Genomic DNA, 72,089 nt, shown 5'->3' on the forward strand with positions numbered 1-72,089 from the left:
TAGTGTCTCACCGACCTGAAGAAAGACAGGGATGGAGGGAGAAGGAAAGAGAAAGAAAAAGGAAAGAGAAAGCAGGAGAGATGGACCAACGTCTAGGGTGTCTGCTCCTGCTGCTGGGCCCAGGGTCTGGGCGCCACCTCGTGGAAGACTGTGAGAAGCTGCTGGAACAGGAGAAAAGGAAGGAGCTGGAAGTAGAGTCTAATCGCTAAGTCATGTCCAGCTCTCTGAGACCTCGTGGACTGCAGCACGCCAGGCTTCTCTGTCCTCCACTGTCTCCCAGAGCTTGCTCAGATTCATATCCACTGAGTCGGTGATGCCATCCAACCATCTCATCCTCTGCCCCCCCCCCCCCACCCCCGCTCCTTTTGCCTTCAATCTTTCCCAGCATCAGGGTCTTTTCCAACGGGTTGGCTCTTCACATCAAGTGGCCGAAGTATTGGAGCTTCAGCTTCAGCATCAGTCCTTCCAGTGAATATTCAGGGTTGGTTGCCTTTAGGATTGACTGGTTTGATCTCCTTCTGACAAATCATGGTCCACTGGAGAAGATAATGGCAACCCACTCTAGGATTCTTGCCTGGAGCACCCCATGAACAGTTTGAAAAGGAAGAGATGAGGACAGAGAAACTGAGTGTGACAGATGAGTGTGCTCTTTCTTCAGGGCTCCAGACCCTTCTGTGCAAATTGTATATAATGTAAGCCATATATACATTATAAGTTATAGTGTAAGACTCCCTCCACCCCCCACCATCTTCACTTCTCCAGAATTACCACCTGCCTTTACAATGAACAGGATATCACTTAATAGATGGTGCAATAACTCTCACTAATGAAGTCCTCATGATGCTCCAGGCACAAACAAGTTCAGCCCTCAACGTGCATTAGCTCATTGACTTTGCACCCATTTTACAGGACAGGAAACTGAGGCTGGTGGTAGGTCAGAGGACACGAAGCTCATCTCCCCCCACAAACACAGCGAAGATGAACGTACACGTGGAACAATTCTCACAGGACGCCAGCTGGGAACAGGCCAAGGCAGGTGAACTCGCTTGCCTCATCTCGCAGGATGTCTGGCTGAGACGCTGCTACACAGCGTTACTCCTGACCAGTGGGACACTGCACCGCTCCTCTCTTGTATGTCCTTGAGCATGAGGTTTCATCCCTGATTCATCATCCCTCTTCCCAGCCATGTGCCAAGAGCTTCACTGGGGCAGGGACTATGTTTTGTTCATCTCATTTAATCCTCCTCAACCCTGTGAGGTGGGTACCATGATTACCATTTTACCCATAGAGGCAAGAGTTTAAATAAGCTAGAAGTATCTAATACATACATAAAAAGACTAGATATTAATAAGTATATGAAAGGGAGAACTGTAGCTGTTTTTGATGTTGGCCTGAGTTAATTCACTATTTTCCAAATTTCCTGGTTGTAGAAAATCTTTACAATGTATCCGCAATTTTAGTCCATGGTATGTTGAATGGAAAAAAAATTACTCAATTTTACAACGGACTTCTCTGGTGGTCCAGGGGTTTGGAATCCGCCTTGCAATGCAGGGGACGCAGGTTCTAGCCCTGATCAGGGAACTAAGATGTCACATGCTTTGGAGAACCAAGCCCTGGTGCCACAAATAGAGAGGCCCTGCACCCCAACCAAGGACCCCACATGATGCAACGAAGACCCTGCGTGCCACAGTTAAGACCCAACGCAGACAAATGAACAGTGATAAAACACTGTATATACATGGTTTCATCCTAATATGCTCTGTGAGTACTTCTAAATATATTTGGGGAAAACCGGGTTTGTTCCATATATTAAAGGAGGGGAGCTCAGTGATGGGTGATTGTTTTCAAGTACAGTAGTTGACCTGAGCCTTTGGTTGTATTTGGATGATGGGATTGACAACAATTTCTTTTCTTTTTTTTTTTTATTGGTGGTGGTGGTGTAGGGGCACGCTGCTGTGCTGTGTGGCTTGCGGGATCTTAAGTTTCTAGATTAGGAATTGAACCCAGGCCCCCACAGTGAAAGCCTGAGTCCTAACCACTGAACTACCAGGGAATTTCCCAAGTTTTTCTCTCTTTGTTTTCCAGTTTCTCTAGAAGTGAACATCAGTATCAGTTCAGTCACTCAGTCATGTCCAACTCTTTGTGACCTCATGAACCGCAGCACGCCAGGCCTCCCTGTCCATCACCAGCTGCTGGAGTTCACCCAAACTCATGTCCATTGAGTTGGTGATGCCATCTAACCATCTGATCCTCTGTCATTCCTTTCTCCTGCCCTCAGTATTTCCCAACATCAGGGTCTTTTCAAATGAGTCAGCTCTTCACATCAGATGGCCAAAGTATTGGAGTTTCACCTTCAACATCAGTCCTTCCAATGAACACCCAGGACTGATCTCCTTTAGGATGGACTGGTTGATATATATTTTATAGTTAGAGACCATCATCTTAAATACATTTCTAAATCGCAAAAGGACTTGGACATTAGGAGACAAGAAAGGGTATCCCAGGCAGAGAACACCAGGAAAAACGCAAAAGAACGGAAGTGGGAAATCACAGGGTGCCTGGGGGCTGCTCAGCACACCTTGGCTGTCTGGGTGGGTCCCACTGGTTGAGGTGAGCTTCCCCCTCCAGGTGAGGTCCAGACTCGGCAGGCTTACCACCCTCTCTGAGCCTGTGGGCTACGTAAGCCAAAGCCTCCACGCTTAAACTGCTAGAAAGGTTCCCACCCAGATACGCTCTAGGTAAGGAGCAGATGTGGGACTTGAGGTTCACAAAGGCCACTTTTGCACATCCTTTCCTGTTTGGGAGTTTTTCCTTCCACATCTCCACTATTCACTGCAAGCTACTAGTACCTCTGCCTCAGAAGCCCCTGGGTACTCTGTTTCCTTCAACTACAACAGAATTAAAGCTGCTGCTAAGTCGCTTCAGTCATGTCGCACTCTGTGCGACCTCATAGTCAGCAGCCCACCAGGCTCCCCTGTCCCTGGGATCCTCCAGGCAAGAATACTGGAGTGGGTTGCCATTACCTTCTCCAATGCATGAAAATGAAAAGTGAAAGTGAAGTCGCTCAGTCGAGTCTGACTCCTAGTGGCCCCATGGACTGCAGCCTACCAGGCTCCTTTGTCCATAGGATTGCTCAGGCAAGAGTACTGGAGTGGGCTGCCATTGAATTAAAGCTGCTGCTGCTGCTAAGTCGCTTCAGTTGTGTCCGGAATTAAAGCCAGGGGTCCTCAGTTCCTTGAGGGGATGGAAATAACTCTGTATCTTCCCTGTAGTAGTGTTTAAATGACTGTATGACAGGGCTTCCCTCGTGGTTCAGCTGGTAAAGAATCTGCCTGCAATGCGGGAGACCTGGGTTCAATCCCTGGGTCAGGAAGATCCCCTAGAGAAGGGAATGGCAACCCACTCCAGTATTCTGGCCTGGAAAATTCCATGCACTGTCCATGGGGCTGCAAAGAGTTGGGCATGACCACATTTGACAGAGTTCATGGAATGATGCTCCCTGGAAAGTTGGATTTTACTTATGTAAATTATATCTCAATAAACCTGCCTTGGGCTTCCCTGGTGGCTCAGACGGTTAAGAATCTGTCTGCAATGCAGGAGACCCGTGTTTGATCCCTGGGTCAGGAAGATGCCCTGGAGAAGGGCATGGCAACCCACTCCAGTATTCTTGCCTGGAGAACCCCATGGACAGAGGAGCCTGGTAGGCTATGGTCCACGGGGTTGCAGAGTTGAACACAACTGAGCAACTAACACTTTCACTTTCAAACCTGCCTTAACAACAAAAAATAAAAACACTGAGTGCCCTTAGCAGCCCCTGGCTGAGGCAGTGTTGGGGATGGCAGGGCACCTGGAGTGAGGGAGGCTTTACTTTGGGGCAGTCAGTTCCCCTTTGCAGTCTCTGTCTGTTGATCACCGGGTCTAAGCTAAATGGCTGGTTTTCATAGTTTTGGTTGTGGAACCCTTATTAAACCAAATCTAACAGGGAAGTTCAAAGTTAAAGGAAAAAAAACATCAGAGCAGAGCAAGGCCCTTGCAAACCTTGTGTCATCTCAGTCTTTCCTGTATCATATCTCAGTCCCTCAAAGAAGACTGGTATTGCTAGAGACCCCATCCTACAGAGAAAATCTGAATCACAACACTCAGGGCTCTGCGAGCAGTTTAAAAGCTGGTAGACTAGGCAATCTGTGGGGTAGCAGTTTTCCATTTTGTTGACTGTATTAATCACATTAGAATACATTTTAATTGTAATCCAGTAACAAACACTCATACTTCATGAAATAACACTTAACCTACTACATGTGATTCATACTCGAATTTATTATTTCATTTTCTTCTTTATATGCTGGTTGTGACCCGTTCAACTTTACAATTTACTGCGGTGTCTCAACCTGCCGTCTGCAAAACACTTCCTCTTAAGGAAGTTGCCAGCTGAGGAGTTTTTGACTGCCGTCAGGTGAGAGGTACCCATAGTCCTCTGTATACATGGTGCCACTCGGGAAATCAGTACATCAACTTCTCCTACCATGATACACCGGAAATACAAGGGCATCGTGGCAAAAATCCCTTATGATGTGAAAGCGTTTCAACTTAACATCATTGGCATATGCGACATACGATGTGAAGCTTGACAAATGTGGAAGGATTTTGCAAGGAGCTCCGGAAAAACCTGTACTTCAGATCGTATCTTTCTTTTAAAAACAGATTTGCATAGACCAGTTAGGAGTACAGCAATAATTGAGTTCCTAAAGGCCAAAAGACATGTTTTGTATGAGCTAAGATGGATATTTATGAAAAATACTGCAAATAAGCTTTCAAAAGACAAAACCATCTTAGACTTTTGGAGCTGGCCTTTCAGGAAGGAACGAGCAGAGCTGGGCCTTTGGAGTATTAATGCCTTTCAAAGTTCAGCTTCTAAACTTGAATTTTTCAGAGTCATAAGCTCTGAAAATCCTTAATTCCAATGCCTAGAGTTTCTACTTCCATCATCTAATATGATTTTAATACCAGGCAGGTATATTTGGAAAAAGTGTTCTCTATCAGATGATAGGAGGGACAGTATCAACCAGACCTGCATGTACCTTAAGTCACAGCCTTGCTTAAGTCTCCTGATCCTCTTCACAATATGGGAACAAATTTCTGTATGGCCATAATCCCCCAGCCCCAACCTCTGCGACAGGCACTTTCCAAACGCACTGTTGACCCGTTTGCTGTTGTTGGTCACTCGGTCGTGTCCAGCTCTTTTGCAATCCCATGGACTGTAGCCCACCGGTCTCCTCTGTCCATGGGATTTTCCTACTGGAAGGGGTTGCCATTTCCTCCTCTGGGAAATCCCGACCCAGGTATTCAACCTGCATCTCCACTGCCTACTGGATGGCAGGTGGATTCTTTACTGCTGAGTGCTACTCTGCAGAAACCCCGAGAGCCTACAATTTCAGGAATATTCTCGTACAGATACAAGTCTGCCTTAACATGGCATTGAAGTCTGTCAACACATGAAAAGATGCTCAGCATCGCTAGCCATCACCACACAAGCAAATCAATCCACAGTGAGATACCAGTTCACACTCACTAGGCTAGTCATTAAGGATGTGGAGAAGTGATAATCCTCATATCTGCCAGTAACAATGTTAGGACAGTACAGCTATTTTTGAATTGTCCAGCAGCTTCTTAAAAAGTTGAATTACATATGACCCAGCAATGCCAGGCCTAGGTATACCTATATATGTATATACATACCCAAGAGAATATATGTCCACATGAAAACTTGTATGCAAATGTTCATAGCGGCTTTATTCACAATAGCTGGAAAGCACAAACAGCTCAAATGTCCAACTGATGAATGGATAAACAAAATGTAGTATATCCATATAAGGCAATACCACTTAAGAAATAAAAAATATGAAGCACCATTGATGAACCTTAAACACACGATGTTGGGCTTCCCAGGTAGCGCAGTGGCAGAGAATGCACCTGCCAGTGCAGGAGATGCAAGAGACGCAGGTTCTACCCCTGGGTTGGGAAGATCCCCTGGAGGAGGAGATGGCAACCCATTCCAGTATTCTTGCCTGAAGAACTCCATTGACAGAGGAGGCTGACCGGGTACAGTCCATGGGGTCGCAGAGTTGGACACAACTGAGCAGTTTATAACTTAAATGACAGAAGTCAGACACAAAAGGGCACATACGAAATGATACCAATGAAATGTCCAGAATAAACAAATCTATAGACAGCTGGGTCTGCTAGGACTGTCAGGAGAATGGGAAGTGACTGCTAATAGGCAGTTTCTTTTTAGGGTAATGAAAATGTTCAGGAATGGTGGTGATGGTTGCATAACCTTGTGAATATACTAAGTACCACTGAACTGCACACTTTGAAATGGTGAATTTTAAAGAAAAAATTACATTGAAAAGAGATGATTAAAATCCCTTTCGGACAGCCAAACTAAAACTTGTCATAGTTAACAGAATGACCACGTTATGTTACCTAAGAAAATGGGGACCTCGTTCCGTACTATCATACTTTATATGTATTAACTAACACATCTAACTCTTTAAAAACTGAGATAGTTCCATTATTTGACTCAGATCCAAGAAATGGACACTTAGAGGTCAAGTAACTTTTAACCAAGGTCACACAGTGGAAAGCTAAGGTAGACTTTGGCCTGCCAGACTCTTTGTGTTCTTGCCCACTCCACATTGTTTATCCCCAGGAGGCAAATACTAGATAGCTGGCAGCAATCATCATGCCTTCATTTTCCTCACCTCAAGGCCTAGCAGTGCCTGGCAATGACAGTCAATTACACTTATTTCTCATCTGTTCATCAAGTATTTGTGCTTCTACAGTGTACTAGGCACTGGGGGCACAGTCCCAAGCAAGACCAAGTTCCTAGGGACCAAAAATACATCATTTCAGGTTGTCATCATCACTATTAATGAAAAAAGAGGTTAGGGAAGCCTGTCTGAAAAAACCCTAGTAAAGGAACAGGTCAGATCCGGCAGTGAAAACAAAAGCTTTTAGAGAGAACAACTTTGATCAAAGCAAGAGCAAGGAGGTAGATATGGCTTGAGCAGACTGAGGGGAGCAGATGAGGATGCCCAAGCAGGTGCTACTGGGTCTTGCAGGCCAGACTAAGAAATTTGGATTTTCCTGAGGCAGGAAAAAAAGAGCCTCTTGAGGGTTTTGAGCAGTACTATGATCTGACAAGACTCCCTGGTAGCTCAGTTGATAAAGAATCCACCTGCCAATGCAGGAGACCTGGGTTGGATCCCTGGGTTGGGAGGATCCCCTGGAGAAGGGAACGGCAACCCCCTTCAGATTCTTGCCTGAAAAAATCCCGTAGACAGAGCAGCTGGGCGGGCTACAGTCCACAGGGTCACAGAGAGGCAGACACGACTTAGCAACTGAACTACCACCACGCTCCGACAGGCTACTGGGAACATGCCTTGTGTGCATGAGTACTGGAAGGTGAACAACGCTGTCACTATCAAGTCAATTTTGAGTGAATGTAACGGGCGCCAAATGAGACTGAGACGCGATCGGAGAACACATGCAACTTGGCATGCCTTTTAGACATCCAAATGAACTTACCAACCGGGTAGCTGGATAGGGGTCTAGGTCAAGGGGAAGTTGAACTGGAAAGTTTGACACATCAACAAAAAGATATTTAAAGGACCCGGGGATTCTTTTGTCTTCGGCAGCTTTCTCTCCAGACTCCCATCACATCACATTTCAAAGCATCCACGAGAGATAAAAGAGCTAGTGAGGTAGGAGGAAACCTAGCGTTCCATCTCGAAGGTCAAGTGTTTCAGCAAAGGAGTGAGTAAGTCAAAGTCTGCCACCAGGGCTAGTGAAGGATGGAAACTGATCGCTCATTTTGGCAAAATGAAGGCTGCTGCTCACTGTAACAAGCAGTTCAGTCAAGTGGAGGAATGAAAGCCTACTGAATAAATGAGACAAGTGAATAAATGGACTGAATGAGTGAATGGCTAGACAGAAGTACCCCCAAATGATGTTCATGGGTTTGCTCATATTGGAAGGGGTAAGTCAGGAGTAACCACCTTAGATACTGGGTATTCTGTGCATTTCCAACATTACCAAATTATAAAATGAAAAGGAAGTCACATGGAAGATCCTTGAAAGCTCTCTTAAGTTGCCCCATACACATAGAAGATGTGAGTGCTACTGTTTTACCTTATCAGCTTCCAAGTTCTCTCAAATTATATCACTCTCCTCAATCTTAAAATTAAAATATGGCCTGTAGGGAGCCAAACACCACACACACACACCAGACACCACCCATACCAATCACCCCACCCCACACATGCACACACGTGCCTCTGATAGAGGGAGACTGCTCCAGTCATTTTTTAGCCTTCATTCACTTCCTGGAATGTGCCAGACTCCTTCTGCCTTGGGGTAGACATACTGTGTGCTCTGCCTGAAATTCTTCTCTTCCCCTACGCCTGGCTGACCTGCCCATTATATATGTTCCAGTCTCACTGTGTACTTCCCTCTCATACACTTACCATATTAATTACTAAATAAAGATGCCAGCACAGTTTTATCACCTTGTATTTCCCTTGCCCAATCCTCCCTCTGCTAGAGCTGCCAAGGGGGTAAAAATACAGGCCCTGCAAGATTCCCAAGGCGGGCCTCCTGCAGTGTTCAGGTGGTAATAAAAGTGAGTGGCCAACACTTTTAAATTTAGAAATTTATTCTGTTTAATCCACAAGCTTTATATAGCTTTAGTTAAAAAAAAAAAAAAAAACAGAAACAAAAACAAAACAAAAACAGTGAAAACAAGACACTATTTCAAAGTCTGGGCCCTTCCAGCTTTCCAAATACAAGAGCTCTGAAAGTTGTATATACCGACTGGAACAAGACAAAATTATGAATGGAGCCATGACATTTCATAAAACAAAATTTTATGTAACTGAAGGATCCTTCCTGGGGCGAATTAATTGCCTTTACAAAAAAAGAGAAAAGAATGAAATTCCAGTGTTCCAAATCAACTTGTTACACATCTATATAAACCCACAGTGTCCTGGCAAACAACATGCTTTCATTTTCTGTCTCATCTTAGAGCTCGAATCCTGATTCATTTCAGCAGAGACTCCACAGGCAACAGGAAAGATCGTGGCATTAAAATATTCATTTATACTTGTGTGGTAGTTCAACAGTGGTCTTATTTCTGGGCAAGCTTGCAAACCATCAAGGTTGAAAGCATCATAACTTAAATGGGTGCTAAGACTCAAATGAGAAAAAGGAAAAAGGAAAGAAAAAGTAGAAAGAAAAACCTCTGGGAATAGCCAGGGGTACTTAAAAGAACCATAAGAATGCCAACAATATTTAAACCCCCTTTTTTAAAAAGGGGATTTTTCTTTTTTGGCTTAAAATATTTCACTCTAAACGAATTTATGTCAGCTGTCGATGAAAGAATGTCACTAATACACTGTGGACACCTTTTGCAATGTAAATCCATGCCCTTTTTTTTACATGGTGAACTTCAACCTAGCAATTATTACAACAAATGTTATAGTCTAAAGCTCAAACACATTTTAGCAATTTGAAATTGAATTGCGTACAAACCAAATAAAATTTACATCGTAACAAACATTTCCACCTAGGACTGTGGGGACACTTGAGCCTTCCGCATTGATCTCAGGGCCTTTTCACGCAGGTGCTTTTCTAAGTCATCAAGGTTATCTTCAGCCTCACTTTCAGTCTCCTAAAAAAAAAAAAAAAAAAAAAACCCCAGAAAGGTTGTATCGTTAAATCTTGAGACAATGGTTGGCAATGTTGAGTCTTATCTGTGGTGATGCAGCATAACTGTATGAATATACTAAAAACCATACTTTAAATGGGTGAATTATATGTTTAATAATATCAAAGTTCTTTTCAAAAATATACATTAAACTTTTTGGACATTATTGATATTCTTATTTAGCCTTAGCAAATTCCTGCTCTTGGTAAGTGGTCCTAGAGAAACCAATCAGAACAGAGTTAACACTGGGCATCTAATTATTAGAAGAAAATTACTAAGCTACTTCTGCAAACCAAATGACTTAGCTACTTGTACAAACTTCAAGACAGGGCCCACGAGTACCTTCTTAGGCTCTGGCTCTGCCTCTGGTTCTTCCTGTGCTGATGTGGTTGTGGGAGCAGCTACAGCTGCAGGGGTTCCAGCAGCCGCAGCAGCGGCAGCTACAGCCTTCTCCTTCTTGTGTTTTTTGTGCTTCTTGTGCTTCTTATCCTTTTTGTGTTTCTTGTCCTTCTTTTTCTTCTTTTTCTTTCCACCTCCTTCTGGGTCTGAATTCTAGAAATACAGAAAAACAAAAGCAATAAAATCAACCTGTCCAAAGAAACATTTTATTTCAAGGGAATAACCAGCTGAATTAATCTCAGGATTTCATAGGGCATCAGGTGGAAGAAGGTCCAAGGCCAGTCACCACCAAGAAAAGTACTCCTAAAGATGGGAGTAAAGACTTCCAAGAGCTGAAATGGATCCTGAAGGCTCAGCAGTGAAGAATCTGCCTGCAATGCAGGAGACGTGGGTTTGATACCTGGGTCAGGAAGATCCCCTGGAGGAGGGGATGGCAACTCACTCCAGTATTCTTGCCTGGGAAATCCCATGACAGAGGAGCCTGGTGGGCTACAGTCCATGGGGTAGCAAAGTGTCAGACACGACTGAAACAACTGAGCATGCAGGCACCTAACTTCACACTAAACCAGGTCTCCCAATCACAGACTGAATCAGGTCTCCAAGACTGGCCTGAGTCTGGGTCTACTTCCAGATGCAAGGAAAAGCTCCATGATGAATAGGAAGAAAAGTCTCTGAACTCACCCAAATTGAATTCTGGTTCCTGAACCTACTGGTCAACCTCACACAAATTGTTTAACTTGTTCTGAGGCCTTTTTATCAACCTCAAATGGGTATTACAATCCCTAATAAGGCTGTTTACAGTAGTTAAATGGGAATATCTGTAAATCACCCATCATACCAGCCTAAGTAATAAAAAACTATTACCCTAATTGTAAGTGTGTGTGATGGCCACATCTCTAGTCACTGCTCTCTAGAATGCAGGGTTATTTATTCTCCACTGCATATATTCCAAATTTAAGCCAAGGGTAGGCTCTGCTATAAATGCATCTAGTCTGTAATGTAATTTTTAAATCTCATATTTCCAAGCAATTACTTAAAATTCTTCATCATTCAACTAGTCTGCACAATAACACAACCCGATTAAGATGAACAACTAACTATTGATGTTTTTTATACAATATAAGAATCTGCCATGATTAATGAATCACAAAGAAAGGAAAACAGTTTAAGCTCTGATATTTTACTACCCCAATGATATGTAAGCTTGATGATGTAAAAACAAGAATGTTACTCTTATTTACGTAGCCTGCCAAAGATAAGACTATCTGGGTCAAGAATGTACTTTCTATTTCATCTAATATTTCACATGTTGCAAGATTCATTTGTTATTACAGAAATAATGTATTTCCACTATAGGAAAAATTAAGAGCATTAAAATGTAAAGGAGAAAAATTAAAGATCACTCATTATTCTCCTCTAAAACCACTGGTGACATTTTGATATCTTGTGATACTTTTCTTAAAAATAATGTAATCATACTAATAGACATGATCCAAGATCAAAACCTGCATTAATTGTGCAATCGTAACTATCCCCAAACCTGTCAAATACTAGAGAGAACAGAAACACTAATTTTCTCCTAGATAATATTAGAATCAAGGTGTGTTTTTTTCCCCGTTTTTCTAAGTTATCTATATAGCTCAACCTTCACCACCAAGATTATAGAAATATTATAAGACACTGGAAATTAGTGGATATCTACAGAATATTAAGCATGGGCAGTGATGCAAACACCACCACTTATTATGCGCCTCCTTTTGAAGTCCATCTGAATCACAGAAAATTATGCTCCTCTGAACTACAAAAGACGAAAACCTCTCTCCTTGCAAGTAACCATTTACACTTATAAAGGAAGTCCACAACAGGGCAGACATACCCTTGCCGGTGATGGGCTCGGTGTTGGGCTTTTAGCCTTTTTAACCGGTACCGCTGGTGACCAGTTGGTGGAGGGTGACTGAGACTGGACAGGTGACGGAGGTGCTGGGGCCTTTTTAGCTGCTGGCTCAGGAGATCCCGAGACAGATCGGGAAGATGAGACCCTCCTTACCGACTGAGGGCTTGGTGAGGCAGCTCTAGAAACAGAAAGGAAAAATAAAACATTTAGCATTCAAAACAGAGATCCTTCTTTAAGAGAAAACCACCAACTACCATTACACAAGCAGATCACCAACTTTAATATTTTACAGCACTTAGTTTGCTGGCTGATTGTATCGACACAATTTTTATCATCTAAGTCTCCTGGACAGTAGTTCCAAGCCCTACTATCCTCTACCCATTCTATTAATGGTTCTTCCTGTAGGAAATTAGTAATGCCAGTTGCCATATTTAACACTGCTTTTATCAGTCTTACAGACATGCAAGAAGCATCCTATGCATCACTTCAGAGCTGGGTTTGGAAGCACAATTCTCAATTAACCTGATATCCTTAAGAACCAATAAAATCCTCATTTAGCTTATACCACAAGGAACTATCCTGAAAACAGAAAAGGATACATGAACAGGACTGAGAATTTGCCTTAAAGTTTGTATTCACAGCTGTTCTTTCCTGTTCTCAGTGTGTGTGTATGGGGGGGGGTGGGGGGTGGGGGGAAGAGAGTAGCTTCCAAACATAAAGAGCTATGCAAGTTAAGTGTTCCTAACCAAAAAAGATAAAACATTTTTACTTTTTTATCTTTTTGGGTTCCGGAGTCCTGGAGACTCTCCTAATGGGCCTAGAACTTGGAGATGGGGACTGCCTTCTTTGGGGTGACGATGATGCTCCTCTTCGAACAGGTGGAGGACTTGAGGTCTGAGGAGCGCGAGGCCGTGGTGAGGGCGAATGCCGTTTGTTTGGCTGCGGTGACCGGGCCTCCCGGGCAGATCGGCTTGGGGAAGACCCTTTCCTATGCTTTGATGACAATGAAGGCGAACGTCTCTTGGTGACTGGGGGGCTTCTTTGTTTGGGAGGTGGTGAATGGGAGACCCGACGCTTTGGTGGTGGAGATGGTGATGCCCTTCGTTTAGGAGGGGGAGGGGGCGAAGCCGTTCTTCTCTTTGGAGGTGGAGAAGGAGAGTATCTCCTCTGTATTGGAGGAGAGTATCTTCTTGGGGAAGGTGAGCGACGACGTGGAGGAGGAGACGGAGTCCTAGGAAAAATACATCATGAAAGCTTAAAGGTCTAACAGACTAGAAACAGAATGCAAAGAAAACTATGCACTTACAGCACCAGAAGAAGAGAATATTTCTAAGTGGAAATGCCATGCCTTTATCCTTAAGTTAAAAAAAAAGACATCACTTAGTAAATTACTGTGTATCCTACATGATTACAAATAAGACATTCTGGTTAGTGGAGATATAGGGTTCAGATTGAATTCAAATTTGTCAAGTCATTCAGCAAAATCCATGTAGAATCAATTTAATATTTTTTCAGAAAAGAATCTTGCATTGCTCTGAAGAAACTGAAAATCCATTACTACTATTAGTAACTAGATAACTATATTCATAAGATTCTATTGACTGTGCAACTTGAACTCGGGAAGTCTGCTTTAAAGAGCAGTCCTATGGAGAACACTCTCTACACTGGTGTTTGGACTCTGTATTAATAATTAGTGTTCACTTGCACAAGGTTTAAAAGACATCACCCTGCCCTCACCGAGAGACCTGCATTCTGGGGGTCAAAAGAGTAGTATTCAATGGAAACCTACTGCTAGGGAGAATGCATTCCTGCTGAAGTCCCACTTGGCCTTCCTCTTAATGCTTAATCCCTATATAACCTTAACTTGCCTCTTAGAAACTAAACCTCAAAATAACATTCAGCTTCAACCACTTGCTTTTCTCCTGAAACATTCGGACCTTGAGCTCAAAGGTTTTACTGTCTAAAAATCATCTTTGGGAAAGGCCATACATTGTGCAACATCATAGAATGCATTTCCATTTAACTCTTACTAGTAACTCTGAACCCAGATTTCCTCATCTGGAAAATGGGAATACCACTATTAAGCAAGATCATCTTACAGACTAAAGATAAACTACATAAAGCATCTAATGGTTCAGCTGGCACATAAAAGGCATTCAGGGTGTAGTCACTATACCGCTTGATAATGTGTTTGAGCAATTCTCTTAAAAAATTTTTTCTTCCCTTTTACTTTGAAATCATTTTTTACTGACAGAAGCGCTGAACAATAGTAAAGACTTACCACTTAACATCTCATACAACTATAGAAAACCCACCAAGACTATAAAATTAACCTTAGTGCTAATTTGCTATTAACTAAAAAATACTAATGCCACCTCAGTTTTCCCCAGTAATGTTCTTCTTCTGTTCCAGGTTCCAAAAATCAGGATCCTACATTGCCTCCAACTGTCCCATGCCCTTAGTTTTTCTGCCGATCTGTAACAGTTTCTCAGTCTCTCTCACAATCGACTTTTCTTTGAAGAATGCTCATCAGTTACTACGTAGAATAGCTTTCAATTTGGGTTTGTCTGAGATGGTCAGTGCTCTGTGTTCAAAGACCCAGTATCCAGAGATTTAACCAACCCATATTTAATGGGTTGAAAATATTTGAACATAAAAAGGTTTCCCCTAAAATCACTAGAGTGATTCTATCTTTTAATTTACTTCACCTCTTTTAATGGTATACGGTTTACAAATCCTAAAATTCACCCAATTTCAATTGTTTTAGTATACAGGTGACCCCTGAACAGAGGTTTGAACCACATGGGTCCACTTATATGTGGATTTTTAAAAATACACACTGCAGTACTACACAACCTGCTGCTGGATGAATCCACAGATATGGAAGGCCCAACCGTAAAGTTAGTTAGAGTCAAATTCTCAGCTCCTCGTCGGTACCCCTAACTCCTGACCTTGCTGAAGGTCAACTGCATTCAGAGTCTTCAACCACAACGACTCCCAGTTCCCACCCCACCCTGGCCACCATCACCAATCCACTTTCTCTCCCTCTAGACTTGTGTGTCCTGGACGTGTCAGGTAAATGGAAATGTATAATATGTGGTATTTTGTAACAGCTGAACAAGGCCACTCGAATCAATATTTCAATCACAGAAATCCAAAGTTGCTCCCATCAGCACCCACGAGCCTATCTCATAAATACCTTCGTCGTGGTGGTGGTGTGGGAGACCTGCGTCGACGAGGCGGAGGAGCAGGAGAAGGAGAACGTCGCCTTCTGGCGGGCGGTGGGGAGGGACTTCTCCTCCGTCTACCACTAAACCAAAGAAGAATTACAGTTGACTCAGAGTCACTAACATCTGTAACTAAGTGATCGAGATGATTTAGTTTCAGTCACTGTCAACCCAAAGGGCAGCAGCCATCACTCCATCCCTAGAGCAGTGTTTTTCAAACTACACTGAAGTCAGTCAAAACTCGGTCAGAACAGATTTAAATAAAAAAAAAAGAAAGAAAAGAGAAACTAAGTGTTTTAACTATGGGAAATTTTGTTGTGTGAAACTTTTGTTGCAGTATATAAATATACAGTCTGAGTCACATAAAACATTCTTAACATGACACAAGGTGAAAAAACTGTGATAACACTACCTCAGAGAGTTGCTTTTTAACTGGACTGTACATTGGAAACAGCTGGGAAACTTATCTGAACTTTGTGTTCACCAGGTCTTGGCTATGGTCCAGCTGATATAGGTTATTAATAAAAAGGTTCTTCAAGTAACTTTTGATTCCTTGTTAGGAACAACTGTAAAGCCTAGAAAAATACAATGTTCTAATACAGATATTTAAAATTAAAGGCCCAAAATCTGGGTGTCAGTGCTCCAAGTTCTTGATTAAACAAAAAAAAAAACATTCCTGTGGTTGAACAAGAGTTGCAAACAATTAATTAAAAACACTACTCCAAAGACAAAGAAACAAAGCTGCCTGAGCACTTAAGCCATCATGAGGAGCACTGTAGTTAAAATATAGATAAGATCACAGACCTTAATTCTGAGCTCTGTTGCACAACCACAAAAGGCACACTTTATCAAGTTTACTTGTCTTGATTCCCCAATAAAACTAAGGAGAGTTCATTAACAGAACAATGGAAATTCTAACATTCATTAATAACCTTGATTTTTAACTTAAACTTGCTTATGCTTTGTGAAGACTAAGACTTCACTTTAAACAGATTTAAGATATAAACTACAAGAGGCAATAGGTCAAGACAGATAAGCTTCAGATGACATGCAGACACCAAATTTTTTATTACAAGAAAGACAGTAAAGGAGAAGTCACTTTATTAGCAGGGTTAATCTGAGAATTATAGGACCTAGAGAAACAGGGTGGATTACTATACTGTTTCAACAGGTTAATGAAGATTTCAAATGGGTAAAGACATCTGGGTTTTGACTCAAAAAGAAAAAGGTTTACATTCACAAACCTGAGTAATGAGATGATACAAAGCAAAACTCCTAGTGTGTTATCAGTAGATATAATAGCACAAGAGGCTATTCTGTTGATTATATGGCTCCTCTTTTAAAATATTCTCATAAAAAAAAACTGAACTCAGATTAGAATCTATTATGATATACTAATGACCTGAGATATTCACCCTGTGCCTCAGTTTCAGCTGTAAAATGAAAGGCTTGGCATAACTAAAAGGTCTCTTTCAGTAATGACTTCCAACGTCCTATGTTCCATGTGAGAAAATTGAAAAGAGAATAAAACCATAACCTGTTAAAAATGATAAAGTAGCCAAACTAGCATACTTAAGGAACTACAAGAGAAACGGGACAGTCACTCGTAACTGGAATCTTGACACCAAATAGGTCTACAGCTTCTTTAAGCCGATATGACACACACCTCAGGGATTTAAAAAAGGAAAAGACAAACATCTTCCAGTTACTCTCAACACTTAATGCCAACCCAAGCCTTCAACTGCGTGGACACTGCTGAGTACAGAAGTCCCCCCACCACCCCACATTATGTAAGAACCAGTTTCATTAAGCCTCAAAACACAAAGCAGCCCTCAAGAATTAGGAATAGACAAGTCTCAGAATGAAGACAGCTTGCTATCTGTGCAGTGACCTCTTCAGAACCACATCATCTCCTTAGTCACACCGGTAGTGAGGACAAGTTATACACGCAACAACTACTTTTTTACACTAAGTATGATTAATATTTGGGCTTCCCAGGTGACACAGTGGTAAAGAATCTGCCTGCCAACGCAGGAGATGCAAGAGACATGGGTTTGATCCCTGGGTTGGGCAGAGTCCCTGGAGAAGGAAATGGCAACCCACTCCAGTATTCTTGCCTGGAGAATTCCACGGACAGAGGACAGACTACAGTCCATGGGGTCACAAAGAGTCAGACACGACTGAGCACATGATTAATTTATCTTTAACTATTAAGGAAGGAATGTTCAACAGCCAAAGACAAAAGTTTAGAAGCATGAAAAATATTGCTTTAAGCCTTACAGTCATTTTTTAACCTTTTAAATGTCTCTCCAAGTTTCTCTTGCCTTCCCTATCATCATCACAAAGCTCCCCCCCCAACCCAAATCTAAAGAGCTATTATTACTGTCCTACCTCATTAATTTGATGTGTAAGAAAATATAATTAAATCAAACCAAAACAACTGAGGAACTTCTCCACCATCATAACCTATAAACCTAGGAACAGGATGTTACCTAAATAGTAAATTAAGTCACTAGAACTTTGACATGTAATCCTAATTTACAAAATAGCATCTAACCAACCTTTTAGTCATTGGCGATTGCCATCGCTTTCCCATCTGCATCCTGAGAGCAGTGGAAAAAAACAAGTGTCAAGAATTCCATTCACCAAATTAATAGATATATATATATATTTTAGATGTTCAAAGATAGTCAGAAGTAAATGCCATGATTTAACTGGTCTATTCAGGTCATGCACATGCATGACATGCTGGTACAAACTTACTAAATTCTCATTAAACAGTAATAATCACTGAACAAAAGAAAACCCAAACACCCCAAAATCTGACCATTTCCTACTATAAGCGCTAATGAAATGGAATTAACCCAATTCTAAATAAGCCCACAGCCCATCCCTTAAGTTATGAAGCTTTATCACAACGACGGATCAAGAGTGAAGACATTACCGAGGGGAAGCCTCCTTCTGGCGCTTTCGAGGTGATGGAGAGGCACTCCGGGAAGGGGAATGTCTCCGTCGCCTGCCTACCTCACCATTCTTCACATGGGACCTTTTGGGTCGTTCATCTTCTGAGGAAGAGGAGGAGCCAGAATCTAAAATTACACGATGAACAAAAATTTACATCAGATGTATGCTTGAAGACCTGTACCTGTTTTTGGAAGCTAAGCAGAGGGAGTATCCAAATTAGCATATCAAGTTCACTAATATAAGTGAGCACACATACAAGCCATGAGTTCTGGAAAAAAGACTATTACCAATATGTGCTCAACGACTTCAAAGTCAAGCATACGTAAATATACAATTATATAATTATTTTATACAAATCATTTCCATAGCACAAGCCAAGAAGACAGCACTCCTTAAGAATCTAGTGATTTTCCAAAAAGCTCAGTAAAACTTAAAAAGCATCTCGAGCAATTACTTAATTCTAGTTACTCTAAGCACTTTTAAGGCTACTAAAAGCCCGACTGGGGTTTGAATAATTTACTTCATATCCCTATCATTTATCAAACAAGATATATCTGACAATTCCTATAAATACCAAAAAAATATCCAAAACATAATGCATTTTCAAACATTTCCATAATTAACCACATCTTAAAGGAGTTGCAAAAGCTATATAGCTTTAACTGACTTAATGTCACTGTGGAATGCTTTGGTTTCGATTTTATAAATGAAAAGGAAAGGCAGTGTCTAGACTCCGTCACAATTACCAACTGAGCTAATAAAACCAATATATCTGACTTCAAAATCAGGTTTCTGTGTACGTACTTTTTAATTCAGAAATTATAGATACACTCATATAAACACATACACAGAAAAAAAACTAGAAATAACCTAAATGTCCAAATAGGCAAGTGGCTTGATAGTATATTATCAATATTTTAAAAATGTTGCAGCCAGTAAATAAATGAGGTAGATCCTTAAGAACTAACAGGGGAAGATGTCTAGATACAGTAAGTTAAAAAGGCAAGCAATATAATCTACAGTTTGAGCCTGTTAGGTGTTTTGGGTTTGTTTTTAAACTACAGATACTTAATACATGCACAGAAAATTTCTAAATAAAATATTTGGGGAGTAAGACTGAGGGTTGAGAAAAGAAACATACTTTTCCAATTTTTATTCCTGTTTTAAATTTTGTACTCTGAAGATCTATTACTTTTACAACACTCTAAAAGAAAAGGAAGTACTTAATACCAAAGCTCCAAAACTAACAATTCCTCATATTTCTATGAAGGCACAAAAATTTTTCTCCTAAATACACTCACTACACTTCTGGATATTTTTATCTTAAGTACTTTTATTAGGACATGCAGAGAAAAAGAGCAGGTCCTCAGTGTCCATACCAGATGAAGACTGCTGGTTCTGTCGTCTATACTGGCGCCTCTGCTGCACAGAATCTGCTGCAGCCATTTTGCCACCTTTATCTTCTTCTGAAAGAAGGATGCATTTAGAAAGTGTTTCTTTAGTTATGCATACAGAAAATATAACATATTTGAGTTGGGAAATATTCTCCTAAACTTTTATTTGTGATAGCTGGGTCAAGCACTATCTACTCTTCCCCCGCCAACAAATGAAGGAGGAGCTTAAAATGCCAATTTAAATGCTAATTTAGATTATCTTCACCAAATATACTGAAAAAATAAACTTATCTAGGCATTTGTGACAGTTCGGGCTGGGTGCCAAGCACTTATAAACATTATCTCAGTTAACCACCAAAGACTAAAGGATGGCACTATTATGCACTTCAGAGATGGAGGGGAGAGGAGAAGAGGCTCAGATAAATTAAGTAATTAAAACAAAACATAGTGGAACTTGGGATTCAAACAGGCCAGTCTGACTTCCAATCCTAGCTCTTAATCATTAAGCCATAAACTATGATTAATCTTTAACCAGAAACAAATTCAGCTTAAAACACAAAACAAACACAAAACACTTACCCGATTCAGATAACTCTACTTTCCGAGGCTTCGGTGCTGGTGAAGGGGATTCTCTTTTCTCAGTACCTTTATGTTTTGTCACTAAAAATGAGGAGGGGGAAAAAAAGCCCCACTTACATACATTAAAAAAACGAAACAAAAGGCTACACATTTTAATGATACAAAAAAAGTGTGACTCTTCTCAAAAATAATTTACTGACAATTAAAAAGTCCTTTTAAAGATCTTGTTGTCATTATCTGAAGCAAAAGAAGTAATTAATAATGTCTGGTGAAAAGCCTCAGAAAGTTCTATAATGATTTTAAAACTTTCAAACTTTCTCCCAAGAGAAACAGTTAAGAGAATAGCAGATCAGTTCAGTTCAGTATGCAGAAGGAAATGGCACCCCACTCCAATATTCTTGCCTGGAGAATCCCAGGGACGGAGGAGCCTGGTAGGCTACAGTCCATGGGGTTGCAGAGTCGGACACGACTTAGCGACTTCACTTCACTTCAGTTCAGTAAACCTCTATGTGCTACCTTAAAATTTCAAGCACACACTCTTGACTATGTAAGCACTTGTAAGCACCACTACAGGTTGGTCCAGAAAAGTAATAAAGATGATAAATGATTAAGACATAAGATCTGATGAAACTTTCACAGAGAAAAACATGTGATCTGGAAATCTGAGGAACAAATTGGTCATCTAAGAGACCAAAGGCTCTTGATGTAGAGAATAGCCTTCAAAATAGCAGGAGGGACTTAAACTACCTGTAAAAAAACTTAAAAAAAAAGTTGGTCTTCCCTGGTGGCTCAGTGGTAAAGAATCTGCCTGCCAATGCAGGAGACACGAGTTCAATGCCTAGTCTGGAAAGACCCCACATGCCACAGAGCAACTAAGCCCGTGCACCACAACTACTGAGCCCTCCTCACACCTCAAGGTCTGACGCCCACATGCCCTAGAGCCCAGTGCTTAGCTACAGAAGCCACTGCAATGTGAAACCCGTGCAAGACTAGAGGACAGCCCCAGCTTGCCGCAACTAGAGCAAAAGCCCAGGAAGCAGTGAAGGCCCAGCACAGCCAATAAATAAAATTATACATACAGTCAATAAATACAATTACATATGTATGTATTTTATATATATACATGTAGACCTTCACCATGGTAAAAATATTAAACGCTAAGACTGAGGGTTTCTTTCTAAAGCTTAATTAAAAAAAGTAACCTCAACCAAAGTCACCCAAATAATTCCAGCGAACTAGGATCTGAATCCAAGACACTATTTCTATGGCACAGGCATAAGCTTTAATTTCTAACAATTACTATTTCTGTTTATACTATCCATCCCATTGCTTCAACTAAAATCAAATGTTTATACATAATCATCAATCTTACCCAAGATCAACCTGAAATATCAGAGAACAGTCCTCTAAGAACTAAACTCAGGACAATATGATTGCCTCAGGATCCTCACATTTGTTTTTGTTTCACTGAAGCAATTAACATGGAATGTTTAACGTTTATATGGTTTTGTTTAACAGACACTCATATTCAAATTTCTCTAAAGATTTATTTTAAGAGGCAGGAACGGCCATCTAATCATCTTTGCTGAGGCAATCCAATCAAAGAATTTAACTATACTTTTTATTAATTCTACCTAATAATAAGCCTTTTGGACAAATCACTGGAATGGCTATAGAATCTAGTGATTAGACAGTCCAGTGATTATTTAGTTAGTGATCAGTAGCAAGACTGCACTTAAAAAGTATTAGCCTCCAATTAAAATAAATAAATTTATATTAAAAAACATGCATTTTAACAAACTCAAATAGAAAGGCCTTTAAAATTTTAAACACGCAAAGCTCTTTTCTGGATAGGTCCTCTTCATTTTTAAGTGTCAGTGACTCTTCAACTCTGAAAACAATATTTTAGGGAATCTAGTTTATAAACCTGCATATCAAAGTGCCACTTTAGAGAACTGGGTTCTGAAATGTGTACTTGGATGCCAAAATGCATTTTCCTCTAAGAAACATTAAAAATGTGGTTATGTTTGCTATATATTTGGCAAATAAATGCCTGTAGAGTAAATAATGCAATTGAGCTATAACATTATATTTTTCCCCCACAGAAGCTTGTATTTGGAGTTTTATCCTGATTTAATCTCTACAATGGCTTGGCTAAAAGTCTTGAGTCATTACTGATACAATCAGTGCTAAACATACTCCCTACTCTGGCTTAATAAGACTAACTGAATCATATCATTATTAGTACTATGTTTCATCAGTGCTTGCTTGTTTAGGAAAGATTTTTCAACAGTTCATTTTTATCTTAAAAAAAAAAAGCTTATTTTTATGTTGATGTTTCATTTTTAGTATTCAAGGGGGAAAATCATTCTAGCATGAAGTCTGAAATCTCTGAAGTCACTGAAAAATCAGTATTTTAAATTTATTTCAGTAGTCCTATTAATCATTAATCTTGCAGACTTGCTTGAAAGATCAATCTGGTAAAGGTAAGTCACTCTGTGACCAGAATTAGTAAAAGAATCATTAAGTACTTACAGAGCACAATTTATATTGCTGCACTGATCTCAACTTAAAATTATCATCACCACTATAGGTATAGATCCTCTGGAAACATATTTCATTAAATATTTCACTGATTTCAAAGCACTGTTTTATGTACTAAGATACTGCCAATTTAACTATGACATGCCATTGATTACAAAATGCTTCCTTTCAGATAAGAATGTGTATTATATTCCAAATAGTTTACCTTTAATTCTCCAAAAGTTTTCCTTCTTTCCTTCCACTCCATCCACCCACTATTAACAGTAGAACCTTAAGGCCCTGATTGATAACTACCACAGGAAATACAAAAGTAAAATATATCACTTTTCAATGGTATCACTACTCTTATTAGCAGTGGAGACACGAAAGGAATTTCTAAAATCATACTACAAGGTACAGAAGCTGAAAAACTTGATCCTGCCTTCCAACTCTCTCCCCTAGCAATCAAAACAGGCATTTGGGGTTAGGAAAGCTGGGAGACATTTTTCAACTGGGAACCCAAATTCTAGTCCTGGCTGGTTGACCTTGACCATAATCACTTAACCTGAGAACCTGTTTCTTGATGACAATCTCTCAAGTCTTTCCTAGCTCTGAAATTTCATCACAAAGGGTTGAGATCACTTTACTATAAAAAGCTATTTATCTCCAAGTAGTTAGAACCAATGTTCAGCTTCAGTGGACAAAAGGCAGCTCTCACTACACTGCCCACAGTCTGTTTCTTTGGTTGGGTTTTGCTTGGACATGGAAGACCTGCCCCATCAGCTCCAGGAATATAACTGGTCCCCTGCCTTCCACCTTTACTTCCCTTCACTGTGACTTATTTTCAAAAAGCAGCAGTCCACTCTTTCTGACAACATATCAAAACAAGAGGTGGTACCTGTGCAGACCCTAACAAAGATAATAAATAATGTTTAATCAACCTATTTAATAAGGATTCAGTCCTTCCGCTCAGGTACTTTTTTATTCTTTGGTGATATGATGTACATAGGAAAATCATAATCTGATATATGTCTGCAAGGTAACATTCATAACATTGTTTTTTTTTTTTTTTTTACTAGACAACTTTCTAGCTCTAGAGAAAAGAAAGTATTCAGAAGTCCAAAAACTTCACCAGAAAAGAAAAATAGGTCAGGACAACAGGCATCAGTGACTGGAAACTCCTCAACAGAAAGTAATATGGGATGTGATTATTATGAAAGTAAGTCATCCTAAGATACCCATACTTAAGTCTGAATCTGGAAGACCTAAATGTGTCTCTGTTTTTATCCAGCTGTCAGTCTGATGAGTCAAAGCAACAAAAATGACTGCATAATATTCATGTTATCAGCAAATTAACCTGCTGAAGTTCAGAAATAATCTATACATCTTTACATATTACCATCTGACAGTACCCTCACCCCTCACTCTGACAGCATGTCTATACTTCACAGTAACAGACTGCAAAACAGCAAAATCTGTCTTTCTAGATATCACCATATTGCAGAGTGGTGGGGCCAGGGGGTGGTGGAGGGGTGGACACAAACAAAGCAGCAGGGTATTGATTAGAAATGCTGCTCTCGTCAACCTCAAAAAAACACAACAGTCAAGATTTTGCCTGGGATATCCCCATTTTTTTCATTTATAACCTGAAAACTTAAATGAGATCAGAGCAATCCCAGTGTATATTAATCTACAGATTGCTCCTTAAAACCCAGTTACTCTAACAGTTCTTTTATGATCTCACCTTCCCCCTCTACTCACCTATCAGGTTGTTTATTATTCCAGCCCTAAGTACCAGAGGCTCAACTCAAATGGATACCATAGCTTTTCTCCATTGTGTATTTAACGCTTAAGAAACAAACGCCAGCAGACCACAACCTTCACTCAAGACTAACATAGCATTCTACTTGCCTGGCAGGATCACAGATCATAAATTCCTCAGAAATCAATCTGCAGAATAAATCAAGGACAACACTCAGAAGAACCTTGCCTAGAGCCTAAATTAAAAAAAACAAACCAGCTTTTAGGAGGACACCATGTCCCTCCCTAGAGAGTACAATACGCCACAGAAAGGAATTAAAACAGAATATTAAGTCCTCCAGTAAGATATCAAACAAAATATCTGCAGGGTATAAAAAAAGTTAACTGGTCACATAGTAATAAAATGATCCCTTTACCATGACAACACAAACTTCTGGTAAGTTACCCCAACTCTAACAGCCCACAGCTGATAATAGTACATTTTTCCACCTACTCAACGCCAGAGGGCAATGCTAAAAACAGAACCATTTTACAGGTAAACTCCATTTCAGCAAACTCCCAAGAGCATAGAGCAGGAAAAAAAAGGTGAGAGTCTAAGCAAATTTACGAAAAACATGACACAAATATTACCCAGCTAATTCATACTTTGAAGGCAGTAGGGACAGCATGAAGAACATACTGTTTTTATGTGATTTTTACCTTTACCTGAAGTTCTCCCTGGAGAGACAGAAACACGACTTTTCCTTGTACGGTTTGACTGCTGGGGTGTTGGGGAATGACGAGTTTTTGGCGGCGGAGTAGCTGGAGGTGATGGCCTATGCCTTCGCCTCGGAGGACTTGCTGAAGGAGATAACCTACGAGTTTTTCGAGGAGGGCTGGATGTCCTCTTCGGAGGCTTCTTTGGCGGTGACCGGGAACGAGACGAAGAAGATGATGAACTACTCCCAGACAAGGATGCCGACGAACGCCTTCTTCTGTGGAATAAAGTACTCATGTTCATTAACTGCATGCTCAGACAGAGTGACCTTACAGGTATGTATGCACAGTTTACACAAAAATACAGCTATTTTTATCCAACTTTTGAGTTTATGTAGCTAAGCACATAAATGAGTTTGCTTTTTTAAAAGAGTATGAAACAAAACCATAACCCAGGGTAGGAAACAGCTAGTTCTGAGACTAACTAAATAACTTATTCTGATAAATGCTTCTGTTTGAGTTGTCTCTCCCATAGTTGTAAAATGTCAAGTGCTATACAACTAACCGGTCTCTTCTTGCCTTAGGAAGAATGAGTGTTTTGGACTCTGCATACAAAATTGGGGTGGCAAAGTATTTTTTCATTTAATAACACAATGTCAAGCAACCTTTTATGTTGCATTAAAAAAAAGCACAATATTAGGAATTCATTTAGCTACATAAACTTAGAAGCAGGGGACTCTCGAATTCTGCGGCAAAATCTGTGGTAAGTTCTGTTGCAATTATGTGTACCTGCAGAATTCACCTTTGGCGGAAGAATTCCTGAGAACCTGAAAAAAAGAAACCCTACCTTAAGTGTGAGACAAAAACTGGCTGAAAGGGAATCTTACACAATCTGCAAATTATCTTGACTGCTAAATGGCTTAGTAAGCAATTCAAACACACTGTTTGCAAAACTCCAGTATGAGAAGTAGCTGTTTCCACTATCCTTATACTACAAAGCACCAGCATTACTTTTCTCCTAAGGAGGAACAATAAATTTTACAAAAGTGGGATGCCTAAAATTGACCGACCATTTACATCTTTAGTCTCTTCACTGTAACATCAATTCCATAATTTCTAGTAGTACTTATAAAAAATGGTCCAACATATCTTGACAACTCCTCCCTGGAAAAACATTGTCTTTTTTTGGTCTGTTTCTGTCTTATTTTGGCCGCACTGGAAGGGTTGTGGAATCTTAGTTCCTCAATCAGAGACTGAACCCGGGCCACATTAGCTAAAGTGCCTAATCCTAACCACTAGACCACCAGAAAATTCCTCCAAGATATCTTCTTTAAAAATATGGGATTCTGGAAAACTTCAGACTGTAGAAACAAAACAAAATTACAGAGCTTATTATCTCCAAGTTGATTTGGTTCCTTGAAAAACCTGAATAGACTCAAAACACAAAAAATTCTGTCCTAAATATAATCTGAAGCACAATAACCAGTTCCTTCTAAAAACAGGTGAAATGCATCATCAAGAAGGCACAAAACTCTGCTACCAGTACACTACACCTCTACTCGAAGCAGGTGTGGCAATAATCTTTTTGTTCAAAGTGTTTGATCCTAACATTTTACCTTATGCTAATTTAAAAATTATTTTTAAAAAAGAACACCAGTATTGACAAAGTGACTTTTATGCCAAGTCTCTTCAAAAATTGGACCAAACTGCCATTAATGGTTATTATCTACAGAATGAGACTGTAATTTTCAAATCATTTCATTTCTACTTGAACTATTTATTGTTAAGTACTCATTATTTCTTTAATATGGAAGAAGCATTAAGGTATAATGGATTATTTTAACACTCAAGCATTTTTGCCTAGGAAATCCCATGGTGGGCTACTGTCCACTGGGTTGCAAGAGCTGGACACGACTTAGTGACTGAACAGTAACAGAAGCAGTTTACTGACTCTATAGTCGTCTATATTCAGAAGCTACTGGTAATTAAAAGCCAAAGGGAGAAGGTGGACAATTCCCTTACTTGGTTAAGATTTCCTGGTAGGGTCCAAAAGGGTAAAGACTAACACAAATACCCAACAAGATGGTGAACGTCTTGTTTTTTTTTAATCTTCTAGCACTGGATAAGCGTTATCACTCAAAAATAACAGCATTACACCTCAAATGAGGTATCCCTTCATGAGACATTACCTATTATTGCTCATGAGTTCTTTTTTTTTTTCTTTCCTGAAGAAACACTAACTCAAAGATTAGCCTGAAACAAACACAATGCACTTTTGTACACCTGACAGCTCCAAATTTAGAAAAACCACCCCCCCAAACCCCCAAATGCTCACCGTCTCACTGGAGATCTACTCCTTCTATGCCTTGGTGGAGGAGGCATTCGTCTCGGTGGGGTCCTTCTTCGAGGAGATGGCCGTCTTCTTGGGCTTGGCCGCCTTCTAGGTGAGTAAGATCTGCCACAACAGAATTAGAATCTGAATAAACCATACGCAAGGAATGAATTCCTTACCATAGTTTTCTCAACAGCTACATTTAAAAAATGGATTTCAAGGGACACAATTTTTTGTGTGGAGACTTTTAATAGGATGTAGACAGTGTTCTCAAATTATCTCTGGAAATCCAAAACATAAACCTGTGCTAAATTATTTTCTACTGCTTTAAAATAATTTACCTAATTCTACCTAGGAGAACAACACATAAAAATTCAAGATCTATTCAGATCTTAAAGCCACTACTCACCTTGATCGAGATCTATGGCGCCTTCTTGGTCTAGTATGAGAAGGAGAGCGAGAACGTGTCCGGGATCTTGACTTGGAACGTGACCGAGATCTTGGTCGGGTCTTTTCCTTTTCCTTTTTGGAGTTTTTCTCTGGAGAAGGTTCTTTAGGCTCTAGTACTGGTTCAGTCTTGGGAACTTTCAGGATGTCACTGTGGGGTGGGGGTGGGGGTGGGTTGAAAAAAAGCTTATTTTGTGCCTTTTCTACTTAGACTCCTAAGTCTTAATACAATGATATGAAAAAGTTCTCTCTCTCTAAAAAGTTTTCCAAATCTATGAAGACATCGAGAAAGATGTATATACATCACTGAAATCCAGTGAACAACTAACAATTTTAATCACATGTATTTTTTAAGAGTGCAAAGGTGTCCATGATATGGGGGATGGGGGAGCAAGTTACAGTATATAAAATATCTGAAACAACACAACCAGCAGATAGCAGTGGTCACCTTTGGGTCATCTTACTTATACTCTACTATAAAATTTGAATTTCTTTTCAACAATCTAACTTTATAATTTTAAAAACCTGTAAGGAAAACAAGTTTATGTTTCTAACTCACAAGTATATTTATCGTCACTTAATAATAGCCTAAAACTGTGATATTTAAAAATGAATTTTTATGTACTTGCCTAGTAGAAGTGGCCTCTTGTACTGAAGCTTCTTTTACTTTCACTGATGGCTCTGGGAGCTCTGGAGTTTTTTCCTTCTTCTCTGGAGCAGGGGAAGGACTCCGGCTTTTGGTTCTGTGACGGGGAGACCGAGAATGACTGCGCTTTCTCTCTCTCCTGACAGGGGAAGATCGTCTTCTAGGGGAAGGAGATCTGGACTTGCGTCTAGGATGAAAGCAATTTTTTTTTCAGGTTTTTTAAATAAAGTGGACCAGGGAAAAGGGTCAAGAGAAGTGAGGTTAACCTTTTACGTTCACCATTATTGTCTACACCTGTGCAATTCCCTATAGATACAAGATATCCTCTCACGTTTATTTAATAGGAAAAGGGCAGAGAAAACACCAGAAAAACAAGCCAATGAAGGATAACATTCTCTCGTGTAACAGTTTTAAGTGTTAATCACTCAGTCACATCTGACTCTCTGTGACCCCATGAACTGTAGCCCACCAGGTCCCTCTGCCCATGGAGTCCTCCAGGCAAGAATACTGGAGTGGGCTGCCATTTCCTTCTCCAGGGGATCTTCTTGACCCAGGGACTGAACCTGGGTCTCCTGCACTGCAGGTGGATTATTTACTGTCTGAGCCACCAGGGCAGTCCCATAACAGTTATAAGAGAGGAACATACTGACTCAGGCTCTAGATTTAGGTTCTTAATCATTCCGAGAGTTGAGAAGACCAAAGGACTTTTTACAGGAAGAGGATGTGTAAAAGGAATGAAACAGCTAATAATAAGAAAGCTGTCTGTTAAAAGTGAAAATCACTCAGTCGTGTCTGACTCTTTGTGACCCCATGGACTACACAGTTCATCGAATTCTCTAGGCCAGAATGCTGGAGTCGGTAGCCTATCCCTTCTCCAGGGGATCTTCCTGACCCAGGAATCGAACCAGGGTCTCCTGCACTGCAGGTGGATTCTTTACCAACTGAGCTATCAGGGACGCCCTGTATATAAATCAGATTTTAAAAAGCAGTTTATATCCAGACAGAGCCCATCAAAATTCATCAGGTACTCTTGGTATTGCACAAAAAATGACTAGGGCAATTAAAGCAATATGCTCTTCAGAAAAGGATGAATATATCAAACTTGCCTAAGAGAGCTTTTTGGGAAGAGAAGCCCCTTTTCCATTTCAACAATTGTTTCCCTAACCTGAAATAAAAGAGTAAATCTGGTTCACTTCAAATAGTTACCACTATGATTTGTGCCTAACTCTAGAAATACTGCTTCCCTGCTAACAGCTTTTCATATCAAGTATATCAATAAAAGGGACAAAGAAATTACCTGCTCTCTTTACTAATTCCAGCCAGCTAATTTATGAAGATATTAGAATCCTAAAAACGGAAAGCCTAATGAAATTCTCACCAGCACAAATACACAAGTTGAATCATGGATTAAAAAATGGGAACCTAACCATAGTCTCAATGGAAGGAAAAACAAAGCAAATATCTGTTTTGCGTTCAGTACAACCATCTAAGAAAAGTACAATACGAAAGGCTAGTAGGTATAGACTTCTAATTGAAAAAAAAAAAAAACAAAGAAAAAAGAATTGGAGTACATTAAAGTAACTCCAAATAATTTAAAGCAATATGAAAGACAAGTCGAGATTTTGATTTAGGACTTAAGGGACTGACTAATTTACCTAGATTTTAGAGATAATTATTATAGTCAAATGATGATCTGTCTTAAAAAAAGAAATATCTTAGTCCGGAGGCAAGCCATAGCACACTATGAAAACTGTATGATGGAAAAATTTCCTGAATTGTACGTTAGCTTCCTTTTTAAACTATGTAACTTTCTGGACACAATATTTTAATACCTAAAGCATTCACAGAGCATTAGGTATTCATAAAGCATTAGGTATGCACCATATGTAAAATAGATAGACAATGGGAATTTGCTGTATGATTCAGGGAACTCAAACCAGGGTTCTGTAACAATCTAGAGGGGTGGGAAAGAGGTTCAAGGCAGGGAGGACATATGTGTACCTATGGCTTATTCATGTTGATGTATGGCAGAAACCAACACAATATTGTAAAGCAATTATCCTTAAATTAAAAATAAACATAAAAAACCCAAAACACCAAATATGCAGATTGTGCCGTACCTTCTTGGGCTTCGAGACCGCTCCCTTTTTTCTCTGCTGCTTTCTTTTTCTTCTTTATCCCTCTTATCCTTGTCTTCATCTTGCTTTTTCATAGATGCCAACTTTTCTTGTTCAATCTGTAAAGATAAGGTTTTCAAAGTAAACAGTTGACCATTTGAGATTAACGAGCAAACTGAAGACTATACATCTGATAAAAACCAATGTTATATATAACTGTCTTTCACCACCCCAATTTTAGGTAACTGTCATTTCATCAGTCTCTGCTTTTCAGTAAGACTGGTCTTTTTTCATCCATACTAGACTGAATAACTGATGGCTCAGTGGGTAACGAATCCACCTGTAATGCAGGAGATGTAGGTTTGATCTCTGGGTCAAGAAGATCCCCTGGAGGAGGAAGTGGCAACCCACTCCAGTATTCTTGTCTGCAAGATTCATGGACAAGAGGGGCCCAGAGAGTTACAGTCTATGGGGTCATAAAGAGCTGGACACGACTGAGCACATGGCACTACAGGCAAACTTTCTGATTGGTACTGAATACCTGCTGAACTAAAGAGAATGGCTGTTAGCTGTTCCAAGCTTACTAAGAAAAAAGAACTCATTTTCACATCTGTATTATCCATTCGTGATTTAAAGTGTATTGCCCATATGAAGAGCTGTGCTTACCGTTTACACTGTTACTAAAGTTCAATTTTCTCTTAAGCTAAATGTAGCTAGATGTACTACATATATACACACACACAAACATATTTTTAATGTATATATATGTTTGGTATGTTTTATAATATATATATACATACACACACAAACATATTTTTAATGTTTATATATATAATCTACCAAATTATTGGACTCTGGGACAATGACATTTTAAACTCACTGTTAGGGCGTGGGGGAGGAATATGGAAGTGAGAGAAGTAGAGAACTGAAGTCGAACATTCAAACATATTACAGTAGAGAAAAACATACTGACCCGAGCCAGGACATGTAAAATTTAAAGTGTCTCAGCAGTCTGGATACTACTCTCTCAAGTCAAACATTACAAAAAAGTAAAGGTGATTTACCTGTCTCTGTTTTATTTCTTCCTTCTTCAGTTCTAAGAAAGCAGAAGGGATTCCAGCGATGTTTTCTTGTGCACTTAAGAGTAGGGGCCACAGTTCTCCCATAAATTCTCTAGCATTTTTTCCATTCAAAAACCCAGTCAGGTTGATTTGCATCATTTTCGAATCTGGATTCTGCAAAAAGACATGACAGGAAGAAAGACAGGTTACTTCAAAACAAACCAATCAACCAATCTAAAACTCATTTAAATTAGTATTTTTAAGTCTATCATAGGGGCTTAGATACATATATTCTTTACTATTTTAAAAATAGCTTTCCCTAGTAGTTTCTCAGCAATGTAATCTCTAGGACAGATTACCAAATTCTCTCTCTCACTCTACCAAAAGCCATCAGAGCAGCCTGTTAATCCTTTGTGGATTTCATAAGTATTTTTAGACTATGGCTGTTAGTGGGCCTTACATTTATCAACTTTAAAAACCAACATGGAACATCCACAAATTCTTGCATTTAATAACAAGGAAAGTGTCTGCTTGTCTGGAAATTCTCCCTCATTGAGAAACAGAAAGTATATAAACTGTTCACTTCTAACACTGTGAATAGCTCTCTATAAAATATCTATTGTCCAGTTATGCATGCACTCTGTATCTTTTGAAGACTAAGCTGAATGTTTCACTTCTAAATAAGGAAAATCTATTATAACAACACCTCAAATTCTCAACTGTCCACAAAGGGCTAAGAGGTCATTATTTCTCAGAAGTAACTGGGTTTTTAAATGCTAAATCTGTTGGTCAAGCAACAAGGTCCATATAACAAGCACAGCTCAATAGCACAAAGCAAGTACAGATTCCAGGTGTCTTCAGTTTCTTCTTGGAACCTTGGGGGTTTGGAATCGCCAAGTCCCCTGTAGAGAAAGATGTTCCCTTGGCTTGCTTCCGACTCCCTACTGCAACTCAACCACCTTGAGTTTAATGTTATATCATTTATCTAAATTGCAAAAGACGAACAAGCAATAATGAGTACACAACCACAAAAAAAGAAAAGATTGTTTAAAAAAGTTCTAAACTTTAATCTCATGCTCACTATAAGGGGAATACTACCAGATACTTAAGGTTTTTAAATGCACTAAAATACAAATCAGTAAAGCATTTCTCCAATAAAATCTATCTTCAATCATCATTTAAAAAACGTTTTCCCATGTTCCTGGTTTTCTAAGTAAAATGCATACATTTTTAGAGAAATATGTTCTTAAAATTAAATTACTATTTGCAAATATTCAAAACAAAATGTAATTACCAAATTATGTCTTAAAAATAGAAATACCTTATCAGTTGAAATGCCAACTGTTCTGTCAAAACACAAGGGTGAACTCTTTGGGAAAAGGATTAATGTAAAAGTAAATTCACATTGGTATATTTGCCAAAAGGTTATATGGTGCATCTTACTCTTCTTTGGGTTGTCGTGGCATAACAGCAAACTATCTTATAATAAACTTGTTTTTAAACATCAATTCTATTGTCATCTCATATCTCATGTATGAAGAAAGGAACAATTACATCAACTGGGTCTAACAATACTGTCAATTTATTTTAGTCTGAAGTTTAACTATAATGCAAACAAAATATTCTGTGCCTAAAATGTAATCGTTGACTAGCTGACATGCAGCTACAACTAAAAACTTTAGTTTCTTATCATTTTAAAAACAATATCCAATCAAATCAGAATTGCCCCTCATGCTTCACATAAAAGTCCATCTCATAATAGTATTTTTAAAGAGCAGTGTATAGATTTACCCATTGCTCTTTCCTGTTTGTATTTTTTGTTGTTGTTGTTGATGTTCGGCCACTTTACACAACTCACCTCCAAACACACACTGCATCATCAAGGGAGTTGGGTCAGAGCGACATTGGGACACTCACTCTGCTGTGACCTAATAAGGTGATGGTGCTATACTTCAGACGCAAGGAATAACTTCCATTTTGGTTCAGGCCTTTTAAATCATAAATCACATTATCATTAGAAAATTGCTGTCAAAGTAACTTAACATGTAACAGCAAAATTACAAACAATAAGTTTGATTTTTCACCTGTGTATCTTTCAAAACTATGTACCTTCACTAAACTTCCAGCCTTAATAGTTGTTTACAAAGTGAATTCTTTTCACAACAAACATTGTAAAATAACCCTCCTATATTTGTACTCCATAGAAAAATTCAGTTTCCATAGATTCACAAAATTATGTCACATATTCAGAAATAAGAGCCATCTGTATATTATTACCTTCACTTCCAGCTGGTTGAATATAAACTCAATCACAACATCATCTTCAAACCCAAGGATTTCCGTTACTCGTTTTGTTATCCAAGGCTTTATAACCTCCAAATTTACTTTGCTCATGTCCACCTGATAAAAGATGCAAGCAATTATTACTGAGTACAACTTCACAATCCTGAAAGAAAGCTCACATAAGAATTTTATTTAACAAAGTTCCCTTGCTTAGGATTCTTTGGTTTGGCATGATACAATTTTATTAACAGCTCATTCTTATTTGCTTGTGCCAGTCTCCAAGTGTTTGCTATTGTTGCTAAAAGATGGAAAATGTTTAATTATAAATGTTTTCCTAAGTAGTCATGTTACAGTCCAGCTCCAAAACAACCAAAATGTCTGAATCAACTGTGCTATGAAAGGGCAGAACAGTTTAACCAAAAGAATACCTTTTTTTCTAGGCATTCTGCGAATTTCAGCTGCTTCAGTAGCTTCTTCTGTTTGTTGCTGAACCGATTATCCTGTTCTGCACTTGTTCCCTGTAGGAAGAGAAGCACATTTCAATTAAGAGCTCAAAGTTAAAATCCTATTTTTTTATCTGCTAATGATGGCTATGACCTTTACAGTTTTGAAATAGGGTAATCAAGTAAACAGAAACATCACAGCTAATATTCACAGGTACAAAATGTACACTCTTTTCCCAACATAGCTAACATTTTGAAAATTTGACTGTATTTAAAAATTACAAAATATATGCTCACTATAACAAGTCAAACAATATGCAGAATATAGCATAAACCTAACATCTCCCCCATAACCAAGTTACATTTGATGTATATCTTTTTCACCTCTTTCTATGCTAAGACATTTAAGGTTCTTCTTGGTTTGTTTTTCTAAATGAGAACAGACTGAAATATAGTAAATATTAACATCCTTTTTAAACAAAACCATTACGCTTCATCCTCTTCTGAAACCCAGTAGCATGCTTGCAAAATTATTGTGACAACGCATATCAACAGGGGGTAAAGAAAAAAGAACACCCTGAGACTATGTTTAGGTTTCACAACTTTTAGAACTTGAGATGCATGAAAAACACAGTAGGTTTACTTTAATAAACTCAATTTCTGCAAAGAAACTGGAAAAATGAGAGCTTTCAAACACTACTTGGACCATCAAGTAATCACTATGAGTTTTGTCATTCCTAATGGCCCAATTAAGTACGGAAATGGCTGGCTGTGCTATGAAAACTACCGAATGGTTCACAGAGTTGGCCACTGTCCCTTGGAAAGTGATCAAGAAAATTCTTTCAGGAAGGTAAAGAACGTGGATCAGAACCCCAACTCTGCCACTACGAAAGTCATATGTCCTCAAACTTACTAAACCTCTCCGAGAATGTTTCCTTACTTGCTAAAATCTATTCAATATCTCACAGGGCTGTGTATATCAGAAATTATATACTTAAAGTAACTGGCAGATGGCAGTAGTCCAGCAAATGAAAGCTACTATTTCTATCTTACTACCTGAATGGCCGTGTACTAAAAGAATAACCACCCTAAAATCTTTTAACTCAGCTTAAATCCAATCAATCCCTCTAAGGAACTGTGGGCAGTATATATTGTACCCTTCCAGATTTTAACCAACACTAAAAGCAAACCTCGTTTTTAAATTTATCAACCATCTTGCTCTTTTCCTTTAGGAATTCTTTTCCATGGGAAATAATGAAAATATCAAAAGAATAGGCTTATGTTTCAAAATATTACATTAACACTACAAGAAATACTCCGGATTTACTACAAAATACTTTGATAGAATTTGCAGTGTGAAACTTTGATAAACTCAACTGAAACTATCATTACATAAATAACTATAGTACTGTTTGCATAACCTAAAAACAGTCATATACAGTCAACACTGGCTGTATTGAGTCAAACGCCTGGAATAACACTTCAACATTTAATGAAAAAGTAACACATTTAAAGTCAATTGAAAAGAAATTTCAACGCTGGTTCTGGAGTGTCAAAAGCTTTCTTTACTGAAGTCCCGGTCTTCCTCTCTTAACTTTTCCATTACACACACACACACACACACACACACACACAAGCTGCATATTTCATACTCCAGGGAGTGGAAAGAGCCAACCTATATTCTGACTTAGATCAACTGGTCTCTACACGGTCCGTTCAGCACTAAAAAGAACCTGCAAACGCTAGATCTCTTAGCGTCACTTGCCAAACCAGGATCTAGATCTCGACTGGGTGCTCATTTCCTACAAAAGTGAAAAAGGGGATGAACAGGCTCCAACACGCGCTCGATAAATTATGGGCCCTGAGGGCTAATTTCGAGGCGGTAACGTCCCTGCTTGCAAGTGATGGGCCCGCAGACCCTTGAGAATCTAGAGGCACCTTTCCTAGAGCAGACTTTCAAAAGAGTAAAAAAAACTGGAGAGGTGGGGGGACGGTGAGCGGGAAGGAGAGGAGCAGATCCGTTCCATAATCCCGCCTTCATATACGCGCACTTTTTGTTGCGCTCTCTCCCCGCAGAGTCTCGGATTCAAACGTTTTAAACACAAATTATCAGCGTTCCCCTCCCTGAAAGAGACATCAAATTGGGCGGGAGCTCCCGCGAACTCTGACCCGGAGCCTTCCCGAAGGCTTAGACCCGGGTTGGGGGCGGGGAGGAGGGTCGGCGCCCGCTTTCTCAAGAAAAGCTGCTCAACGTCGCTTCCGGTCCACGCTCTCCCGAGGCGGTACCCCCAAACCCGTCCTCCCCAAGCCCCTTCTGCAGCCAGTCACCTCAGGGTTTCCCTCCGGCCTCCCCCCAAGGACTTCCTCCTCGCGGGCCCACTAGGCCTCAGGGCCCGGCGGGACGCGAGGCTCAGTCTGCAGGCCCCGTCAGGCAGGCCGGGAGGCGAGGTATCGCTCCCTGCCATTCCCGCCGCCATTTTCCGGCGACCGTCGTCGCCGCCGCGTAGGGGGGACGATTCCGGAGGAGGAGACTGCGCAGGGGCGCACCGGTCCCCGCCGCAGGGCAGGGGGGAACGTCCGTTGCCACCGAGGATCCTCAGGATTTTCGAAGTCTCTGCTCGCCGGCTACCCCGTCCTGAGCTTAGGCGTCCTGCCGGGCTTTGCAGATAACCTCCCCACCTCACCCCAGGTCGCCGCGTTTCTACTTACGCGGAAGAATCCCGCGTCCATCTTGCTGCCTCGCTCGGAGATCGCTCCCTATCCCAAGGTGCACCGCGCCGCCGCGACGGAGGGCGGGACCGGCAGGGAAAGCCGAACGCCGGGACGCAGCGCGCGGCGCTCCACCCGCCCCTCCAGCCGACACGAAGCTGCGCCTGCTCAGTATGATGAGCGCCCGTCACACTTGCGCACGCGCGTTTTGTAAGGCGGGGGACTTGCTACCAGGCTCTGGACCTCCCCATTGGCCGGCCGGTGAGGAGAGCCTCGCGATCTCAGCCAATGGGAGCGTGCGAGAGTCACTGGCTCGCCCTGCCCTGCGAATCCTTTTGTGGTGCTTGAGTAGCCCCGTTCGCCGAGAGTGAATTGACCTATCCTTCTACCCGTAGTCTGGGAGGCCTCCTGCTTTCGGGGTTCCATGGAGCGTTTCAAGAAAAAGACTGTTACCTCAGAGTGACGCTAGTGAGGCCGCCGTTGCGCAGAGGAAAAGCCTACGGCCTCCCCTGTCGTTATGAAAGTTGTGATTGTGTTGGTTTTACGAGCTTGCGAGTTACTGACTTCGGCCCTGAAGTAACCGAGCTACGTAGTACGAGTGAAGTTTGCATTCTAGCCCCACTCCTGCTTGCTCCCGTTTCCGTACAACTCCTTAGCTTTAGGGAGAAGCGGGAACTGTCCTTTAGATGAGTTTCGATTTCGGCTGCCCGGTCCCCACGCTTACGGGCAGGAAGCTGAGGAATGCTGAGGAAAGCTGTGGCCCTGGGGGCCTGACGGAGGCCAGGGCGTCGACCTCGCTGGCCCAGCTCTGCCTCTCCAGCCATCTGCTCCGACTGTGAGGACTCCAGCATCGATGTCTTCTGCTACACTTACTCTTTTTCTCTAATAAGCATCTGACCCTTCTCTGACCACCTTTTGCAACTCCTCCAACACACACTCTTACCTCCCTTTGCTGCTTTATCTTCACAGCACTCATCTGCAGACTACATTCACTCTCACGGCTTTAAACACCAGCTCCCTCCCAGCAGCTTCGTAGATTTCCACCTCAGATTTCTCTCCCAGCAGCTTCGTAGATTTCCACCTCAGATTTCTCTCCCGAACTTCAAAAGTGTGTTGGCAACGTCCTCCTGGACGTTTCCACTGGGAAGACATCGCCTACTTAACCTGACCCGGAACTGAGCTGCTGGTTCCTCTCCCTCTCTCTCGAACACCCTCCACTCGGCCAAAAACCGACCCTCTCCTCCCGAAGTCGTCCCTGCCTTGGTCGATGACAGTTTTGTTTAATAAGAGATAAACACCGGTGTTGTTCTTGACTCCTCTTCCTATATCCCACTTCCAAACCATCAAGAAACTCGCTCTGCTATCATCCTAGTTCAAAACTCCTTCATCCTCGGCCTGAACTTCGGCGGCCCTGGTCTAACTGGCCTTCCTGCTTCTACCCTTGTCACTCAGCATCTGTTCTGAATATAGTAGTCAAGTGGCCCCTTTAAAAAAAAAAAAAAAAAACGTAGAAGTGTGTCCTAAGCTCAAAAACCAATAGCCCCTTGTATTTCCACCTGACATCCCCTTGTTTCTTTGATCTCATCTTCTAGTACCCTAACATAGCTCAATGCTTGAACTTCTTAAGCTAGCTTCTGCCTCAACGTTTTTGCACTGGTTTTAACTTCTGCCTAGAATGTTCTTTCCCCCAGATACCTTACTTGCAAATGTCAAGATTTTTACTCAAGAATTACCTTCTCAATGAGGCTATCATGACTGCCCCATTGGAAATTAGTCACATACTCCCTCTGCATCCGCGACACCTCCTAATCTACTTTGTTTTCCCCCATAGCATATATCACTTTCTAGTATTTGTTTACCTATGTTTAGTGTGTTTATTTTGTCTGTTCCCCACACTAGAATGTAAGCTCCATAAAGTCAAGGTGTCTGTCTTTTTTGTACACTGATGGTACAGAACAGTGTCTGGCACATGTTAATAGCATAGGCTTGATTTTGTTGAAGGAACAAAAGCTTTGTCAGAGGGTCGAAGATGGGGAAGTGGCTGGTTTCCACAGAACAAGCCAGTTAACTAGATGGGCCTATGAAATCACAATGCATGTCTTACTGTTCTCTATGATTCCGATCAGTCATTCTGTTTTATCCTTCCTTAACTGCTTTTGTTCTTTTGCTGCCTATCTTGTACAAGTTGGTTTTCCTTCTGGTTCTGTTATTGACTCTTTTTCTCAAAAAAAGAAGGTGACCTATCTGTCCTCTCTTGGTTTCGATTACCTTTTTGTCTCTCAAACCTACGTATCTTGGATATAGGTCTGCCCCAGACCTGTATTTTCAACTTCCTGCTGACATTTGCTTGATGTCTGTACGTAGCTCAAACTGAATTCATCTTCCTTGTACTTGTCTCACCCTCTGTTTTCTTATTAATGAATGACACACCCTTCTCCCTGTCATCATTCTTCTCTTCACACTCTACAACCATCAAAACTTGCCTTCTCACCTCAACTTCCTTCTAGCTCCATTGCCTCTTTAGGCAGTTTGGGTTATTGTCTGGCTCATTGCACTAACCCATTGACCATTTTCCCTGCCTTCAGGGTTGATTTCTCCATCTTGTATACAGAGTGAATTTCTAAGATGATAATCTTGATTCCTTTGCTTCCTTGCTTAAAACTCATCAGTGGCTTCTTGGCTATCCTCCAGATAAAGTCCAAACTAGTTACAGTGTCTCACAAAGCCCTTTACGGTTTGTTTACTGCTCCCTTCTCCAGACTCATCTCCCGGGTTAATCAGCTCCCTTTTCCCATCTCTCACTTCTAAACTGCAACCACACTGAGCTACAGGCTCTAGTCTAACTACGAACAGGTTAGGTTTCAAAAGTCAGTTTTGGGTCTGTATGTTGGTAAGCCAAAAGTGACTTAAGAAGTGACTGAAGTGTCGCCTCCTCAGATATGCCTTTCCTGACCAGCCTTGTGGAAAATAGCAGAACCCTCACCACCACCACAACCCCCATCCTACCTTCCTTTATTTTTTCTTTAGATAAGAAAGTCTTCTTCAGCGATCAATGCAAAGAAATAGAGGAAAACAACAGAATGGGAAAGACTAGAGATCTCTTCAAGAACATTAGAGATACCAAGGGAACATTTCATGCAAAGATGGGCTCGATAAAGGACAGAAATGGTATGGATCTAACAGAAGCAGAAAATACTAAGAAGAGGTGGCAAGAATACATGGAAGAACTGTACAAAAAAGATCTTCACGACCCAGATAATCATGATGATGTGATCACTAATCTAGAGCCAGACATCTTGGAATGTGAAGTCAAGTGGGCCTTAGAAAGCATCACTACAAACAAAGCTAGTGGAGGTGGTGGAATTCCAGTTGAGCTGTTTCAAATGAGATGATGCTGTGAAAGTGCTACACTCAATATGCCAGCAAATTTGGAAAACTCAGCAGTGGCCACAGGTCTGGAAAACGTCAGTTTTCATTCCAATCCCAAAGAAAGGCAATGCCAAAGAATGCTCAAACTACCGCACAACTGCACTCATCTCACATGGTAGTAAAGTAATGCTCAAAATTCTCCAAGCCAGGCTTCAGCAATACGTGAACCGTGAACTCCCTGATGTTCAAGCTGGTTTTAGAAAAGGCAGAGGAACCAGAGATCAAATTGCTGACATCTGCTGGATCATGGAAAAAGCAGGAGAGTTCCAGAAAAACATCTATTTCTGCTTTCTTGACTATGCCAAAGCCTTTGACTGTGTGGATCACAATCAACTGTGGAAAATTCTGAAAGAGATGGGAATACCAGACCACCTAACCTGCCTCTTGAGAAATCTGTATGCAGGTCAGGAAGCAACAGTTAGAACTGGACCTGGAACAACAGACTGGTTCCAAATAGGAAAAGGAGTAGGTCAAGGCTGTATATTGTCACCCAGCTTATTTAACTTCTATGCTGAGTACATCATGAGAGACGCTGGGCTGGAAGAAACACAAGCTGGAATCAAGACTGCCGGGAGAAATATCAATAACCTCAGATATGCAGATGACACCACCCTTATGGCAGAAAGTGAAGAGGAGCTAAAAAGCCTCTTGATGAAAGTGAAAGAGGAGAGTGAAAAAGTTGGCTTAAAGCTCAACATTCAGAAAATGAAGATCATGGCATCCAGTCCCATCACTTCATGGGAAATAGATGGGGAAACAGTGGAAACAGTGTCAGACTTTAGTTTTTAGGGCTCCAAAATCACTGCAGATGGTGACTGCAGCTATGAAATTAAAAGACACTTACTCCTTGGAAGAAAAGTTATGACCAACCTAGACAGTATATTCAAAAGCAGAGACGTTACTTTGTCGACTAAGGTCCGTCTAGTCAAGGCTATGGTTTTTCCTGTGGTCATGTATGGACGTGAGAGTTGGACTGTGAAGAAGGCTGAGTGCCGAAGAATTGATGCTTTTGAACTGTGGTGTTGGAGAAGACTCTTGAGAGTCCCTGGGACTGCAAGGAGATCCAACCAGTCCATTCTGAAGGAGGTCAACCCTGGGATTTCTTTGGAAGGAGTGATGCTAAAGCTGAAGCTCCAGTACTTTGGTCACCTCATGTGAAGAGTTGACTCATTGGAAAAGACTCTGATGCTGGGAGGGATTAGGGGCAGGAGGAGAAGAGGACGACCAAGGATGAGATGGCTGGATGGCATCATGGACTCGATGGATGTGAGTCTGAGTGAACTCTGGGAGATGGTGATGGACAGGGAGGCCTGGTGTGCTGCAATTCATGGGGTTGCAAAGAGTCGGACACGACTGAGTGACTGAACTGAACTGATAGTACATGACTTTATTATCTATTTTATTTACATGCTTACTGTATTTGTCCTCCCCCCACACCTTTTTATTTTTTAAAAAGGAAGCTCTATGAGGGCAAAAATCTTGTTCATCTTGTTCACCATTAAAGCCTTAGTGTCTGGAACAGTATCTAGCACATTCTTGGACATCAATAAATACTTATAGAATGAATGTATGAGTGAGAGTCTAAGGCTTAGTCACTGAAAGCATTTTTACAAATGAGTGAATCTGGTCTTTGAAATGTAACCATTAATTCTATAAGGAAAAGTCCACATTGAAACTTTGCTGAGACTGAGAAGCCTCCACCCTAGAGGTGCAGTGGAGATACTTCTCCACTTGGCAGTGAAGGTATTTACAGACACCATCTCCTGTAAACTCTGATACTCTGCAGTTGAATATGGGCCTTAAACCAAGAAACAATCCCCAGGGAGCCATTATTGGTTCTTGGCTATGCCTGGTCTTTAAGTCCTCAAATTCTGAACTTCAAAAAGCTAATAGGCATCCAGCCTTGGTGCTGATCCTCTAGGCTCCATTTCCTCTATCACTTATTCTCATTGCTTGTTGATTGCTTGTTCACTTGTTGCCGATTGCCTCTCTCCTCTAGAATCACTCCTACTGAAAATGCATTCACTGCTGTGCTCAAAGACACTTTCCAGCACAAAATGTATCAGATTTTATCCATCAGTCCTTTCTATTCAGCTATGAGATCATTTTAGTCTGTATAGCTTATTTGGTAAATTTCTGTTTTGTTTTGAGAGTGATAAATCTCTTGGGAATAAAGGAAAATAAAAGTTGAGTGTATCATTAATTAATCAAGCTATCCAATTGTAAGATTTGTGGTTGTGTTTGCGTATATAAATGTCGAATTTATGAAACATAGAAGTAGCAACCTAGGATTTTCTGAACCTCACATTTTCCTGCTGCTGCTGCTGCTAAGTCGTTTCAGTCGTGTCCCACTCTGTGCGACCCCATAGACGGCAGCCCACCAGGCTCCCCTGTCCCTGGGATTCTCCAGGCAAGAACACTGGAGTGGGTTGCCATTTCCTTCTCCAATGCATGAAAGTGAAGAGTGAAAGTGAAGTCGCTCAGTCCTGTCCGACTCTTAGAGACCCCATGGACTGCAGCCTACCAGGCTCCTCCGTCCATGGGATTCTCCAGGCAAGAGTACTGGAGTGGGGTGCCATCAACAAGAGTCACTAGATGGCGATCTACCCTCTCAGGATAACATACCTCTGGCCAGAACGTGACACTAGAAATAAGTGTCTATCACAAAGACATATGGTTTGATTTATTGTTTTTTTCCCGAGCCTTTACTCTATGCTCAGCATGGTGTTCTTAGATATAATAAGAGACACAAAGGAAATTTAAGGCAGTCCTCAAAGAGCTTATAATATAGCCAGAAAGATCACAGCAACCGGCAAAGAAGAATACTGTTAATTGTCTGTCTTGCTTTCTAGCCAGAAGAAAGTCCCCCCACCATTCCACCCCAAGATGTTATGTTCAGATGTTGTGTTGGCACGTGTTTAACAGAAGGACTTGAAAAACACAAAATATCCATTAGATGGGAAACGACAAGCCATAATTGGGAGAGTTCTCTTTTTCCATCTGCATTATCTTGTGTTTCAATGACAGTATCTTTTATATAGGGCCACAAAATAATAGCATTTCCCATTTTGTGGGACATACTATGTCAGTACGTGTGTCCATATTCCATCATGTCCAACTCTTTGTGACCCCAAAGACTGTAGCCTGCCAGGCTCCTCTGTCCATGGAATTCTCCAGGCAGGAATACTGGAGCAGTTTGCCATTTCCTTCTCCAGGGGATCAACCCAACCCAGGGATCAAACTGTCATCTCCTGAGTCTTCTGCATTGGCAGGTGGATTATCACTTCCCACCTGGGAAGCCATGTCAGGCTTTATATTAATGCTTTAGACACTTTAGAAAATTCAGTCCTCACAACAATACCTAGTTGGTTGTTTTGTGCTGAACTGTGTCCTCCCAAAATTCAGTATTAAAAGTCCTAAGCCCAGGTACCTCATAATGTGATTGTATTTGAAGTTAGGGTCTTTAAAAAGATAAGTTAAAATGAGGTCATTAGAGGGGTTTCCCAGGTGGCTCAGTGGGTAAAGAATCCGCCTGCAAACCAATACAGTATTGTTAAGTAAAATAAAGTAAAACTAAAAATTTTAAAAAAAATTAAAAAAAATGAAAACTTGGACATCAGTTTTCATTAACATGATTGTATGTAAGTGTGGGTAGTTATTATATTAAAGAAACTATGGTAGACTATAAAGAGTCCCTTATCTGTTGGTTTAATTTAAAAGTAAAACATACATTATTCTAATTATATGCACTAATGTTGAATTTTACATTGATAAATTCATGACTCTCTTTCTTAATAAGAATATCTAGCTGCTTTATACCCTGTGGCTACAGTATGTAAAGAAATCGGGCCTGGGAACCAAGAGAACTATTCTCCAGGTTGAGTTAGGCTACTTACTTAGAGGTGTGACCTTCCACAAGTACTTAACTTCTTACAGAAGTACTTAACTTCTCTGCTTTAAAGTTTTCTCAGCTGTAAAATGAGAGCCCTTGAGTTTCCTCTATTTGTAATACTCCCTTATTATATGACAAACTATGTCCTTATAGGTCTTTCTTATTAAATTAATGTATAATCAACTAATGCAAACATATATATCCACATACATACATGTATATTAAATTGGCTAAAAAGTTCATTTGGGTTTTTCTGTAAGCTATATGTATCATAGTGAAAAATTTGGATGTTATCAAAATATATAAAACAAAAGGTGAAATTCTGCTCCTACCCCAACTCAAAACAGGTTAAAAGTCTACAGTGACAGCTAATAAATGCTAATGGTCTTTGTACGTTAGTGTATTTGTCAGTATATAGACACTTAAGTCATAATACAGGTAACTATTTAGCACCGTACTTTTGTCCTCTTTACACCTTTGAAATGATTTTATGTAAATGTATTCCTGAACATATTTATTTTTAATCAATTTCTGGTAGCTATAATTTATAATTTAATAGGAAATTTAATTTTTAATTCTTTGCCTTTTCCTTAAACCTTAGTTTCCCCCTTGCATGTTTGAACGGTAACAGCAGAATAACTTTTACAAATCTTTATGAAACTTTATGAAAAAATGTCTGAAAGTAAATAAAGCAAATGTTAACAATGCTTATATTGGATGCTAAATTTCAAGTAATTTTTCCTTTATGTTTCCTATTTCATATTTTTAGCAATTGACATTTTATTGGGGGGGGAATCCATTTTAATAAAAAGTACCATGCTATTATGAAGTAATTATCAATCAGTAGTTGTTTAATTGAATTGTAAAACCATATTCTTTATTGACTATTAAAAAACACCTCATTAAAGTATTTTAATGTTATTTTTACCATTCTTTTTATTTTTTAATTGAAGCATAATTACATATAATAAAAGGCAGAGATTTTAACTATTAAAAAAAAAGAATCCGCCTGCAATGCAGGAGATGTGGGTTTGATCCCTGGGTTGGGAAGATCCCCTGGAGAAGGAAATAGCAACCCATTCCAGTGTTCTTGCCTGGAGAATCCCATGGACAGAGAAGCCTGATGGGCCACAATCCAGAGAGTCACAAAGAGTCAGACATGACTGCAGCAACTGAACACCCAGGCATAAGGTCATTCAGTTCAGTTCAGTTCAGTCACTCAGTCATGTCTGACTCTTTGTGACCCCATGAATCGCAGCACGCCAGGCCTCCCTGTCCATCACCATCTCCCGGAGTTCACTCAGACTCACGTCATTAGGTAGGCCTTATACCAATATGGTTGGTGCCCTTATAAGGACATGGACGCTATAATTATAGAAAGAGGACCATGTGAAGATGCCAAGAGAACGTGGCTATCTACAACCAAAGGAGAGAAGTTTCACTAGAAACCCACCCTGCCAACACCTTGATCTCAGACTTCTAGCCTCCAGAATGAAAGAAAATACATTTCTGTTGTTTTGCGGCTTCCCTGGTGGCTCAGTGGTAAAGAATCTGCCAATGAACAGTGCAGGAAACATGGGTTCAATCCCTGATCCAAGAAGATCCCACATGCCTCGGAGGAGCTAGCCCCGTGAACCGCAGCTACTGAGTTTGTGCTCGCGAGCCTGAGAGCCACAACTGCTGAGCCTGTGTGTTGCAACTACTGAAGCCCGAGAGCCATAGAGCCTGTGCTCTGCAATAAGAAAAGCCACTGCAATGAGAAGCCCGTGCACTGCAGCAAGAGAGCAGTCCCTGCTCTTCATAAAGAAAGAAGAAAGTGGGAAGTGAAGTTGCCTTTGCAACCCCATGGACTGTAGCCCGCCAGGCTCCTCTCTACCCATGGAATTCTCCAGGCAAGAATACTAGAGTGGGTTGCCATTTCCTTCTCCAGGGGATCTTCCGGACTAGAGAAAAACAAAAAAAAAAAGCCCTCACAGCAATGAAGACCCAGTATAGCCCCAAATAAATTAATAAATATAATTAAAATAATTTCTTAAAAAAAGTCCACCTTCTAATGCAGCTGAAGCCATTTACCACAGATTGAGACTTGAACCCCTGTGCTGAGACTCGAACCCAGCCAAAACCTTTCTTAGGACTCAAATCCAGCCAAAATTCTATTTGGGGCTTGAACCCATGCGGCTGGAACTCAAAGTGAAAGTGAAGTCGCTCAGTCGTGTCCGACTCTTTGCGAGTCCATGGACTGTAGTCCACTAGGCTCCTCTGTCCGTGGAATTTTTCAGGCAAGAGTACTGGAGTGGGTTGCCATTGCCTTTCCCTGAGCCACCTGAAACCCACCCAAAACCTTGTTTGGGACTCGAACCCACGTGACTGGAACTTGAGCCAGCCAAACCCTGCTCGGGAGTCCCAGCCATGTGGGTTCAAGTCCAAACTGGGTTTTGGCTGAGTTTGAGTCCCAGCACATGGGTTCAAGTCCCAGTCTGTGAGAAATGGTTTCACAGGGGACATGAGTTTGATCCCTGGTCAGGCAACTGGGCCCATGTGCCACAGCTCCTGAGCCTGAGTACTCGAGTATGCGTGCCACAATTTAGAGAAGGCACACAAGGAGCTATCCCCATGCCAGAAAGAAGATCCCACCTGCTACAAGTAAGACTCTGTGTGTGTGCCAAGTCGATTCAGTCATGTCCACCTCTTTGCGACCCTGCGGACTGCAGCCCACCTGGTTCCTCTGTCCATGGGATTCTCCAGGCAAGAATACTGGAGTGGGTGGCCATTTCCTTCTCCAGGGAATTGAACTCTGGCCTCTTACATCTCCGACATTGGCAGGCAAGTTCTTTACCACTAACACCACCTGGGAAGCCAAGACCTGATGCAGCCAAATAAATAAATAAAATTTCAAAAATTAAATAAATGAATTTCTGTTTGAATCGCCCAGTCTGTGTCACTTTGTTGGAACAGCCCTCACAAGCTAATGCATAGGGATTATCCTCATTCTAGAGATGAGTAAAGTGAGACCTAGGGAGGAGAAGATACTTGCCTAAAATCACAGAGCTGACATACAACAAACTCAGGTTCAGGGTTTGGTTTATCTGCTGGGGGTTGCAACCACAACATTACAAATGGCTTGACATTCATGTCGGTGTTAAGCAAATGACTGGAGGAGGGAATGTAGACAGACATTATCCTATTGGTCAGTAAGCAAACAAGTTTGGTCAATGAAATGCCTCCCAGTCTCACCCAGGTGAGAGGAAGGGAAAGCCAGAGAGGCCTGGATCAACTTCCTTCACCTTCTGGCCCAGAACTCTTCTGGCAGTGGTGACCATAAGTGGTCAGTGACTGAAGATCGTTCCTGATTTCATTTAAAATGAGCAACAAATCCTGTCATTCTAAGAGGGCATTCTTTTTTTTTTTTCTCTTTATCTCCCACACCCAAATTCCCTCGATGGGCAGGATCCTTTATACTGTCTTGTAAATGTAGGGCTGGCTAGAGACCAAACATAGGGAAGCAAGTCAGCAAATATAAGTTTGGATCACACACGTTCACTTTTGATCTTGTGGAATGCCTGAGGGGCTGTGGTCCAGTGACCCACGGGCAATTGATAAAGACATTTAGACCAGATGTAGAATGTATGAATTATGAATTGACCCATTTGCTTACATCCCAATGAGGGTCACCATGTCTTATCAATTAATCGAGGTTATTTAACTTACCTGTCAAACCTTCAACCAGATGAGTGGGCGTGGTAGAGCCAGCATACGCACCGATCATATCTAGACACCTACCGCCACAGCAGGAATGCCTGTCATTCCTCCACTCTCCTGAGGCCCAGGCAGCCGCTGGAAAAAGAGGAGTTTCCATAATGGCACCCCACTCCAGTATTCTTGCCTGGAAAACCCCATGGATGGAGAAGCCTGGTGGGCTACAGTCCACAGAGTCGCAAAGAACTGGACAGGACTGAGCGACTTCACTTTCACTTTCCATAACTGCAAGGCAACTCATGGACCCAATAGAGGCTAAGATGCTATGGTCTATAACCTCATTCCAAAGAAGTGTGTGTAAATGTAAAGTGAATTAATGGAAATGTTAGTGTAGAATAGGGAGATTGGACATTTTATATTGGAAAATCTGTTGTTGTATTAAATAATCCTACAATAAGATCCATAAGTTTTTTTCAAAGGCTACCTCTGATCTGTTTGCATTTTATATATTTCATATATTAAAGCCAATTGAGTGAATACAGAACAGTTCACTGCACAGACACTCTGTGGCTTTGACACCCTGGAGTTGTGGAGGCTGACTTTTCATTTCCCCTGAACATTTAAGAGACACACCTGAACTGTCTTTCTTGCTTCACTCCAAGTTCAAATGGAAGATCCCCTGGAGAAGGGAAAGGCTACCCACTCCTGTATTCTGGCCTGGAGAATACCATGGATGGTATAGTCCATGGGGTTGCAAGGAGTCACACATGACTGAGCGACTTCACTTTCACTTTCTTCCAGGGAAAGGGAAGTGTTTGAAATTTTGAGCCACAAACATTGGGTGGGAAAGGAGGGTAGAGTTCTATTTAGATCTCTTGGGTTGTTTTGAGGGTTGCTATAGAAAATTGGATTTTATAGATAATTTAGTTAATAGCATATGTCAAAGTTATAATCTTGTTCCAAAGGAAAAGGCTTTTAGTAGGCCAAATAAAAATTTTGCTCCAGGGACTTCCTTAGTGGTCCAGTGCACTGGTGCAGGTTCCATCCCTGGTTGGGGAATAAGATCCCACATGCCCATGCTGCATGACCAAAAGATTTTTTAAAAAGATTTGCTCCATTATGGAAAAGAGAAAATGGATAGACAACCATTGTTTGATCAGATAAAGAAAAAAAAAGAGTTTCTAGACCCTTGATAGAAGACTCACAGATAGAAATCAGTTGGGTAGTGTGTGTGTGTTAGTCAATCAGTCATGTCTGATTCTTTGTGACCCCATGGACTGTAGCCTGCCAGGCTCCTCTGTCCATGGAATTCTCCTGGTGAGAATACTAGAGTGAGTTGCCATTTCTTTCTCCAGAGGTACTTCCCGCCCCAGAAACTGAACCCTATCTTCTGCATTGCAGGCAGATTCTTTACTGACTGAGCTGTGAGGGAAGCCCTGTAAGTGCTCTCTGCAGAGTACATCAAGCAAAATGTCAGGCTGGATGAAGCGCAAGCTGGAATCAAATTTGCTGGGAGAAATATCAATAACCTCAGATGTGCAGATGACACCACCCTTATGGCAGAAAGCAAAGCGGAACTAAAGAGCCTCTTGATAAAAGTGAAAGAGGAGAGTGAAAAAGCTGGCTTAAAGCTCAACATTCAAAAAACTAAGATCATGGCATCTAGTCCCATCACTTCATGGCAAATAGATGGGGAAACAATGGAAACAGTGACAGACTTTATTTTCTTGGGCTCCAAAATCACTGCAGATGGTGACTGCAGCCATGAACTTAAAAGCCACTTGTTCCTTGGAAGAAAAGCTATGACCAACCTAGACAGCACATTAAAAAAACAGAGACATTACTTTGCCAACAAAGGTCTGCATAGTCAAAGCTAAGGTTTTTCCAATAATCATGTATGGATGTGAGAGCTGACCATAAAGGAGGTCACTCAGCTGTGTCTGACTCTTTGTGACCCCATAGACTGTAGCACACCAGGCTTCCCTGGTGTGAGCACCAAAGGATTGATGCTTTTGAAATATGGCATTGGAGAAGACTCTTGAGAGTCCCTTAGACAGCAAGGAGATCCAACCAGTCAATTCTAAAGGATATCAACCATGAATATTTATTGGAAGGACTGATGTTGAAGCTGAAGCTCCAATACTTTGGCTCCCTGATGCAAAGAGCTGACTCATTGGAAAAGACCCTAATGCTGGGAAAAATAGAAGGCAGGAGGAGAAGGGGATGACAGAGGATGAGATGGTTGGATGGCATCAGCGACTCAGTGGACACGAGTTTGAGCAGGCTTGGGGAGATTGTGAAGAACAGTAAAGCCTGGTGTGCTGCAGTCCATGGGGTTGCAAAGAGTCGGACACGAATGAATGACTGAACAACAACAAGAAACTAGTTTCCAGAATGTCTTGATCCCATTAAAATTCATCAGAAAATTGCTTTAAACTGTGTGCTCAGTTGCTCAGTCATGTCTGATTCTTTGTGAACCATGGGCCCTCCCAGACTCCTCTGTCCATAGGATTTCCCAGGCAAGAATACTGGAGTGGGTTGTCATGTCCTTCTCCAGATTTAAACATTGTCAACTACAAATTGGTACCTGCCAAAAGTGTTTGTCAACGACTGAACAGCATCAAGGCCATTTGCCATCTGACTCTGTGGAGACTGGATACTGTGCTGGTGCAGTTGTTGACCTTTGACATGCCCTGAAGGCAGTTTAGGGTGGAGAGTGAGGCATTCTGTGTTCTAGGGAAACTGGTGGAACAGGTCTTCGTTGTTTAGTTGCTAAGTTGTGTTGAACTCTTTGTGACCCCATGGACTGCAGCAGGCCAGACTTCCCTGTCCTTCACTATCTCCTGGAGTTTACTCAAACTCATGTCCATGAAGTCTGTGATGCCATCCAACCATCTCATCCTCTGTCACCCCCTTCTCCTCCTGCCCTCAATCTTTCCCAGCATCAGGGTCTTTTCCAATGAATTGGCCCTTCATATCAGGTGGCCAAAATATTGGAGCTTCAGCTTCAGTATCAGTCCTTCCAATGAATATTCAGGGTTGATATCCTTTAGGATTGACTGGTTGGATCTCCTTGCTGTCCAAGGGACTCTCAAGAGTCTTCTCCGGCACCATAGTCTGAAAGCATCAATTCTTTGGCACTCAGCTTTCTTGATGGTCTAACTCTCACATCCATACATGACTACTGGAAAAACCATAGCTTTGACTATACAGACCTTTGTTGTCAAAGTGAGGTCTCTGCTTTCCAATATGCTGTCTAAGTTTGTCATAGCTTTTCTTCGAAGGAGCAATGGTCTTTTAATTTCGTGGCTGCAGTCACTGTCTGCAGTGATTCTGGAGCTCAAGAAAATAAAATCTGCCATTGCTTTCAGAAACTGATTTCATGATCCCAATCCTTGTATCTCCTCTTATCTAGAAAAGTACTAAATCCTTTCATGGTAATCCCAGCTCCTCTTGACTGGTAGAAAACCTTTTGTAAGGGGCTTGATTGCACTGAACTCCCCCTTCCCCAACATCTTACATGTTGACCTCCCCCCACTGCTCTTTGGAATAGTTCCTCAGAGCTGGCCGAGGTGCTGCAGTCTCCCAGGCTGCAGTTCTCATTCTGCCCCAAATAAAACTTAACTCTCACCCTGTGCATCTTTTTAGTCGACAACATGTTCGCAAAAATGTTGTTTTTGTTTTTCCTAGAGGGAAGCTGTGAATTAGATCCTACAAAAGCATTTTGCCCTAGATCAATTTGGGGCAATTTGTCTTTTACTCTGATTAAACACGTTTATATTCCTAAAATGTTTAGTATAGTTCTTGATATATAGAAAACTCTAGAAGTCTTCAAGAGAGAGAAAAAGAGAGGAAAGAAAAGAAGAAAGAGAGGGTGGCTCAGCGGTTAAAGCATCTGCCTGGAGTGCCGGAAACCCGGGTTCCACCCCTGGGTCGGGAAGATCCCCTGGAGAAGGAAATGGCAACCGACTCCAGTACTCTTGCCTGGAGAATCCCATGGAGGGAGGAGCCTGGTAGGCTACAGTCCATGGGGTCGCGAAGAGTCGGACACGACTGAGCGACTTCACCTTCTCTTTTTAAGCCTTAGGTCTTAACTTTTGTTAAGGAAAAACTACTCAAAGTTTGGAAATAGGCTAAAAGGAATTATTGCATTTCTTTTTAATATTTTGGGGCATTGCCTAGCAGGTCTTATCAGTGATTATCCAATTCTTTAGAGGAGTGTACTTTTATTTCATTTATTATTTAGAACATTTAAAAACTATGGGTTTCCCTGATAGCTCAGTTGATAAAGTATCCACCTGCAATGCTGGAAACTCCAGTTCGATTCCTGAGTCAGGAAGATCAGATGGCGGAGGGATAGGCTACCTACTCCGGTGCTCTTGGGCTTCCCTTGTGGCTCAGCTGGTAAAGAATCTGCCCGCAATGAGGATTATCCAATTCTTTAAAGAGGTGTTCTTTTATTTCACTTATTATTTACTATTGAGGGCTGAGACGGTAAAGCGTCTGCCTGCAATTCAGGAGAGTCGGGTTCGAGCCCTGGGTTGGGAAGATCCCCTGGAGAAGGAAATGGCAGTCCACTCCAGTACTATTGCCTGGAAAATCCCAAGGACAGAGGAGCCTGGTAGGCTAAAGTCTATGGGGTCGCAAAGTGTCGGACACGACGGAGCGACTTCACTTTTCATTGATCAAAAACACTTAAAAAGTATGTAAGGCTAGATGTTAATTTGTAGAAGGCTGAGACTGAAACCGAGAGAAGGGCCGTGTTGGGATCCCAGGCATGGAGAGCTTTCTGATCCCCTTTTCTCGTAGGCAAGACTCCTGCCTCCCGTCACCTTCCTTGATTTAGAAAGAGCTGATTTGAATAGTTGCTAATTAAGGGCTTCCTTAGTGACTCAGGAGTAAAGAATACCTCTGAGTCTCTTACTCTGTCTTGCATCGACAGGATTCTTTACACTAGCGCCACCTGGGAAACTCAAAAGTACCTTTCTTCCCACACCGGGAGTTGAACCCGGGCCGCCTGGGTGAAAACCAGGAATCCTAACCGCTAGACCATGTGGGAGAAGACGAAGGAGGGGCGGCCAAGAAGCTACTTGAGGTACGATGAAAGGGACCAGAGTTGTTCAAGTTCAGGAGAGGAACCACCTGATTGGAGGTTAAGGGAGTGCAAGCAGTTTCACACCCAAGCTTGTCAAGTGGTGGTTTAGTCCAACTCTTGCGACACCATGGACTGTAGCCGCCCAGGGTCCTCTGTCCATGGGATTCTCTAGGCAAGAGTACTGGAGTGGGTTGCCATTTCCTTCAAAGACCCTACATTTGACCCACTGTTATAAAAACCATCATTAAGTTCTCTGGATTTGAGACACGTAGGTTTTCGAGACAAAAGCCCCGTGTGTGTCTCCCTTCGTCCGGCAAAGCAATAAAGCTATCCTTTCCTGCTTCACCCAAAACTTATGTCTCTGGGCTTTGATTCAGCAAGGGTGTACACAGAGGCCGAGCTTTCGGGTAAGATTAACCCAAATGCTTTCTGTCTAGAAAGAAAGAAAGTGAAGTCGCTCAGTCGCGTCCGACTTTTTGCGACCCCATGGACTGTGGCCCACCAGGCCCCTCTGTCCATGGAATTTTTCAGGCAAGAATGCTGGAGTGGGTTGCCATTTCCTTCTCCAGGTGGTCTTAACCTAGGGATCGAACCTCGGTCTCCCGCATTGCGAGCAGACGCTTTACCATCTGAGCCACCACGGAAATCCCCTGCTACTCTGTCCAATAGCAATACAAAACATTTTTTTTACTAGAAAAAGATAATTCCAGGGCTCTAGTTGCAGCTCAGTGGTAAAGAATCCTCCTGCCAATGCAGGAGACACGGGTTTGATCCCTAATCTGGGAAGATCCCACACGCCGAGGAGCAGCTAAACCCGTGCGTGCGTGCTAAGTCGCTTCAGTCGTGTCTGACTCTTTGTGACCCCACGGGACTGTAGCCCGCCAGGCTCCTCTGTCCATGGGATTTCCCAGGCAAGAATACTGGAGTGGGCTGCCATTTCCTCCTCCAGGGGATCTTCCCAACCCAGGGATGGAACCAATGTCTCTTAGGTCTTCCTGAAGTGGCAGGCGTCTTCTTCACCACTAGCGCCCCTTGGGAAGCTAAGCCCGTGAGCCGCAGCTATTGAGCCTGTGTTTTAGAGCCGGGGAGCCACAACAACTGAGTCCACGTGTTGTAACTACTGAAGCTCGCCAACTCAACAGGAGAAGGCACTGCAATGAGAAACCGGCGCACCGCCAGTATAGAGCAGCCCCCACACGCCGCAATTAGAGAAAAATCCTAGCAGCAATGAACACCCAGCACAGCCAAAAATAAAATAAATTAAAAAAGAAAAAGACAACTCCAAAGATTATTGTGTTATTGCCCTTTGGGCATTAATTGGATTTTCTTTCTTTTTTTTTTCTTTTTGATTATCGATCATTCATTCTCTCTGTTGAGATCGTATCCACTGATCTGTTTCCCCCTCCCCGTCCCAACACTATGCAGCTTTCAAGATTCTGGTTCCCTTGCAAGAGATTAAACCCGGGCAGGCCACAGCAGTGAATGCCTTGAATCCTAACCACTGGGCCACCAAGCAACTCCCATCTCCTGATCTGTTTTTATGGTCACTGATCATTTCCTTGGTTATATCCAACTTAATGTTAATCACACCCAAAGCATTTTTGACTGCAGATACAGCATTTTCAGTTTGGGGATTTCAACTTGGTTTTTCTTTTATAGCTTCCATCTCTCTCCTGAAATTTCCCATCTCTTCAGTCATGATGCAGATCTTCTGATAAATTCATCCATGTTATTTCAACTTTTTGCTAATTTCAACGTTTGAGTCATTTGTGGGTATCTTTAGATTGACTGATGGTTCTCCTCATTACAGATCACAGTTTCCTGTTTTGTTGAATGTCTAATCACTTTTAAAAATTAATTGATTATTTATCTTTGGCTGCGCTGGTCTTCATTGCTCTTTCCTCGGGCTTTCTCTGGTTGCAGCAAGTGGGGACTGCTCTTTGCCATGACACACGGGCTTCCCGCTGCAGTGGCTTCTCATCATGGAGCACAGGCTCTAGGTGCCCAGTGTTCAGGAGCTGCAGCGCCCGGGCTCATTAGTTGCTGCTCTTGGGCTCTGGAACGTGGGCTCAGCAGTTGTGATGCACGGGCTTAGCTGCTCCACAGCATGTGGAAGAAGAAGCCCTTCCCAGACCAGGGATCAAACCCACGTCCCCTGCATTGGCAGGCAAGTTCTTCTCCTCTGCACCACCAGGGAAGTCTGAAAGTCTAATAATTTTATTATATACTTGACATTGTGGAAGATATGTCATAGAAACTAGATTCTGTTATCTTCCTCTGAAGAGTATTTTTTATTCTAACCGGGACACGGAAGTAACCTAATGCTCATTGACAGATGAATGTGGTACATATATACAGTGAAATATTACTCAGCCATAAAAAGGAATGAAATTGGGTCATTTATGGAGACGTGAATGGACCTAGAGTTTGTCATACAGAGTGAAGTGAGTCCAAAAGAGAAAAACAAATATTGTATATTAATGCATATATGTGGAATCTAGAAAAATGGTACAGATGAACCTATTTGAAAGGCAAGAATAAAGATGCCGACAGAGGACAGATGTGTGAACACGGGGAGGATGGGCGCGGGGTGCATTAGGAGATTGGGATTGATATATGTGCACTGTCGTGGATAAAAGAGATAGCTAGTGGAAACCTGCTGTATAGCGCAGGTTGCTCAACTTGGTGCCCTGTGGTGACCTAGGTGGCTGGGATGGTTGCTGGGGAGGAAGATCCATGAGGAAGTGGATAAATGTATACAGCTAGCTGAAGTGAATGGACATATTCACTTCATTGTACAGTGGAAATGAACACAACACTGTAAAGCAGCTATAACACAATTTTAAAAAAAAGGAAATTTTACAAACACTTCAGAAAACAATTTGGCCTTACTGAAAAAATTAAAGATGTGCAAACTTTATGACCCAGCATTTCTACTCCAAACAGTTGTATGCATGTACCAAGAGACATGTTTAAAATATTCATAACAGTATTCTTTCTACTGTCAAAAACTTGAACCTAAACCTAAATGTCTGTCATCAGGATAAGGGATAGATTGTAATATGTTTCCAAAGTGGGATATTTTGCAAAAAGAAACAGGATTAAGTACAGCTCCATTCAACAAAATAGATGACACAGAAATCTAAAGTTGAGTTTAAAAAAACAAGTTGCAAAGACTATGTACAATCTGATGGCTTTCCTGGGGGCTCCAATGGTAAAGAATCTGCCTGCAATGTGGGAAACCCAGGTTCAATCCCCAGGTAGGGAAGATCCCCTGGAGAAGGGAATGGCTAACCTCTCCATCATTCTTGCCTGGAGAATTCTTTGGAGAGAGGAGCCTGGCAGGGTACAGTCTGTGGGGTCATAAAGAGTTGGACACGACTGAGAGGCTTTCACTTCAATTTCGCTTCACACAATATGAGCTCATATATTAAAAGCTGAAAAAACCCCAGCAAAACTAAACAATGTATTATTTTAGGAAAGCACACGTTTATGACAAAATTATTTTTAAAGTGAGGAACATTCGGGAAAGTGGTTCGCTTATGGGCCGATGGTGGAGAATAGAAGATAAGATAGGGAAGGAGTGAGGAGGTAGATTATTAAACAGCGCTGGTAATGCTCCAACTCTTGAATTAGGGCATGTTCAGAGCCACTTTTTAGAAATGTTACTTTTTTTTTTTTTGGCTGCTCTAGCTCTTTGTTGAGGTACAAGGGCTTCTTCCAGTTGTGGCGCACAGGTTTAGTTGCTCCATGGCATGTGAGATCTTAGTTCCCTGACCAGGGATGGAACTCCTGTCTCCTGCATTGCAAGGCGGATTCTCAACCACTGGATCACCAGAAAAGTCCAAAAATGTTCCATATTTCACTTAGAAAAGAAAGAGAAGTCGCTTAGTCGTGTCCAACTCTTTGTGAGCCCATGGACTGTAACCTACCAGGCTCCTCTGTCCATGGAATTTTTCAGTCAAGAGTGCTGGAGTGGGTTGCCATCTCCTTCTCCAGGGGATCTTCCTGACCCTGGGATTGAACCTGGGTCTCCCTCATTGCAGGCAGACGCTTTACCATCTGAGCCACCAGGGAAGCCCCCACATTCACACATTTCACTCGGTATTTTACAAATACAGCACAATGTGGCAGAGAAAAATTCCTGGCCATATTATATCATTGAACTCCCTAATAGCTGGGATGCAAAAGACTAATATTTTCAAAGTGCTGAAGGCAAAGAACTTTGGAACAAGAATTTTATCTCTAGTTATACTGTCATTTAAATACTCCAGGAAAATAAATATTTATTCAAGACCTCAGGAATGTTGCCATGAAAGACCTTCTTTGATATCCCTCCTAAAGTAAACACAGAGCAAGAAGAGAACTGAATCCAGGAGAAAGCGATGAGATATGGGGAATAAGGGAGAATATACGACTTAATAAATTTTATCAGGATCTAAATAGTGATTTCTCCCCTTCCTCCCCTCTCTCCCCTCAAAAAACAAAGCAAAACAAAAATAAACAAAAAACCCCCAAATATTGCAAAAGTCAGAACTTAAAACTCTATGAGCTCTTAGCTAGTAATCAGAGAAATCCAAATGAAAACAACACTTAGATAATATTTTATATCTGTCATAATGCCAAAAAGTAGAAACTCAAGGCAATTCAAACAGCCAGTAAAGATACGGAGAAAACAGAATTTTCCACAAATTGCTGATGGAGGGAGGCATAAATTATGTGTGCTTTGTCCCAAAATGCTGTACATAGATAAGTATATCTATGTTTGTCCTGTGACTCACCAATTCTACTCCTGAGTATATATGCATATACCATCTCACTCCCTCCACTCCCCACCCCCCAAATGCCAAAAAGACCTTTCACACATATTAATAAGGTGTAAGTTTCAGAAGGGAGAAGGCAATGGCCACCCACTGCAGTACTCTTGCCTGGAGAATCCCATGGACCGAGGAGCCTAGTAGGCTGCAGTCCATGGGGTCACTAAGAGTCGGACACGACTGAGCGACTTCACTTTCACTTTTCACTTTCATGCATTGGAGAAGGCAATGGCAACCCACTCCAGTGTTCTTGCCTGGAGAATCCCAGGGAAAGAGGAGCCTGTTGGGCTGCCGTCTATGGGGTCGCACAGAGTGGGACACGACTGATGCGACTTAGCAGCAGCAGCAAGTTTCAGAAGAGGGCGTACCTGGTGCTTCAGTGGAAAAGAATCTGCCTACCAATTCAGGAGACGTATGCTCAGTCCCTGCATTGGGAAGATCCCCTGGAGAAGGAAATGGCCACCCACTCCAGTATTCTTGCCTAGGAAATCCCATGAACACAGGAGCCTGACAGACTACAGTTCTTGGGGTCACAAAAGACCTGGACCCACACAAAAACATAATGGTAAAAAAGAAGAGTCAGACACGACTTAGTGAATACAAACGACAATAAAGTTTCATGTTGTGTATGTAGCTGAAGCTGGAGGCAAACTGTGCGTCCACCATTAAGGAGACAGATGAGAAAATGTGGCCTTTGATGGCACACTATACAGAGATCAAATTGCCAACATCCGCTGGATCATGGAAAAAGCAAGAGAGTTCGAGAAAAACATATATTTCTGCTTTATTGACTATGCCAAAGCCTTTGACTGTAATGAAAGTGAAAGTGGAGAGTAAAAAATTTGGCTTAAAGCTCAACATTCAGAAAACGAAGATCATGGCATCTGGTCCCATCACTTCATGGGAAATAGATGGGGAAACAGTGGAGACAGTGGCTGACTTTATTTTTGGGGGCTCCAAAATCACTGCAGATGGTGATTGCAGCCATGAAATTAAAAGACGCTTACTCCTTGGAAGAAAAGTTATGACCAATCTAGACAGCATATTCAAAAGCAGAGACATTACTTTGCCGACTAAGGTCCATCTAGTCAAGGCTATGGTTTTTCCTGTGGTCATGTATGGATGTGAGAGTTGGACTGTGAAGAAGGCTGAGCGCCAAAGAATTGATGTTTTTGAACTGTGGTGTTGGAGAAGACTCTTGAGAGTCCCTTGGACTGCAAGGAGATCCAACGAGTCCATTCTGAAGGAGATCAGCCCTGGGATTTCTTAGGAAGGAATGATGCTGAAGCTGAAACTCCAGTACTTTGACCACCTCATGCGAAGAGTTAACTCATTGGAAAAGACTCTGATGCTGGGAGGGATTGGGGGCAGGAGATGAAGGGGACAACCGAGGATGAGATGGCTGGATGGCATCACTGACTTGACGGACGTGAGTCTGAGTGAACTCCGAGGCCTGGCGTGCTGCGATTCATGGGGTCGCAAAGAGTCGGACACGACTGAGCGACTGAACTGATACAGTGGTTAGAAATGATGAACCGGATTTACAGTCAGCAGTATGGCTGTATCATAAATATGTTCAGTGAGAAGGTAAGAAGCAGAATACCTATATCACATTTTTGTAAACTTATGTACATTGAAAACATTTATTCTTAAATGAACACTATATTTTTCAAGACACATTCATTCACTCCATCACGTATTCAATAGCATTCTTCAATACTTATTATGTGTCAGGCACCACTCCTGACATTGAGGATATAGTAGCAAACCAAGAAAATTGGGGTTTTATACAACTTATATTCTACTAGAAGAAATGAGATGATAAAGAAAAATCAACGAGAAACACAAGATGGAGATCGTGGATGCAGGAGACATGGTATCTTTTTTAAGAGACTCACTGTATTTTTCGCTTATTTATTTTTGGTCGCACGGTTCTTTGTTGCTGCATGTGGGCTTTCTCTAGTTGCAGCGAGCAGGGGCTACTCTTCGCTGTGGCTTCTCTTGTTGCGGAGCACGGGCTGTAGAGCACTCGGGCCTCACTAGTTGTGGCACTTGGGCTCAGTGGTCATGGCGCATGGGCTTCGTTGCTCCGTGGCACGTGAAATCTTCATGGACCAGGGGTCCAGCCTGCATGAGAAGGCAGATTCTTATCCACTGTTCCACCAGAGGAGCCAGATATGTGCTATTTTGTAATACAGGGTGGCCATGGACGTCCTCTGTGGTAAGGGAAACTCTGTAAGAGAAGGAACAAGATTGGCCATGTGGGGGAGGAGAACTCTGGGCAGAGAACAGCATGTGCAAAGGTCCTCATGTGGGAGTGCGTTTGGCATGTTTTAGAAACATTAAGGAGGCCTGTGTGTGGTCAGAGTGGAATGAGAAAGTGAGTTATAGGAAGTGAGAGGTGTGGTAGGCGAGGTCACACAGGACTTTACAGGCTGTGGTATGCACTTAGGGTTTTGCTTGGAGCAAAATGAGAGGCTTTTAAGGGAGGAGTGAAATGATCTGGCTTATTTTTAAGGAATCACCATGGTTTTTGTGCAGAGCTAAGACTGGGGAAGCATTAATGAGGGATTACAGTGATCCAGGACAAGGTGATGGTGATTTAGAAGAGGGTGGAACGAGAGGTGTGAAAGGCCAATCTTTAGAGAAAAAATGAAAAGCTACCAGAGAATATCTTTAAGGACTAGGGATGGGGAATAAATACCTCAAACAAAATATTTTCAGAAGTGCTAAGCATAAAAGAAACAAATTTGACTACATTAAATGAAAAACATTTGTTCATCAACAGATAACACCAAGAGTAAAAGGACCAGCTGTAAACTGGGAGAAGAGAGAGGATTTTTAAAAAGAGTAGACAATTTATGAGCGGATGGGTGTTGAGGAAACTGGAGGTACCACGGATGTTCTTGAGGGTTTTGGCCTGGGCACTTGGAAGATTGGGAGAAAGACTGGGGAGGAGAGTAAGTTTAGGTGAAAAAACCAGGAGTTTGGTTTGGATGTTCAGGATGCCCATTAGACATCAAAGTGGAGATCCTAGGGGTCTATCGCCCATTTGTCTAGAATAGAATTCAGGGGAGAGGTCTGAGGTCACACTTTAGGAAGCTGCAGTAGATAGAAGGTATTTAAAACATGGGGTTACTTTTTTTGGATACAGTATGTACTCTTGTATCTCACTTCTTCTTTTTTTAGTATTTATTTATTTGACTGCACCAGGTCTTCGTTGTGGCACCTGGGACCCTCGAGCATCCTTGCGACATGTGGGGTCTCTAGCTGGGGCACACAGGGTCCCCAGCTGTAGCGCACAAACTCCCAACCGCAGCATGTGGGATCCAGTTCCCTAATCAGGGATGGGACCTGGACCCTCTGCATGGGGAGTGAAGACTCTCAGCCATGGGACCAGGAGGGAAGTCTCTAAATCAGGGGATTTTTTTAAAAAGTTTATTTATTTATTTTTAAATGAAACAAAGATGAATATTTTTAATGATAAAAGGTACAATTCACAAAGAAGGTAGACATTAAACCATTAGACACTTTAACAACAAAGACACAAAGATACATAAAACAAAAATTAGAAGAAAAATATAAGGGAAAAGAAAACATATAATCATAGTGAGACACACTAACATTTCTCTGAGAATATTTTATCAAATGCAGAAAAAATAAGAATAGGAGCATCTTGACTGATGTCATTAATAATTTCAATATAATAGGTTTGTATTTAATTAATTTATATTAATCATACCCTACACGAAAGGTCAAGGAATTAAATGAAGTCACCAAGGGATGAGCAAGAGAAACTGAGATCAAGCACAGAGACAATTCTTTATTTAGAAGGAGGGAAGGTGGTGAGGAGCCAGCAAAGGGGGCTGGAAAGAAATGGTCACTGAGGTTGGAAAAGAACCAAGAGAGGGGAGGGTTCTGGTAGGCAAGCAGGAAAGCATTTCCAGAAGGTAAGAGCGATAGACTGCACCCAGTTCTACTGATAAGTTGATAAAATGGGCCAGGACTAAATAGTTCTGGTAAAGTTAACTTAATGCAATGATGCAATTAAAAGCCTCACTAGACAGGGCTTTAGAGAGATCAGGAGAAGTGGGTAAAGCAAGTAGATAGCACTTTGTGTGTGTGTGTGTAGGGGGTGTTGGGACACTTGAGAACTCTACTTTGAGTTACCACCTCTGCTCTCCATTCAAACAGTGATATAAAAAGAATACAAACACACACACTCACTCACACACACACTCATATACAGATCAGGTCATGAGATTAGCAACTAATCCCTTACCTCCCCAGTCACTCCTGGAGCAGGTCAAAGGTTTTAAAAAAATATTTATTAATTTATTTGGCTGCACCTGGTCTTAGGCGCCAAAGAATGCTCACACTACCGCACAATTGCACTCATCTCACATGCTAGTAAAGTGATGCTTAAAATTCTCCAAGCCAGGCTTCAGTAATACGTGAACCGTGAACTCCCTGATGTTCAAGCTGGTTTTAGAAAAGGCAGAAGAACCAGAAATCAAATTGCCAACATCCACTGGATCATGGAAAAAGCAAGAGAGTTCCAGAAAAACATCTATTTCTGCTTTTTTGACTAAGCCAAAACCTTTCACTGTGTGGATCACAGTAAACTGTGGACAATTCTGAAAGACATGGGAATATCAGACCACCTGACCTGCCTCTTGAGAAACCTATATGCAGGTCAGGAAGCAACAGTTAGAACTGGACATGGAACAACAGACTGGTTCCATATAGGAAAAGGAGTACGTCAAGGCTGTATATTGTCACCCTGCTTATTTAATTTATATGCAGAGTACATCATGAGAAATGCTGGGCTGGAAGAAGCACAAGCTGGAATCAAGATTGCCGGGAGAAATATCAATAACCTCAGATAAGCAGATGACACCACTCTTATGGCAGAAAGTGAAGAAGAACTAAAGAGCCTCTTGATCAAAGTGAAAGAGGAGAATGAAAAATTGGCTTAAAGCTCAACAATCAGAAAATGAAGATCATGGCATCCGGTCCCATCACTTCATGGCAGATAGATGGGGAAACAGTGGAAACAGTGGCTGACTTTATATTTCTGGGCTCCAAAATCACAGCAGATGGTGACTGCAGCCATGAAATTAAAAGACGCTTCCTCCTTGGAAGGAAAGTTATGACCAGCCTTGACAGCATATTATAAAGCGGAGACATTACTTTGTCAACAAAGGTCTGTCTAGTCAAGGCTATGGTTTTTCAAGTAGTCATGTATGGATGTGAGAGTTGGACTATAAAGAAAGCTGAGTGCTGAAGAATTGATGCTTTTGAACTGTGATGTTGGAGAAGACTCTTGAGAGTCTCTTGGATTGCAAGGAGATCCAACCAGTCCATCCTAAAGGAGACCAGTCCTGGGTGTTCATTGGAAGGACTGATGTTGAAGCTGAAACTCCAATACTTTGGCCACCTGATGGGAAGAGCTGACTCATTTGAAAAGACCCTGATGCTGGGAAAGATTGAGGGCAGGAGGAGAAAGGGACGACAGAGGATGAGATGGCTGGATGGCATCACCGACTCAATGGACATGGGGCTGGGTGGACTCTGGGAGTTGGTGATGGACAGGGAGGCCTGGTGTGCTGCAATTCATAGGGTTGCAAAGAGTCGGACACGGCTGAGCGACTGAACTGAACTGAACTGGTCTCAGGTGCGGCCTTGCAGGATCTTCAATCTTTGTTGCAGCATTCAGGTTCTTTAGTAGAGACATGGGAACTTTGTTGCGGCAGGTGGGATCTAGTTCCCTGATCAGGGATGGAACCTGGGCCCCTGGCATTGGGAGCACAGAGTCTTAGCCATTGGACCATCAGGAAAGTCCCAAGTTTAACTGATGTTTATCCTCAGCTCCTTCTGCTTCCCTCTGTCTCCAGGGCTCTGGCTTTCCCTGAAGGCTGCACCATCAGGAAGGAAAAGAGATGCAGACCTTGGAAAAGCCTGTGTGTGGCAGCTTGGCCATCTGAGAACAAGTCAAGGGGCACACAGAGTGGGCTGCCATCCCCTCTCTCTCTTCCAGGCTTCTTCGTGGCCCCAGGTACCCTGCTTCCCAAATCCAACACCATGGCCAGCCCGTGCCCAAAGGCACCGTCCCTCTGGCCTCTCAATCTCATCTCTACAGGCCCTGTAAGACTGCCAGACTCTAATGGTCCTCATACCAAAGCCCCTGCTTCCTTCAGATATGGCTCCTTCCTTTAGCAGAGGTGCCTGGCCAGGTCCCCCAGCCTCCACAGACCCCTGACCTAGAGGAATCGGAGGCTAGAAGTTTGGGGCGGTTTATCCCAACTCTCGCCTGAATGGACTGTCAGCACCATCATGCCAACCTGTCCCGGCATATTCCGAAGTGACTGCAATGGCGATGCCTCCTTCAACAGCTCAGGCCGCCTGCACACAGGACAAAGTTGCTCCGTAGATAACGCGGTGAGTGGCAGAGCCCAGCTAGGATCCGAACCACCAGCACGTTACTGCCCAGGCCCCTCCTCGAGTGAGGAGGGCACAGGCTGTACCCACCGGAGCCCCTATTTCCAGACTGGAGCAACAAGGCAAAGTTCTCGACTCCATGGGGGCACTTCCTGCAGCAGGACAATCTGCTGTGGTCAGCCCTGGACTTCCAGACCATCTGCGAAGTTGGTGCCCCTGGGCATCCAGGTTCAGCCTAATGCTTGCAGGTCTGAACCTGACTTGTCCTCTGGGGCTGTGGGGTCTGCGGGCCCATCTTCGAGTCTTGTGCTCCTCCCTCTCGTCATCTGAGACCACCCAGCTCCCGCTTCCTTTTCTTCTTCCTCTGAGCTCTGCTGCTCCTTCAGAGGACTCCCCCGTGTCTTCCATGCCTGTGACTTCCGCGTGTGATCCAGAGCGTGCGCTGATCCTTCTAACACGTCTCACAAAGAGGCGATGGTTCCCCTGAGGACCCGTTGTCTCGAGACACAGCAAGGACCTCCCGTGGTGCTCCAGAGGGTGGTGGGGATGGGGTTTCAGGGCAGGCGGAAGGCCATGGTGCTGGAAGACAGCTCCCCGGCGCCCACCCCAAGCAAAACCGAGTACGATCGGGGGTGGAGAGCAATGCTGGGGGAAACTGGACTCCTTGGGGATAAGGAAGGGGAAGAAAAAATGCAGCTGCAGAGCAGAGATCAGCGCTGTGGCCCCAGTGCACAGGCTGTGCTCATGGTCATGTCCACGTGCTCTGCGGGAGAGGCGGTCACGGGAGTGGCCAGTGGGGGCGTGGGGCAAATCCTCCATGGTCGTGACGTGGGTGTTCCCGTGCTGATGCTCCTGTGAGTGTCCTGGGTGGAAAGCCACACCGGGGTGTCTAGCTGTGACCAGGGAAGTCCTCATGCAGGTCTCCCTGACCCTCATGTCTAGCCACCAGCAGCCCCAAGGCCACCCAGTGCAGACCCCCGGGCATCCATCCACTGAGCTGATCGGAGGGACAGAGACAGTGACCCCACTTAGCCTTCAGCTCTATACCTGTGCGGGGTCGGCCTTATTCCACTCAGGCCCTCTTCTATGGGTCGCTCCTCCATTTCTCTCTGTCCTCACCTGCATTGTTCCCAAGACTGTTCACAGCACTTTGGAAGAGTTTTGCTATCAGGGAAAGCAGAGATATGGCCCAGTGCCAGGAGGGACTTGTGTGATCAATGGAACATTTTTGCTCATTTGTTTTCAATGAGATACATTTTAAAAATTAAAAGGAGTGTCTATGGTGAAGAAGAAAAGCAGGGGTGGGGATTCAGGGTGAAATTGCTACTGTTGTTAAGTTGTGTCCCACTCTTTGGGACCCCATGGACTGCGGCGGGCCAGGGTGAAGCGGAAAACACAAAGTGGAGGTCGACAGAGCTATAATCTGGAGAGAATGGTGGCGCTGTCTCTGCAGGACGCCAGGCAGGGTGGAGAAGCAAACACACAGAACGAAACAAAACAAAACAACACCCTCTCTTCCCCTCCTGTTCTTTACTAGACACCGCTAACTGCCCAGTTCACAGTTCTTCCATTCAATGCTGTGAATCCTCAGACATTAATGTTTTCTGTCTCTTTTACTCCATATGCCTCCTAAGACAAGAACTGAAAAGCTAGAAAGAATGAATGAATTGGTTGCTCTGTTTCTCTGAGATCAATTAAGACACTGCAGCATCTTTAAAGAGCATCTGGGCTCCCAGGTACCATTCAATTCAAGAGACTGAGTTTGAGCCGGGAAGGGGCCCTTTCTGCTAATACCTGGGCTGTGATCAGACTGAGGATTTTATGTCACTAGAGACCTGAAGGTCATTTTTGTTTTTACCTGCTCCTCCCGAACGTGGGCAGACCATCAGAGTCCAGGACAGTAGTATCTGCTGAACCACAGTAATTCGTCTGTTCGCCAGGAAATTTTTTGTGCAGGGAATGGATGTCTGAGGACAAAGGGCTACAGAGCTGAGACAATGCCCTGCTGTGTGCTACCATCCAGTGGGCTCGAGACGATTCCTGGAGACATTTTTGTTGGGTTACTGCACACCCACAAATAGCTACTTAAAAACAAGGAAAAGAACAAAACTTCATAATTCGAGGGTTATTTAGAAAAGGCATTTAAAAATTAACAGACGCTCCTGTTGCTTCCTGCAATAGACTCAAAATTGTCCTCCCAGCCTCTGGTCTCTCCCACACCAACCCATTCTGCACACTGTAGCAGGATCCATCTCCTGAAAGCACAGCTCTGATCTGCTCACTTCCATGCTCCAGCACCTTCCATGGCTCCACATTGCCTTTAAGACAGCGAAGCCCTGAAGATCCTTCATCCTGGAACCTCTCGTCTCTTTCCCTCAGCCATCTCCCACTGCTTCCCTGAACACCTACCTGCTCAGCTGCAGTTTCTTTCTCTTGGAGGACTTTCCTCTTCGTCTCTTCCTCTCCTCCTACCCTCCCCTGCTGACTCCCACTCAGTCTTTCTCTCTTCACATAGATGTTTCAACCGAGGAAACTTCTTCCCTATGTGCCAACCTCTGGGCTGAGCTAGGTGCCAGACAAGAGGCTTCCATAACACCCTGAACTTCCTTCTATCACGAGAATAATTGTTCCATATTGCAGGTGTTTGTTTAATTGTCTTTCTTGCTACACAGGAAGTTCGGTGATGTCAGGGGCCACATCTATCCCACCCTCTTTGTCTCTCCAGTGCCTGTGAATGTGAGCCACAGAGAAGGAATAGGTGAACTCAACCCTCTTCTGGAATCTGATAGTGGTGATGGCTGCCCAACTCTGTGAAAATACCAAAAGCCACTGAAGTGCATACTTTAAAAGGGTGAACTTGATGGAATGCAATTTATATATATATGACTGTTAGTTTTTAAAAAGGCAAGCCATAAGATGACAGAGGACTTATATCCAGAACAGATGTACAACTCCAGCAACTCGATAAAAAAGGAAACAACCAAATACAAACAAGGGATGGACAAATGGAAAGGCAACTTTGTAAAAGAGGAAATCTAATGAAATTGAAATGGCCAATAAACATGAAAGTGATCAGTTCCACTCATCATCAGGGAATGCAAGTTAAAACCGTACTGACGTGTTGATACATGGCAAAAACCAACACACTGTTGTAAAGCAGTTATCCTCCAATTAAAAATAAATAGGTTAAAAAGCACAATGAGGGACTTCCCTGGTGATCCAGTGATTAAGACTCTGCTCTTCCAATGAGTGGGATTAGGGGCATGGGGCTAAAATCCCACATGTTGCATGGTAAGGCCAAAAAAAAAAGAAAAAAAATTAAACTTAATTTTTGTCACATGATGAAATACTACCACAATGAGAATTGATGCTCTTCAACTACAGGTGACAGGATGAACATGTATTATAAACACCATGCTGTGCAAAACAATCCAGAAACAAGAGTCTACACTATAATTCTACTTACAGACACAGTTGTTTTCTGGTGGTACAGGTAGGATAGTGGGTATAGGATAGTGGGTACCCCTTGTGGGAGGTGAGTAGGGTCGGAGGAAAAGGTGGGAGGTGCTAGGGTGCTGGTAATACTTTACTTTTTCATTTGCATGCCAGTTACACAAGTGTGCTCAATTTGTGAACATTTTTTGAGCTGCATACACACATCGTGTGTGTGTGTGTGATATTTCAATTAAAAAATTAAAAAAAATCCTACCCATTCTTTCATGTACTTTAAAAATACTCCCTCAATAGCATTCAGAAAGTCACACAGTCTCTGGGTTAAGAGGAATTGATGGTAACTAAACCTCCTCTATGATCTCACAGCACTTTGGGATCCTTTGATCCCACACCTGGAAGCATCTGCATGGAAAGAGCGAGAGCTTTGGGGACCTGGGTTCTAGTGCCAGCCACTTCCCATGCAGGTGGCCATAGACAAGTCCCCCACAGCCACACAGTACTTAGCCACAAGCAGCAGGAAGTGACTCGATTTAAGCAGAAAAAGGAGTCAGGTAGTTGCCAGAATTCCTAGAAGGCCAGAAGCAGGCTCAGAGGCATAATACCCAGCATAATGCTTAAAATTACACTACAGAACCAGCCCGGCACAGATCCCATGGCTGTGGTGGTCAGGTAGAGCTCACACAGCCAGCTCCAGTGGGCACTGGGGCTGGACTCCAGGATGCCCCCTGGGACTTTCCTGGTGGTCCAGTCGTTGAGAATCTGCCTGTTCAGGGCATTCTATGCAGGGAACATGGGTTCGATCTCCCTTCTGGGAACTAAGATTCCACATGCCTTGAGCCAGCTAAGCCCATGCACCACAAATACTGAAGCCTGTGCACCTAGGGTCTATGCTCTGCAACAAAAGAAACCACAAGGAGAAGCCCATGCATCGCAATAAAAAGGAGCTCCCGATCGCTGCAACTAGAGAAAGCCCACGCACAGCAACGAAGACCCAGCACAGCCAAAACTAAAATTAATTAATTAATAAAACAAAGAAAAAAAGAAAATGCCTGCTGTGGCAGCTTGAATCCCCGACGTGGCTGCCCCTGTGTAGGGTGCCAGCACCTGCCACCAGAGCAGATTCTGCACAGTTCCTATCCCTTGATGCTGCCAACTCTAGATTTGAAGTCCATGGCAGGAGTGTCTGATTAGCAGAGCCTAGGTCATGTGACCTCCCCCTAGCTGCAAGGGACTCCGAGAAAATGAGCGTCTGGCCTTTCGAGCTGTTACATCAGGAGGTGGCCTGATGCCTCTTTTTAAGTAGACGATTTCCCAAACGTAAGAATGGTCACTGTTGGTGCTCAGAGTAGCCTGCCCCAAGCTACACCACAATAGCATCTTGATTATTTTGAATTAAGGTTGCTTGAGAAACAGCTGGTGGAAAAAAAAATGATACTTATAAAAACCTAACAGCCCTTTCTCTCCTTGATAGTGGGAAATAACTCTCCCATGTGAAGGTATCCTACCTGTACCAGGAAGAGAGAGAGCATCCTTATCAGCAGAGTTAGGGAATTCAAGGCTAACAAGACTGTATAAACAAATGTTGTCACTTCTTCACTCATCTGTTACTCTAAGCCCAAGCCTCTTTGTTTCATTCTTGTTGCTGTTGTTTAGTCGCTCAGTCACATCTCATGTCTGACTCTTTTGCGACCCCATGGACTGTAGCCCACCATGCTCCTCTGTCCATGGGATTTTCCAGGTTAAGAATACTGGAGTGGGTTGCCATTTTCTTATCCAGGGGATCTTCCTGACCCAGGGTTCAAACCAGGGTCTCCTGCATTGCAGACAGACTCTATCATCTGAGCCACCAAGGAATCCCCTCACAATGAACCAAAAATGATATTGCATAAACATCCTGCTTTGTTCAATTCAGAGGTCTCAATTCTGACCTCTGTGCATATGAATTAATCTTTTTCTCCTGTTAATCTGTCTTGTGTCGATTTAATCATTAGACCAGCCAAATGAACTCAACATCACCCAAAGGACAAATGTCAATGATACTGAGACTGTTCACCTCAGCTTAGGACTTGAATTCATGTGCGGGGGCTCAAATCCAGCCAAAATCCATGATCTTCCAACTGAGATCACACACCTGGTTTTAGGACTTAAAGAAGCTCAGGTTCTTGATGTCTCATGGCAGAAAGAATTCAATGAGAGCCAAAGTAATAGGTAAGAAGTGGATTTATTTAGAGAGAGAGGAACAGATTCCACACAGAGGATGTGAGTCATCTCAGAAGGCTAGAGTGGCATCGAAATACGGTGTGGCTAGCTTTTATGGGCTGGGTAATTTCATAGGCTAACGTGTGGAAGAAGTGTTCCAGCTCTTTTGGGGAAGGGGTGGAGATTTCCAGAAATTGGACCATCGACCACTTTTTGACCTTTAAAGTCTGCCTGGGAATTGTCGTGGCACCTTTGAGTGTGTCATTTAGCTTGCTGATGTGTTATAATGAATGCACACTGAGGTTCCAGGTTTAGTGGAAGTCAACAAATCCACCATCTTGAACCTATTTAGTTCTGATAAGTTTACCTCGTGTCCTTGGACTATACTGTTCTTTTAAAGGTTGTGCCCTGCCCCCTTCCTTCCTGTTTCACTTGCACCTGTTTCCTCATCCAAAAAATAGAAATAATGCTCACCCTTTGCATGGGAGCTGTAATGGCTAAAGGAGCTAGTGGGTAGAGGGGACTCATCCTATGCCTGGCACACAGAAGAGTTTAATTCACGATAAACATCATTATTGGTGATTTGGGTTCCATTCTAATGTCTCCTCCACTCCTAGCGGTCTCCAGACTTTGGCATCTCAGCCTACTGTGAAATGGAATTCCCTTTGTAATATTTAATGAAGTTAACAAGTTTCTGGCTCACAGAACAGTCCATCTTTTCCACCATCCTTTAGAACTGAGAGTGCAATGTTTGAAACAGCTCTGGCCTTCCCTCAGGATCCTGTTTATATTGTCAAGGAAAGGAAGTTTCCAGAAAAGGCATTTGTTAGCTCCGAATTGAAATCAACTAAACAAATATTTGATTTAAACATTTTTTTATTTTTAGACATGTAAGCATTTAATATCTTTCATTGATTCAGTGGCCAAATAAGGCACCATCTGCTCAGTGCGGAAAGGCACCTGTCAGAAACAAAATGCAACTGTGTTGCAAGATGCCTGTCTCAGGAGGCCAGCTGCAGCCTCCCTGAGAGCAGGCACCATGCTCACTGTGTGTAGTAGGTCCTCAACTGGCTCACAGGAGCCCTAAGCACGTTTATTGAGTTCATCAATGAAAACCAAAACACAGCAATCCTTTATCCTTTGCCTCCCCTTCACCTCTCTACCTTCCTTTTCCATTTCCAAACTTTCATTTATAGTAGAGGAATATGCTTTTCTTTCTTGGAAGATTCCACTGTGGGCAGCAGAGTTTGGTTTTAGAGTTGTTTTTCTTGTTCAGCTGCTAAGTCGTGTCTGACCCTTTGCAACTCCATAGACTGCAGCACACAGTCCTTCACTATCTCCCGGTGTTTGCTCAAATTCACGTCCATTGAGTCAGTGATGCCATCCAGCCATCTCATCGTCTGAGGTCCCCTTCTCTTACCTTCAATCTTCCCCAGCATCAGGGTCTTTTCGAATGAATCAGCTCTTCCCATCAGGTGGCCAAAGTACTGGAGTTTCAGCTTCAACATCAGTCATTCCAATGAACACCCAGGACTGATCTCCTTCAGAATGGATTGGTTGGATCTCCTTGCAGTCCAAGGACTCTCAAGAGTCTTCTCCAACACCACAGTTTGAAAGAATCAGTTCTTTGGTGCTTAGCCTTCTTTATGGTCCAACTTTTTTTTTTTTTTTTTAAAGCAAAGTACTTTGGGGAAACACATCTGTGTGGGCTTGAGCCTTAAATGGCTTTGCCCTGCTTTGAGGCATCTCATGCCTTGCTCCTTGAGACTAAGTGGTAGGGGGAATGAAGCAGGACTCCTTAGAGCTTGGATGGACTTGGAAAAGGCCCC

The 72,089-nt window shown here is 42.2% G+C and overlaps 1 protein-coding gene and 1 non-coding gene across 8 annotated transcripts; both read right to left on the reverse strand.

Annotated features, from left to right (window-relative positions):
- Positions 1-8,714: 8,714 nt before the first annotated feature.
- SRRM1 (serine and arginine repetitive matrix 1) lies at positions 8,715-38,292 on the reverse strand. Of its 7 annotated transcripts, none has more exons than XM_068967077.1 (18): positions 38,182-38,292; positions 34,515-34,604; positions 34,081-34,203; positions 31,807-31,977; positions 30,746-30,861; positions 28,609-28,812; positions 27,942-28,130; positions 27,536-27,655; positions 25,204-25,475; positions 20,221-20,301; positions 19,627-19,713; positions 18,228-18,372; positions 17,845-17,886; positions 15,256-15,366; positions 12,826-13,287; positions 12,039-12,234; positions 10,106-10,315; positions 8,715-9,727 (listed from the first exon to the last, which is right to left on the reverse strand). In XM_068967077.1, the coding sequence occupies exons 1-18, from the start codon at positions 38,212-38,214 to the stop codon at positions 9,623-9,625; spliced, it is 2,757 nt and encodes a 918-aa protein (XP_068823178.1). In that variant the 5' UTR covers positions 38,215-38,292; the 3' UTR covers positions 8,715-9,622. The 7 variants fall into 7 exon arrangements, with proteins under 7 accessions (XP_068823178.1, XP_068823182.1, XP_068823177.1 ...); XM_068967081.1 differs by having other exon boundaries at positions 25,363-25,478; XM_068967076.1 differs by having other exon boundaries at positions 19,627-19,710; positions 25,204-25,478.
- A 14,950-nt stretch (positions 38,293-53,242) lies between these two features.
- TRNAE-UUC (transfer RNA glutamic acid (anticodon UUC)) lies at positions 53,243-53,314 on the reverse strand. The gene has a single exon. It is a non-coding gene; the product is annotated as a tRNA-Glu (tRNA).
- Between the last annotated feature and the right edge of the window lie 18,775 nt (positions 53,315-72,089).

Source organism: Capricornis sumatraensis, chromosome 3 (genome assembly GCF_032405125.1).
Source record: "Capricornis sumatraensis isolate serow.1 chromosome 3, serow.2, whole genome shotgun sequence".
In the NCBI taxonomy this organism is placed as follows: Eukaryota; Metazoa; Chordata; class Mammalia; order Artiodactyla; family Bovidae; genus Capricornis; species Capricornis sumatraensis.

Coding starts and splice junctions, on each gene's coding strand:
- SRRM1 (XM_068967075.1), bottom strand. CDS start 38,214: ATGAGTGCTGTGAAGATAAAGCAGCAAAGGGAG. Junction 34,204..34,514: donor CAGAATGCCTAGAAAAAAAG/GTATTCTTTTGG, acceptor ATCTTTTATCAG/GTGGACATGAGCAAAGTAAA. Junction 27,656..27,941: donor CGCCATAGATCTCGATCAAG/GTGAGTAGTGGC, acceptor CTGTTGTGGCAG/ATCTTACTCACCTAGAAGGC.